The following is a 72,089-nucleotide window of genomic DNA, read 5'->3' on the forward strand; positions in this document are numbered from 1 at the left end:
ATTGAAAATATAAATAAGAACCTTCTATTTTTTATTCAATCATATTCCAATTAAATCTTAATGAGTTCCTTGGTCCTCAATATCATATTTGATTGATTATATTAAGATTCATGCATTCAACAAGATTTATTTGTGATTTATTTAATTTATTATGATTTAATTTGAATTTAAATGAATAAAAATCAAATATAAATAAAATAAATTCATGAAATAAAATTTAAATGATAAATGGGCCTATCTTGAGCTTAGAATTTCGTGCATAGTCCAAAATTATAGGCCCATTACTCAAGAATTGGAGTTTTGTCAATTAGGGTTTTATCCATCCTCCAAATTTTTGCCCAACTTGTGCGAGCCATAACTCCTTCAACTTTTAAGGTATGGAAGTGTTTTTGAGCTCTGAGTCTTGATTTGTCTTTTGAATAGGAGAAGTAGCATGGGCAAATTTTGGGGTATGACAGCTGCCCCTGTTCAATTATCTTAAACCTGAAGATGTAGAGTGGTTTGTATGCCAGTCGGTATCTGAAGGTGGAAGATGATTGAACACTAGAATACCAAGAAATTTGCCCTAGCTGAAGTAGGGACTTTTGTCGGAGATGGGCTTGAAGATGCCATCCAGGTGTTTGAGATGGGCTTGAAGATGCCATCCAGTTGTTTGAGATGTTTTTTGAATGTTAGAATGAGTCTCGCGTTAGACTATATCTGAACTTGAAGTGTTGAGAAGTAGTTGTTTGTATGTTGATCGTGTCATTACTGTTCGTAGTAGATGAACTAGATCTTTGAGAGTTGGTCGTGTCAGCACCGTTCGTAGTAACTGAATTAGACTGAGGAGTATAATTGATTGTTTTAAGGAACCGTCTGAGGTATCGACTTAGATCTAGAGGTAGATTGTTAAGGAACCGTCCAAGGTATTGACTTAACTCTGAAGGTGGATCATTAAGGAACCGTCCAAGGTATCGACTTAACTCCAAAGGTAGATCATTAAGGAACCGTCAAAGGTATCGACTTAGATCTGAAGATAGATTGTTAAGGAACCGTCCAAGGTATCGACTTAACTCTGAGGGTGGATCATTAAGGAACCGTCAAAGGTATCGACTTAACTCCAAAGGTAGATCATTAAGGAACCGTCAAAGGTATCGACTTAGATCTAAAGGTAAATTGTTAAGGAACCGTCAAAGGTATCGACTTAACTCTGAAAGTGGATCATTAAGGAACCGTCAAAGGTATCGACTTAACTCCAAAGGTAGATCATTAAGGAACCGTCAAAGGTATCGACTTAGATCTAAAGGTAAATTGTTAAGGAACCGTCAAAGGTATCGACTTAACTCTGTTTATTTTGACTGCAGTAGTAACCTGAAAAACGTAAAGTTATTTTTTTTTTATGCTATGTCATGATGCATGTAATGCGTTTATGTGACGGGATTCTCAAAATAAATGGGAATCTCGCATGTTATGTACGCACTTGTCGCGATGCTTTATGTATCATATATGCAATTGTATGAATATGTTTATGACATGTGATATGTGAATATGATTTATGTTGTCTTGGTTGAGAAAATAAATCTCTGTATCCTTGTGATTTTATTGTCCGATCTTGTCTTGAAGATGCTCAGCTGGGAATTTATGGTTTGTGCTTGGGGATTAGAGATATTAATACACCATGTTGGAGAAGAGCAAAGTGTCGGGGGACCGGCCGTGTTGAAGATGTAAACTTTGTTGGGGAGTCACGTCTTTGTCGGGATGAGAGCATTTGAAGATATTTTCTTAATGATTACTCTGTGGGGATATGATCACGTGAACCCGGCTCTGTGGGGAGACATGGGTGTCTTGAAAGTTTCCCCCAGTATTATAGTACCTACCATTCCTGGATTTGATTAGGACACGTCACTGAGTATTGGTCAAGATGTCGAATCTGAACTTGCATAGATTTTCCCCAGTTAGAAAGAACTTTAGAAAGATTCGCCTCGCGAGGACTTTATGAGATGTGCACTATAGGCGACATGCCCCTGGTAATCATAAACTTAGGATGATGTCCTATGTTGGTTTAGAAGTAGCTTCAGATCTTCTTGGATGTATGCCCCTGGTCGGCATCCTTGAGATATTCTTGGAATCTTGACTTGATTGCCCCAGATTGATTGGGCAAAACATGTCATGCCCCTTGTGTTCATTGACTTCTAGTCAACTGAGCCAGTTATAAGGGATATTGCTGCTGAAACAGTTCTGTCTGTCGGGATGACTTTTAGTCATTAGCCATACCCTGTGCAAATTCTTTCAGATGCTAACATTTGAATTTATGTAGCAAAATATGTTTAATAATGAATTCATGAGGTGCAATGCATATGTCTGTCTCGAGTTTTTTTTGAAAACATTAAAACAAAAGATGTAAAAGCGTGATATTGTAAAAACATGATGTTTGTAAAAAACAGGATATCAACTTAACATTTGTAGTAAACCTTAAGGAGTCGGGATACCCTTTTGGTGCCAGTATGCTTTCGAACTAACCATGCTTCAATTAGGACTTTCAAGGGTTGTAACGTGGCTTGGTTCATGGTTTAAGAAATAAAGGATAAAGGCTCAAAATTTGATTGTACCCACCCCTCTTCGTGATGATCTTCAATCCTAAGCTCAGTTGATTCAACTTATGCATTCAGGTTCCAAGAGGCTTTTAGATTTGCACCTTTGATGATGATGGTTCACAAGCAGAGAGAACTTTTGAGATGGCAGTCACTTCTTCCTTTTGGTAGTCACAACTTTGAGTTGTTCAAGAATTTATTGACTTCCTTTTTTCATCTTTTTGATATCCCTAACTTTTGCGTGAACTGTCTATTTTGAGCTTACAGTCAGCGGGATGCCTTGATTTTTTGCCTAAGTCATCTTTTGATTTTTTGACTTAGCAGGCTTTTCTTTGTATATATGTTTTTTCATTTTTTCTTCTTTTGCAAGATATTGACTGCCTTGTTTGATGATTGATGAACCATCATTGTCTTTTGATTGAAATCTCCAACACTTCTTTGATGTGTGCGGATGAACGCTTGTGATTGAAACCTTTGTTGGAAGGTGTACGGAATGATTCTCTTGAAATAGAATGCACAACCAAATTAACTAAGAACTACCCTGCCCCAGGTTATGATCAAGGGTTTTAATTAGTACAAGAAAGAAACTTCTACCTCTTAGGCTCAAAAAGGGTTGACGAGGGATTATCATCCTTATATCTCCACTGTTTAAGAATTGAAACAATGCCTGTACATCATCAGCATAGTCCATTCAAAAGCATACTGTATGAGGTTGCGGTATCGTTTTCGTCATCCTCCCTCAAAAGGCTTACAGCTTAGCAAGAGTTGAATAAACATAAAACATATGCAAAGTAAATACGCAATTTAAAATGAGTGATAACGAAATAATGTACTCAAGACAATCATATGCAATGCACTGATGATAATTATTAAAATAGATAATGTCTATCATAATTCGAATGTTTAAACAAACAGAATAGAAATTGCAAATGAAAGTAAATCTAATGATCTAAAAAGTTCATCCTTCTAGCCATCCATAGCATTAGCAATCTTGTTGTGATTAGGCATGGGAGCAGTGATCACATTAGGAGTTGCAGGGGTGTCGAACTCAATTTCGCCAGCGTCGATCATATCTTGGATCTTGTTCTTCAACGGCCAACAATTCTCTGTGTCATGTCCAGGACTATTAGAATGATATGCGCATCTCGCATTGGGCTTGTAGCTTGGAGCAGAGGTGTTAGGATTCTTAGGAGGATCCCTCAGGGTAACCAAATTTGCCTTTAGCAGATGTTGTAAAGCTTGAGCTAACGACATATTGATCTTTGTGAATTGACGTCTTGGTGTATCTTGTTTGTTTTGACGGCCTTGTTGAGGCGCCGGTGTGGAGCTTAGAATTGCCCCAATAGATTGATCGTGGTTTATCCTTTTCTGCCCATACACAACATTTGAATCCGACCTCCCATTGAAATGCTTTTTTATAGTGCCTGAGGATGTAGCCACTTGAATCTTACCACTTCGAATGCCATTCTCAACACGTTCCCCAATCAGTATGAGTTCAGTGAATCCAGATGATGAATTTCCCAGTAAATGATTATAGAAAGGTCCAGTCAGTGTACTCATAAACATATCGACCAATTCTCTGTCAGCTAAGGAGGGTTTGACTCTTCCAGCTAGATCTCTCCATTTCTGAGCATACTCCTTGAAACTTTCCCCGGGTCCCATGGACATGCTTTGTAGTTGCATGCGAGTTGGCGCAAGATCAGAATTGTATTGATATTGTTTATAGAAAGCAACAACCAAATCTTCCCAAGTATGGATGTTGGTACTTTCCAGTTGATAGTACCATTCGAGTTGAGTTCCAGACAAACTCTCTTGAAAGAAATGGATCCAGAGTTTCTTATCAGCAGTATGAGGTTGAATCTTCCTTACATACGATCTCAAGTGCAACTTGGGACATGAAATCCCATCATATTTAGCAAAGGCGGGAGTCTTGAATTTCGGAGGAATAATGACTCCAGGAACGAGTCCCAATTCTTCAAAATCCAGTCCAGGTATCTTCTGAATTTCTACGGCTTTCATACATTCTTCAAGCAGCTTGTATTTATCATCAGGATGTTCATCCTCATGGTGATAGTCTTCATCTTCTTCAGAAGGCTTGGCAGTATCATGGTTACTTTTTGCCTCGGTTTTGATACTAGCATCATCACCTTGCTCATCCTCATCACTGTCTTCAGAGGTTTCAGCATCCCTGAGTTGCAAGATCGGTCTAAGCTTTTTCACTTGAGTCTTCTTACCCTTCTTCTTCTTCTTTTTAGTCAGCATGGCTTTCAGCTCTTCTTGCCCCTTGGAAAAATTCAGAATCAAGGCTTGGAACTCAGTGTTTTGAGCTTGGAGATCCTTAACTGATTGTTCGAGATTCATGATGCTGACATAAACAGCGAGAAAGGATGAGAGACCTATTGTAAGAAACCTGTTATGCGATATTTATGAATGCAAATGCAATGTCTTTCAAGGATCTTTAGGAATCTAGTTAGCAACATTGAAAATGGTTTGGTCGCATCTCTGATTCTTGGATGTTCTTCTATGGGAATCAAGCTCACCATATCCAGTGGGTCATAGCCTCTGATTCGGGATACTTCTGAATTTGAAGGTACAAGGCTATAGGAAAATAAATCCTATTGCCCCTTGATAGGTACTGAGTTTCTGAATTGGAAGGTACGTGGCCAAAGGAAAATAAATCCTCTTGCCCCTTGATTAGGAATTCAGCCCTTGCTAAGAGTACCTGAGATTGCGCGCCCTAAATTCCTAAGATCCTTGAAAGGGTTAGTAAACATGCAATGTTATGATGTCATGATGTCATGATACTATGCGGATGCAATGCATCAGACGAAACATAGGGTAATAAGGACCAATGAGCCCCACAAGAAAAACCTGCAAGGAAACCAAGGGTTAGTAGCAAGCACAAACAAGTCACACAATTGTCCTTAAGTTTAAAGGCTTGCGTGAAGTTTGTAGGTAAGTACCCTCCCCACTGAAATTTAGTTGGTTCAACCTGTCCTAGAATAGTAGCCGGGTTCTATGGTGCTCATATCCCTGATCTTTCTCGCGGGCATTGTCTCGACATGGCACTCGATTGGCCAGCCAAAAGCATCCCTAGAGTCCAATCTCAATGAGTGTAGCATCGAGTATCAACCGGCTTCAGTCAGGAACCCAAAGCCAGCTATCTCGCTACTTCCTATAGGCCAAAGTCAAGTTCAACTAGGGTTCTAAGGGCGAATTAGTGCTTATGACACCACGCGGTAGCCAAATGTCTCCTCGATCATATTCAAGGGCCATCAGGACAAACCAAAGCATCGCACTAATGGTGGCCACCAGTTCAACCATAACGATACATGTCGTAAAGCCTCCCTGGTTTCATGCCACATACCTAAGATACACTAGATCCGGGTGTAGGATCTTTCACACAGCAGAATACCCAAAACAGCCTTTAAAGATAAAGCAAACAAGCCAAACAAATTTAAAGTGATCCTAGCTCTAAGGTAACCCCTCTTTTATTCGAAAGCATCCCCAGCAGAGTCGCCAGTTCTGTAATACGGTGAATTGACTTTTTATAATCGAAAATGTCGCGGTTAAGCAAGAGTCGCCACCGACTTTTATTTTATCCAATTGGAAAGGCTAAAAGAACAGGAAAGACCTCTTGAAAAGATTTTGAGTTCGGGGGGTAGGTTATACAAAGGGAAGGTGTAAGGCACCCTTTGCATCCATGGTTATCCATGGGCTCTTAATTGCTTAGCTCACTTGTTTGAATGTTTGAAAAGTTTGAAGTGTCGTGTGTGAATAGTAAGAAGATTTCGTTAAGGACTTTAGCTCGTAAATAAGCGTAGCCTTGTTTTGAAATTGTTTTGAAATAGGAGGTGTGAAAAGAATTTTGATTTGAATATGAGCAAGCAATTAAGAACTACCTACCCTAAAATCGTCTTTCGTGTTCTTTAATTCTTTCGGGCGAAAGGGTCTATCCATACCATGAGAGGGCAGGAAGTCTTTCAATTGGATGTGTAAGGGCCATCGAGTAATCGTTCGCCATAAGACTGTCCCATGCCATAAAGAGGGCAGGTAGTCTAAGGGAAGGATATAATAGTCATTTTAGGCATCATGCGAGGATACCTTAGCAATTGGAACAATCATCTTTATAAGGCAACATCGAGGGACAAAATTGATGATGATAATGAACTTAGGGCAACATTTGTTTTGCTTTAGGTATCCTCGGAATCGAGGGACTTTGACTATTTAGTACAATTAAAGGCAACAGACAACAGTAATAAGGCAACAATAAGGCAACGAGAGGGATTACCCTAAAGGTGTGTGGATGCAACAATCACGTGGTTTGAATTCAGTTATATTTATCTTGTATAGTTAGTGATCTAACGTTTGATTAATTAGTCTTGTCACTCCCTATATTACTAGCCACGCAGTAAAATAACATAACAGTTTTAAGTGCCTTTGAGGCCACACAATACAACCAAGGAACAGTTACATAATAGTATGGGGAAGGGGACAATGAAACCAGCGGATCCCTTAATAGGGTTTGACATAAGTAATAATGAACAAAGAAAAACATCAAGGTTAAGATTTAGGGTTACCAAACTCGTAACTTTGGCGGTTGACAAACCTTTAGCTTCGATTGATGAAGGTTGATGGGCAGAGGTTTGCCTTGAGCATGAAGCATTGACCCTGACCATTAAAATTAAAATGAAAATAATAGGGGTGAGTGCAGGCGAAATTCTTTAACATTTGAAAGTAAAACCTAGTTGAACCTATAAGACAAATGTAATAATTAATAAAAATTAAATTTAAGAAAAGGAGTAAGAACTTAGCTTTTTTGATTGGTGGGCACGTGGCTAAAGGACTTTGGTTACTCCTGAAAATTTGAACAAAGAAGAGAAGAGGTTAGTGTATGCATGATCTACAAACCCTAAAAAGGTTTACAAACCCTGAAGGGTTTGTCAAGAAAACTTATGGTGACCCACAAGATTTGTAAGGCTAAAATATGGTTAGTGAATAACACCTACCAGAAGAAGATTCTAGGGATTATAAATGAATCAAGGTTAACAAAAAAATAATTATTAATTTTCGATTAATTGATTAATTAAAAGTATGTACAAAAATAACAATTTTTAAAATTAGAGAAAAAAGTCGAGTCTTCGATTAAAAGAATTAAAATTGTATAAAAAAATAAAATTTGTTTGATATACATATTTTCTATATAAAAATAAATAATAAAAAAACATTAAGAAGAAAGAAATTGAAAACAAAGACTTTATATAAGAAAAATAAAAAATAAAAAGATAAAAAAAAAAAACAACTCAGCTTTGGTCAGGTGTATCTCAGCTCTGAGAGTCCATGATGGAGTTGTGTGTTTGCGCGCGTTTGATCTGCTGGGAGAACAATCTTGTGGCTGGAAATGGCGGATGTATTGTATGCCTGCATGGCCCGAATGCACTGGATCTGCAATTAATCAAATTGTAAAAATAACATCGCTTGACCTGGGATTCGAACCCAGGTTTATGAGTATACGCGCTTTCCAGCCTTGCCGTCCAAGCTAGGATTCTTCGCTGTTTAATGTTTCATTCAGATAAAATATATTAAAAAAACAAAGATTAGTTGGAGGAGTCAGCGCCGGTCCCACCAACGCGATGACGGACCAATCGTGGCCAGAGAGAGAGCGTGGTCGATTTAAATGGCCAATGAGATGCGGTCAAACATTCAAACCTCCTATTCATCTTCTTCCTCTTTCCATACAGAATTTAGCTGCGATTTTGTTGTGTTTTAGCTACGGTTCTTGCATATAATTTCCGTAGCAAATTCTACAGAAATTAAACTCAAAGAAACAACGTTAAGCCTGTAAACAAAAAGCCCAGATCGACATAAAAATACATCCTGAGTTCAAATATGTGGCTCGTTTGGACTGGAAGTGCCTGTGAACACGAAACCGACGAGGAGCTTTATCTTGCCCTATCAATGGCGAATTTCATTATATGCGCTAAAGCTTTGTTCCAACGGTACAGATCTTCACTAAATCACACAAGAAACTCAAACACGCCATTAGATTAGATCAAATCGTGGAAAAAATGCAAGATACGAAAATTACACACATATGATAAAGATGAACATGGCCTGTGCGTTTTAGGCTTGGCACAACTTATTTATTGATTCAACCTCACCTTTCTATACCTTAGAAAGAGAATGAGATGGTCTGTTTACCTTGACACTCGATGGAAACCATATTTAGATCGTGCCCTAGCCTTGAGAAATTTTTTGGAACTCGAAACCCTACTATATCCTCCAATCCTCGTCCCCTGAATTTCTGAACATGTTTAGTATATATAGGAGCTTGAATTAGGTCAACAAAATTAGAAGAATATCTCATATTTTGGCCCATGGAAATTTGATTGAAAATATAAATAAGAACCTTCTATTTTTTATTCAATCATATTCCAATTAAATCGTAATGAGTTCCTTGGTCCTCAATATCATATTTGATTGATTATATTAAGATTCATGCATTCAACAAGATTTATTTGTGATTTATTTAATTTATTATGATTTAATTTGAATTTAAATGAATAAAAATCAAATATATATAAAATAAAATCATGAAATAAAATTTAAATGATAAATGGGCCTATCTTGAGCTTAGAATTTCGTGCATAGTCCAAAATTATAGGCCCATTACTCAAGAATTGGAGTTTTGTCAATTAGGGTTTTATCCATCCTCCAAATTTTTGCCCAACTTGTGCGAGCCATAACTCCTTCAACTTTTAAGGTATGGAAGTGTTTTTGAGCTCTGAGTCTTGATTTGTCTTTTGAATAGGAGAAGTAGCATGGGCAAATTTTGGGGTATGACAAAAGGCAAGTCACCTTCCATAGATAGTATCCTCCGTTGAAGATGAAACACTTTCTATTTGTAATGGGATTCCAACAACAATCAATCTTCCCATTTCACAAGCACAAGGTAGCCCATAACTTGTTCTCATAGTACAACCACCGATTTCCCTACTATTTAACACATAATAGCCTCAATAACTTTTCTGCAATGCGTCTCAAAGCAGCTCTCGATACTGAACCACGCAAATTATCATAAAATGGACTAATGTGTGCTTGCTCAACCTCATAAAAACTTTTTTGAAACGAAGCACGAATGTTACCTATTTGTTTTTTTAGGTTAGAATTCATAGTTTCCCAAACTTTGACCATGTCACCAAGGCTGTTCCCTATCATCTGCTTTAGCTTCCAATGTGCAGATTCAACCCTAAAATAAACCAAGTATAAAAAAATAATACTTTAAAAATTAATAAATATTAAAAAGACTAAGAATTATGAGAAAAACTTATTTACAGTAAAACTTATTACATGCACATTGGAAGACTAAGAATTATAAAAAAATAATACTTTCAAAATTTATTTTTTGTGAAGATTAATACATACTGAAAACAAGTCTGTCTAGATTGGCCCTCCTCGTGTTTCATGCGCTTATGACAGTAAAACTTCATTTTTTTAAAATGAAATAAAAAGATTTTACACTTTGAAATAAATACCAAAGTAAAGCATAGTTTTGTTTTTAAGAAATTATGAGAATATTGAAAAACCTTTATGAACAATATTATAAGTTGTGTTGTTGTAACTTGTAATAAGTTGTTTAAATACGTTATTTTAAACAAAATATCACTAAATTTGTGCTAATAGTCATCTTAGCTGAATGGTACACATTGAATCACGTTGATTATCTACCACTGCTGTCTCTTTCGTACCAACCAATCAATTCTTTCTTTCTCTTTTTATAATTAACTTTAACAACTGGATCTTCTTCAAATAATAAAACGTGTTGAAACCTCTAAGTCGAAACACATTCAAAGTTAAATTGGTTCAAAGTTAGTTTCTTTTCCAAAGAGGAAGACTCTTGATAGACTTGCCTAGCTACATCAACATGATGAACGTGGAAGTGGGGGCCATTGCTTTGACTTTCTAGAGAAAAATTATTGAGCGCTCCCAATAGTGGATTAACCAACACGGTCTTTAATGCACATAGTTTTTGAGAATACACCTATAAAAAAATGTTGCTTGTTTTTTTCCTTGTCTAAGATGGAATTCAAGAGTACAAGTTATTTTATCAAATATAAGTAATATTCATTATGCAACGGTTTGTTTCAAAAGACACCATTGTTGATGCACGGTCTAAAAAAATACGAGTTAATTTTTAAATTTAAATGGAGAATTGTTGTAACACATAGGAAAATATTTAGATGGACACAGCTATAACACCTGGATTTACACACAACCAATCATATTTTTTTATTAATTAAATAATAAAACTAAAATTATCTCTCTCCTCCATTATCACAACCATCCTCCATGTTGGCAATTAAAAACGAAATTAAAATTTAAACAAATTTAAATTCTCTCTCTTCTTATTGGTTGTGCCTAAATATATGGATTTAGGTTCGTGTCCATGCAAGAATTGCTCGTAACACATGTGAATTGAAAATAAATAGAAGTGTTACATTTGATAACTTTCGAAACTATAAAAAAAATGTTAAACTTATCGTTAACATCGCACCAAAGTTTAATATATTTCTAAACTTCAATTTTTTTTCCTATTTTTTTTCAAGTATTTTGTAGTGTTGTACCCCAATTTTTTACCACTGAGATCCCACCTTATTTTAAATAGTAGGATCAAATTGGAAAAAGAAGTCAGCTTTAGACTCTAGTCATCCCAAGACTGGATTAAAGATGTTAAATCACATGTCTCAACATCTTGACAAGAAGAGTATGACCTTTGCCTCAACCTCAAGAACCAAAGAAGAGATGACCCCTGAAAGCTCATTCGACGATCTGGCTCTGTTGAGAAATGAGTTCAACAACATATAAAAGAAGGCCAGACTGAATCATGAAGGATATGAACAAGGAAAACAAATTATATACCTCAAGAAACATGAGAGAGGCTCAGTTGTGTCATGGTCAAGTGAAAGGTTCAAAAGAGAAAACAGAAAGAAAACAGTCAAACAAGAAGATATCATGACTAAAGCATGTGAGTCTGACGAAGAAACTGATGAATCTGATACTGAGTCAGATGTTGGAGAACTTATTGTAAGTGAACTTGCAGCAGGACTCTTAGAGACGTGCTTAGAAAATGAAAAAGAGAATAATATAGCACATAAATGTTGCTGCTCTACTGTAGGATAAGAATGAGAAGCTTTTGGAAATCATTGAAGATCTTAGTAAAGATGGTGATGGTGTATTGGTAAACTCAAACCAACGCAACATGACTCAAATGAGAAGAAGGTCAAGTACCTCTACCACAATGAAAGATAAGAATCAAATAATCATTGGGAAAACCAGGAATCTTGACTCTATGGGGCAAGTTATTGAAGAGGTCCCTCAAAGGCAAAAGCAGAAGATGTCAAGACCTATGTCCCAACATCTGAAAATAGCACAGAAAAGGTACAATAGCTCTAAGCACAAATACCTGAAATGCGATCATTGTGGCAAGTTTGGTCATTCAAAGGATGCATGCTACAACTTGATTGGATATCCCAAACGAATTATGTCTCATCAAAGAAAACATTCTAATATGAAAACTGTGTCTCAAGACATGAGTCGTGCTATGTATGGAAGAAGATCCAAGTCTAGGAAGGCTGGTCGCTCAAGAGGAAAGAAAGATGCAAGTGTCATGAGTGATAACCTCTCTAAGGCCAAGATGGTGAGTTCTGAAAAAAATAAGTATGACTCCAAAGTCATATTTCGCAAGGTCCAAAAGGAAGAGAACTATGACCTGACCAGGTCCAAGGAGATAATAGACTCTATAGATATGATCATTAGTGACTTTATTAGAAAAGAGAATACTATGAAGACAATTGCAGCACCAGCTGAAGTAAGTTTTGGCGAAGATGCTCCAACATCTAATATCAATATTGGAGTATCTAGTGCAAATGTTGAAGCTGAAGAAACTCATATAGTTGTCAGAGATCTAGTTTCCAGACTACAAAACGATTATCCTCAAGAACAGGGGTTCAATGTTCCTAGTCAAAGAGCTATTTCCAAATCAAGGGAAGGTTCTTTAAGTCTCAGCTGTGTCTCAAAGCATGTGAATAAAGTAGTGACTAACGAGTCTTGGGTTAATGGGATGGAAGCTAAACTCAATCAGTACAAGAGGAATGAGATGGGGAACCTGGTCTCAAGAGATGATGAGGTACATGTCCTAAGTAAGCAAGACATTACCTCCAAAGTTGAAGAGAGTCTTGATTTACAGAGTGGTTGTCCAGGTGAATATCAAAGTAAAGAGGTCTATATCAGTGATTAGTTAGTGCTTGAACTCATATTCAAGCTAAGAATGCATGTGTGTGACAGGAACCAAGATTAGAGGACATGGTATATAATGTTGATTGAACCCCAGGTCAGTCATGAATATGAAGGGAATGAAACTGACTAAGCTCTTTATGTAAAGGAAGGCTCAAGAAACTATGCCCAGGTATGTATGGGTATTAAAGGAATGTCGGATGAAATGATCTAACATGTCAAACAGATGCAGTTGAGGTTGGCAAAGTCTCTAGGAGCGTGAGCTAAACAGATGGAAGACTTAATTCTCCTCTATCAAAGAAAGGGTGCAAGCAACGTTGGTTGGGGACTCAGTATGGAGAGTACCACTCATGGGGGAATTCCAATCTCCTTTCACCAGAAATGTTCTAAAGATGAAGAAGGAGTAAGTGTTTATCGAAATCTGCATCAAAGTATGACTAGGAGGCCTCTATATGTTACTGCAACTATATCAGATATAGCTTCAAAAATTGGTGGTTGTATCAGAGGTTAAGAAGGACACAAAATGAACCACCTCAATCAAGCCGAAGGAATTCTAGAGTTAGTAGTAAGAACAGGCAAGGCACTATATTCCTATGATTCAGACTTTATTCAGGTAAAATACTATGTTGAAAATTAGGCTAACAGTGTTGCTGATAGAAACAATACTTCTAAAGAAGTTTGTCTGTTGGAAAATAATGTCTCTAGGCCCAGTGACAAGAAAAATTGTGTCACTTTTCCTATGGATGAAACTGTTGGTGCTCATCATATGGTGTCTAAGGATAATGTTCCTTTAAATGTCATGACATTATCGTGCGAGAACTTGAGTGTCCTCAATGCTTACAAGGATTCTAGTCATCTCAGTAGATATGTTGGGGAGATAAGAACTGTGACTCTGGAGCATGGTAATACTGAAAGGAAGCTTGCTATTAGTCCTTTGAAAGACCTTAATAATAATACTCATCCCAAGAGAAAACTTGGGGTATGTATTCATGAAGAATTATAGCAATTACTTCAATGATTGTATCTACAAGTGGAAGAGCTAAAGATGTTGAAATGAGTACAACTTCTGCTGGTACCATTTGAGAAAAATGAGCTTATACTATGGTTGCTACTGCATGACTGCTAGTCATGTGATTATGTTTGGATTTTCATTATAATTCTTTTTATTTTAGTCAATGATTTTGTAAGGGTTAAATTCCTAGGATATTTTAAATTTTACTTGTACCAAAGAAAAACAAGAAAAAAAATGCTTAATAGGTACTTCACTTTGTTCTACTACCTTTGTCACTTTGTGGCTAAAAAAGGGGGAATAGTAATTGAGTATACAGGAGGTGCTTGTGCTTGAGTGGGAGTTTGCTTGCTACTGCTACAGTGTTAGTATATACAAGAGGTGTTTTTGACCTCATTTTGGGAACTTCAAAACTTACCTACAAACTCAAAAATCTCCCAACATGAAAGTTGTAGATTTGATTAAACAAACAACTTTGCCACTTAAAATATTTCTTCACAAAGTGATTTATTTGAGAGATATTGGATCAAGAAGTTTATGTCATAAAACTTAGAAGAAATTTTAAGTGTTTTAACTTAGTTTTCTTCCAACTTTGTGGTCAATTTTCACCAAGATCCAAAATGATTTTGGGAAAACTTTCAACAAGTGAATTGGATAAAGGACTTTCCAAAGAGACCGTTAGCATGAAATTTCATCACTTGAGCCATGAGATATGATTTTATGAAGAAGGCTCCATAACACTTGAATTCAAGCCATGAACATGAGAAAGTTATGAAGCAAAACCATTTTAAATAAAAGGTTCCTTTCTTGCAGCTCCTATAACTTGTTTGAGGCTCCTAATTCGGAATATTACACTTGATTTTAGGATATGATCCAAGTGTTCTAAGCATTATCCAAGTTCCATGCCGTTTGTGTATAAAAGTCACTACTTCCATTTTAGAAAAGCAAAGCTTTATGCACAGAGTCCACTCCTTGAGCCTCTAACTTGTTCCCTCTGCACCAAGAGCAATCCAAACACAACAGTCAAGCTCTTATGAAGCATAGAAAATTCATTGCAAGCATGCTTGGACTTGTACTTCACCATGGGACCATAACTTTCTCATTTCTTCACAAACAAGCAAAGTGACCTAACTTGAACATGTGATCTCCTTTTGATCTGATTCTTTCACCCACAAACCCTAACTTGAACAAGCAAAGTGATTTAAACACACCAGAATTCTACAAGTCACCTCTCCACTTGAGATTCTCATTTTTAGCCATTCCCATCTTTTGAGCAATTTCAAATTTTGAGTATTCTGAGTGCCTAGAAACCACCCAAACAACTTCTATACATCATTTAGAAGATAATCACCATAATCACCATCTCCAAAAGTGCCCCTAACAAAAAATCCCCATTAAACCTCCATTTTGAGTGTTCTTGAGTTTCAAACATCAAACTTCTTGTTGGCTCAAGATCTGTCCAAATTTCCACCTCAAAGACCTTCCATATATCACATATAAACTATCCAAACACTCAAAGCACCTTTGTAACCACGGAAACACCAACTTCCATTTTTACATACCTCATTTGTACTTTAAATCGAGTTGAGCATCACAGTCCATTTCAAACCAACCTAAGCATTCATACGCCTCACATATCATTTATAGAAGCCATCCGAGTCCTAAAATTGCAACTGTAATCACTGAAATAAATCCACCATTGTCACTTGGCTTATTTGTAGTTGAGGTCGAGCTGCTCATTTAAGGTGTGTTTACTCTATTCCAAGCATTCAATTAGCATCTTTGGAGGTTAGGGAAGCTATCCAGATCATTGGCATAGCTCTGTAACGCCTCCATTGTTGAAATCAATTCTCAGAGGTACATTTTTAAAAATTGAACTCATTCGTTTAGGTACCAATTTGATCAAAGCTTGATAACATTGTGTTTTGAATTGCATAAGGATCAAAAGCCCTCTGGTTTCATTGATTTATTCAAAATGTATATCATTTTATTTGATTTTGAAGTTTTAGGATTCTTAGTATTTTTTCCAGAAACTCATGAACTATGGTTTAAATAAATTGTTGATTGATACATGATTAGAATCGTGAGGAGGAACTGAACAATATTCATGTTTTAATTTTTGAAAAGATTGTTGTAGTTTCTCTAAGATTGTCATGCATTTTGGTAAAACCAACCTAGCTGAAACATGTTGAATAAAATGTGTTGAAGCGGTAAAGCGGCAAGCAACAAAAGTTTTGGAAGTATTTATCCGGGAATTTATCGTCTCCACAAGGACTAGTGCATTGAACTGCCGTTCAACAGTTTCCACAGTTATGAGTTTGGATCGAATTGTTTAAAACATAAAAACTGAAAAGTAAATATTAACACAAAAGAATTCATTCTTCCGCAAGAAAAGACTCATCAAGTATGGCATATAATCTACTTCTCACAAACTTAAACTTATCGACCAATTACACTCAACCTACAATACTCGTCAATGTCATCTGGCATCGCTCGCACCCTGAGTCATTTCTAACCCAAAGTAGATAGAACTACTATATCATCTCGGTGACAATCTCTCAGCACACCTCAACAACACATCAGACATCCATATCAATCGTATCGACGATCTCTGAACCGACACAACCAACACGAAAGCATTAAGCTTCGACACTCATAAAGATTGTTAGCTCTAAATCTATCTCTAAAATCCAGAAACTAACAGATAATCATCCTAGATAAGGATTCAAGAACTCTATCTCTAAAACAACCCAAATCCCCAGCACAGAGCAAAAATCTAAGACAACAATAAACAAAGATTTGTAAAGCAAGCTTTATATAACGCCATGTGCGACAAATATACATGAATTCAAAGTAAATATATATACAACACCAAACTAAGAGAAATACATAGAGAGAAATAGAGATAAAACCACAAATCTTTCGGTTTGTCAGCTCCAGTTGATGAGCAATCCACCTCTGAATCACTGAATTAAAGACCCAAAGTTGTTATCTAAGCTAATCCTAAAGAAAAATGGGTGGAATTGGCGTGGGAGAAAAAAATCCCCAAAACTAACCACAAAAAACCTAAAATGAAATTGAAGTATAAACAAATTCTGCTATGCGACTTTCGTCTGGCGAGCCAATTGCTCTGCCCGGTGAAACCTTTATTCCTGGCTACACAGCCTCTGCCCCGTCAATAAGCTGGCAAAATATCTTCTTTCGCCCGACGAACGAAATTCCTTGCCTGACGACTCCTTCTTCTTCCACCCGGTGACCAAGAGGCGGCCCAAGGCAGAAGCAAGACCATAATTTTCCAACGCTCGCCCGGCGAGCCAATTGCTCCGTCGGGCGACTCACACTAGAAGCACTTCTTATTTTCTTCATTTGCTTCTTCTTTTATTGATCCAAAATTGCATCTTTGAAGATTTATTACTCAATGCTCCATACATGCTTTAATACCTACAATATTGAATGAAAAACTATTAGTCGGTACATAAATGAATCAAAAACTCGATAAAACACAAAGTATACGTATTGTATGTAATATACACAAAACACATCTAAATTGAGGAAAAAGAGAAGATAAGTGCCGCAAAACTATACACAATATAACTACAATTTGGCACTTATCAAACTCTCCCCAAACTTAAACTTGTTTGTCCCTAAACAAGAATCAACTAACTCGAGGAAACAAAAGCAAAAATCCAAAAATCACGAATCAAAAAGTTTTGAAAAACGGAAACAAATGTATGGCTCACATGCAAAACGGTACACACAAAGAAACACACTTACCACTAAACTACGACGATAACATAAACATGCACAAATGCTAAATACAAAGAATATGTCAAACATTCTAAAACAACACTAGTTCAAAAATGAATCACACCTAGCACACAATCATCGATAGATGAAAAACACAAAAGTGGGGTATTTTCACTCATCCAACAATCTTGCAAACAAAAGACTAAATTATGCCGTCATCCAAAAATCGTATTAAAAGTATAAAAGCAAGAATCACAAGGGCTTTTCAAGGTTGTATCGTGGTCGGGTGAACAAATAAGGGATAATTCCTATTTTCTTAGAGATCACGCAACAGACTTTGTGCAGCCACCTTGCTGCGGTTTTAGGTCCAATTCAGTTAATACTAATTCTATATAAAGACTGGCCTAAACTTATCTTTGAGTGGAACTGGTATTTGTATTTTTAGGGTTCTAGGTAGGGTTGTTCAAAAAAACCATGAACTGAACCGAACCGCTGAACTGTACCAAACTGAAGCTAAACTAACCAAACCATTAGTAATGGTTAGTGAACCAAACTTATATTTTATTAATGGTTCAAGAACCGAACCGTTAAGCAATTAACCAATCTTTAATTAACTCTGAACCGAACCGTTTGTTATATTAGTATCTAAATTGACTTTTTTTCAAAAATAAAAAATTTAAATAAAAAATTTTGATTTTTTTAAATTAAAAAAATTATTTTTTTTCGAAAATTAAAAATTCATGTTTTTACGAAAAATAAAAAAGTCATTTTTAAAAAAAATAAAAACGTCGATATACTCGTACGTGAATTGCGCTTCCACCGTAAGTTTCGTATTCAAACCACCGTTTCCACCGATTCCAATTCTTTCTTTCAAACACCGGAAGTTTCATATTCAAACCACCATTTCCACCGTTCATCTTAGATATTGTGCAAGAAATCACTCAGATCTCACCAAATACTCATGCTTTCTGATTCCTTGAAATCAAGAAATGTGATTGTGCTTCATTTCCGATCTTCAACTCAACATGAATTGAATGATTCTGAAATCAAAACAATCACAAACCTCATGTAGACTCGTGTTTCCTACCCGTGGATATGAATCGAAGTTCTAGATACCAATTGTTGGTGCACAGCAGAACAAGAAAAACAAAGAATAAGAAGATGTAAACAGAAGAAGAGAGAAAAAGTTGTAACTAACTTTTATTCAATTGAAAAACCGGTTATAGAAATGATTCTACACACATTCTATTTTTATATTTACAAAAAAAAACTAGTAACAAATCAGTGCATACACACGAGTTCTGGCTTGTTACGCGCATTTGTTTATATAATGTACATATTTTAAATCGAAGGTTAAAAAATATATATATATTTAGATCAATAAAAATTTCTCCCTATATAAAAATATTTAAATTAATAATAGATTTTTTCCCGTATACCATTTTTTGATCAAAAATATTTGATAATAAATACCATTTCTCGTATATAAAAATATTTAGATCAATAATAGATTTTTGCCGTATACAAATATTATTTTTCTTTAGGTATCATTTACAATAATATTTGGATCAATAGTAAATTTTCTTATTTAAAAACATTAAGATCAATAATAAATTTTTCTCGTATACTATTTTTGAATAAAAAATATTTGGATCCTAAATACAATTTTTCGAATATAAAAATATTTAGATCAATGATATATTTTTTTTCTGTATACAAATATTATTTTTGTTTAGGTATCATTTACAAAAATATTTGGTTCAATAGTAAATTTTCGTATATAAAATTATTTAGATCAATAATAGATTTTTTTTACCGTATACCATTTTAACCAAAAATATTTGGATCATAAATATCATTTTTGGTATATAAAAATATATAGATCAATAATAGACTTTTTTCCCGAATACAAATATTATTTTTTTAGGTATCATTTACAAAAATATTTGGATCAATAGTAAATGTTCATATATAAAAATATTTAGATCAATAATAATTTTTCCCAGTATATATCATTTTTTAATAAAAAATATTTTGATCATAAATACCATTTTTCGTATATAAAATATTTATATCGATAAAAGATTTTTTTCCCGTATATAAATATGATTTTTGTTTAGATATCATTTACAAAAATTTTTGATCAATAGTAAATTTTCTTATATAAAAATATTTAGATCAATAATAGATTTTCCCGTATACTATTTTTGAATAAAAAATATTTGGATCATAAATACCATTTTTTGTATATAAAAATATATAGATCTTTAATAAAAAAAATTTGTATATAAATATTAGTTTTATTTAAACAAAATTTTAATCTTTATTATTAAAAATATATTTAGAAAAATGAAAAAATTGTTATATTTAAAAGACATAAAAACATATTTAATTTTATAATTAGATAGAAGAGAGAGAAAAGAATAGTTATAGAATGAAAGAAAGGTAAGAAAAAGTAATATTAAAGAAAAGAAGGAAATTGTAATTAAATCAAATGACATCATTAATTGATCCTAATTTTGACAACGAAAGACATAATAGAACGGACATGTAGTTGAAAGAAAATAAAGTAACATCAGTAGTTGAAAAAAAATAAATTTTAGACACAAATTCCCTTAATTTAATGAGATTGCAGAATAAAAAGAAATGACAGAAGAAATATTTAAAAACATCTAATTTTCTTATATTATAGATATAATATATAAACAACTCATATTAGACCAATTAGACCAATTAGCTGAAACCCAACTCAAGGCCCACGACAATCTAATAGCAAATACTAAATGATTACACTTCAACACTAATTAATGACAAGCTATACGACAATCTAATAGCAAATACTAAATGATTACACTTCAACAATAATTAATGACAAGCTAACTACTATGCATATATAGTACTTAGTTTGTTGATTTGAGGTTTGAAAAGCAGGTCTTTTATTCTAATGTTTTACTTCCTCTCGTTTAAGAAGACAACACCAAATCCTCCCTTCATATTTCTTTTCAACAACACACTTATTTCCTTCATGATGGAGCCCTCTTTGACCGAGTCTCATGCATCTCCCCATTATTTCTAACATTATTATTAAATTTATGGTCAGTCAACTCCTACCCCCTCATTTAAGCGTATAGGAAAAATCAAGAATATAAAATTTTTCTATAAGTTTATGGTCAGTCAACTCAAAAATCCTACACCCTCACCTCACTTTTATAGCACACCCTCACCTCATTCTCATCATTCTCATTCATACAAAACTTTTTTTACAATGCCTCTCCTTCCCTTTCTTTGTTTTCTTTTTTTCATAATAGTTTCCCAAGCCAAAGCCGGAGATTCTGTATCATACGGAGATCTTGTATCAAAGAGAGATCCTGCATCATGTGATAACGAAAGAGGCAATTACACAGCCACCAGCACCTACGACAACAACCTCAAAACCGTTATATCTAGTTTCTCTTCTCATAAAGAAATTAACTACGGCTTCTACAATTTCTCGTATGGCCAGGATCCAAACAAAGTATATGCCATTGGAATGTGTAGTGGAGATGTTAAGCCCAATGAGTGTCTAACATACCTAAACAGTTCTTTTGCCTATCTTAGAGAGAAGTGTCCAAATCAAAAAGAGGCGATTGTTTGGGGTTGGAATTTAACTTTGTGGTACTCAAATCGCTCAATATTTAGGATAGTGGATACCAAGCCTACAACGAGTTTAACATCTTCGGCAGCTGTAACCGACATGAACAAGTACAACGACGGACTGAATAAACTGTTGACAGATCTTAAAGACAAAGCTGCATCAGGTGACTCCCGTCGTAAATATGATGCAGATAAGTATGAGTATGCAAATTTTGAAACTATATATGGTTCTGTGCAGTGTGTGCCTGAATTGTCATCGCAACAATGTATTGATTGTTTGGAAGCAATAATTTCAGAAATTCCAATTTGTTGTAATGGCACGACGGGAGGACGACTTCTTAAACGAAGTTGCCATCTTAGATATGAAACTAATAGATTCTATAATGCTACCATTGAGTTAGACTCAGTTGCAACTCCACCATCACCATCCACCAATAACATTTCTTCAGGTACTTAATTTTCACATCAATCTACTAAAGATGCTGACTTAAAAATCACACACAGTGAAAATATTAGTAATTGACACTAAATTTGTGGTGCAGGACACAACAAAACACGTACTGTCATCGCGATAGCAGTGCCATCTGTTTTTGTGGTTTTGGTAGCTATTCTTACATGTTTCTGTTGGCGGGTGAGAAAACCAAAACACGGTTTTGAAGGTATATAGCACTAGTTTAAGATTTCTGTTAATTAAACTATAATTCCTACAAAAATCATTTTAAAATATGGAGCTTTAATTTAGGTTGACTAAGTTGCAAGGATTAATATTATCCACAAAAAACATTATATATTAAAATTTAGTTGAAGATTGTTTTTAAAGAAATTAAAAATATAATCAATCCATTAAACAACCAAATGTAAATATGTGTTTTAATAGCACGAATCATGCAAATTACTTGGTCACATCTAGGAATATCAAAAATTGAGAAGTAAAATACGTTTCTCTCTAGTTTTATATCTCATGTGTAGGAAATGTTTTTTTACATCGGGTCGAAAAGTACATTCTACATCGGGTCTGGTCCAATGTAAATCCTAGCAATGTAGTAAATCAAAGACAATTTATATCAGGTCATATCAGTTGAATGCTATGTCTAATGTGAAAAAAATACAATTTTTTTAATAAAAATATATGTAATATTTAACATCGGTTGCCTCAATATTTCTATTTCATTATGGTAATTTATTTTTATAAATTAAACTATGTATATTTAGAGAGGTCTGCAAGTATTTATAACATATCGACTTGTATTTGTACTTTTAAAAAAACTAACTTATTTAACTTGGTTAATGTCTTAAGCTAACAATGAAGAATACGAAGACGATGGAGAAGATGAAGTAATGGTTTTTGAGTCATTGCAATTTAGCTTTGATACTATACAGGTTGCTACAAATCGCTTTTCAAATTCAAATAAAATTGGGCATGGAGGATTTGGAGATGTTTATCGGGTAAGGCTTCATTTTTTCTCTCTTAAAAATAGTGCATGTTATCAAAATATTATAGTAGAAATTTCTGTTTACTATATCTAAAATTGAAATTTTTTTAGGGTAAACTTTCTAATGGACAAATGATTGCGGTCAAAAGGTTATCAATAGATTCCGTTCAAGGAGACAAAGAATTTAAAAATGAAGTAACATTAGTAGCCAAACTTCAACATCGGAATTTAGTTAGGCTACTTGGTTTCAGTCTAGAAGGAAGAGAAAGACTACTTATTTATGAATTTGTTGTGAATAAAAGTCTAGATTACTTCCTATTCGGTAGGTTATAATATAAACTTAATAATGTCTAGACAAATTATAACTACTAAAATAGTTTCAAAAATCATATATCTTTATTGGTGCAGATCCAACAAAGAAAACACTATTGAATTGGGGAAAGCGCTATGAAATCATAAAAGGTATTGCACGAGGTCTTCTTTATCTTCATGAGGATTCTCGCTTGCGCATTATACATCGTGATCTCAAAGCAAGTAACATTCTCTTAGACATTGAGATGAATCCTAAAATAGCTGATTTTGGATTGGCAAAGTTGTTTGTTCTCGACCAAACTCAAGGAAATACTAATAGAATTGTTGGAACCTAGTAAGTCTTTTCATATTGCTAAAGTTTACTGATTGTCATTAATTTGAATCGACTATAAGTAAAGTATTTATTTCAAATTTTAACTTAGTTACTTGTATCAACAGTTTATTCCAAGTTTTCGAAGTTTTATTTGAAAGATATAAGAGCCAAGCATTTTTAAAAAGTATCAAAATGTATGATTGAAGGATAACATAAAACACTTTTTCAATTTAAAAATCAAGATTAGAACATTGTTACTGATACCTTTAGTCTTATATAAGAATTGAAGGAAACTTATTAACTTTTCATTTCATAATTTTTGTATTGATCAAGATTGTCTACTATTGTATGCAGTGGATATATGGCACCAGAATATGCAATGCATGGACAATTTTCTGTAAAATCAGATGTATTTAGTTTTGGAGTATTGGTTCTTGAGATAATAAGTGGTCATAAAAATAGTTCAAATATTTGTGTTGGAAATGATGTTGAGTACCTACTGAGTTATGTAAGTAACACATTTCTTACCATAATTTGTTGAAATTTATTTATGTCCTATAGCTAATTGTATTTTCAATATCTGTATTTGATTAAATTCTTGCAGGCATGGAAAAGCTGGAAAGAGGGAAGAGCGACAAATATTATAGATCCATTATTAAAAAACATTTCACAAAATGAAATAATGAGATGCCTTCATATTGGTCTACTCTGTCTTCAAGAAGAAGTAGAAGACAGACCAACCATGGCTAGTGTTGCACTCATGCTTAATAGTCATTCTATTACTCTATCAATACCTTCGAAGCCCGCTTATTTTTATGGAAGTGAAACTAGAAGCTTACAAAATATGCAGATATCAGATGGGAATCCTGATAGATCAACATCACATGAATCGATAAACGAGGCTTCAATTACTGATCCATATCCACGATAGATTTCATTCATCAGAGAGTTATACATTTTTTTGTCTTTAAGTATTTTCTATTCTATTTTTATTACTAAATTGCAAATCTTAGACAATTCAATCTATGAAATTACAAACATTAAGGATTTTTTGTCTAGTATAAATACTCGATAAGAAAACTGCATTTATTCTTTTCATCATCGGTATGCCATAAGCATTTTGAATGCATTTTCCATCCCTTACACGTGATTACATCATCTTTAAACATTAAACAAGACACACATCTTTATCAAACACCAAATATAACTAGCACACTCTGTTATGAATAAAATATAAAAATCAGCATAAAAGCATATACTTTTCCAAAATTTATATTTGATACCAAATTTTTGAAAAAACTAACATAAAATATAAAAATTTGAAAAAAAAATGAAAAATTGTTTTTTATATTTTATTTATTCAAAAGATATTAAGAGCATTGTTTAAAAAAAAGTGGATCACCTACTATTAGGTTTCCGCTATTAGACCATCCATCATTTAATTAATGTATCTTGCGGTTAACTGATGAAGAACTTCCTAGCATTTTTCATCTTGTACTCTTTTCATGCAATGCATTTGGAGCAGAAAGCTATAAACAACTATATCCAAAAGTCTCTCTATTGAATAATTAACAGAAAGAAGCTACTGGTTGTATGATTACTGCATGTTACGCTACTCGAACCAATCAATATTCGGTATTATGGAAGAATCACCTACTTTTTATACGTGGAACTTAAACAACGCATCAGAGGTTGATCAATTTAAGGAAAAAGCTACCTCAGGTAGTCATCCTCGTCGTAAGTCTGCCACGCATAATGACACCTGAGTTGTCATTTCAAGAGTGTACTGATTGTTTAGAAGCTGCTATATCAGAAATTCCTAGTTGTTGTAATAATAAGAAAGGTGAGAGAGTTGCTAAACCAAGTTGTAATATTAGATATGAAATTTCTCTCTTCATTAAGAAATAGAACACGATCAGGATGATATTGAAATCGAGGAGTCATTGCAATTCAATTTTGATACAATACAAGTTGCAACAAATAACTTTTCTGAAGCTAATAAACTCGGACATGGCGGATTTGGAATTGTTTATCAAGTAAGTAACCATTTGATTTAGATGTATATCATATTCTTCCTCGTGAAAGAACTTACATGTCCGTTTAGTTGGTGTTTTTTTAAAAATTATTTTTATATTATTATATAATTTGTGTAAAAAATTTTTTACAAAGATTTCACAAAAATTTCAAATAAAAATTTGGTTTGAATAGTTACTCTTAAAATGTTATTTTAAGTATTTTATCGAAACTTTTTTTAGATATCAAAATTTCAAAAAATCACTTAATTTTGCAGCTATTTCAAATAGTTTTTTTATAAAAATCATTTTCGAAATACAATTTTTTTTTAAAAATTGCAATTTCAATTATGTTTTGATCTTCAATAATGTATGTTTATGCTATATGTTGTCAAAATTAATATTTCAATTTAGAAAAAATGAATAGAAAAAAATTTGTAATATTTAAAAAAACAGTTTTATAAAATCCATTTTTAAAAATATAAAGAAAAATTAACTTTTTTAAAGCTAAAATAAACAGACTCTTAATCATATATATACAAATGTTTTTTTTTAAAAATAAATAATGATTCAAATAACCTTAAAATGGATACAAAGAGGTCTATAATTAGAGACAACACAAGGTACACCATTATCTCAAAATACAGTTAAAAGGCATAGTGTTCCAAAAATAAAAATAATGTGATATGTTTGCAGGGAAACTCTATACTGGACAGGTGATTGCGGTAAAATGGTTGTCAAAAGGTTCTGGTCAAGGAGATAGTGAATTTAAGAATGAAGTGCATTTACTGGCTAAACTTCAACATTGAAATTTAGTTCGACTACTTGGTTTTTGTTTAGAAGGAAAAGAAAGACTACTTATCTATGAATTTGTTCCTAATAAAAGCCTTGACTACTTTTTATTTTGTAGGTTATAATATATGCTTTATTAGATTGTTCCTCTCTTACATTAGTTTTCATTTGATAAAAAGACTATACATATTACTACTAAAGTAGCTAATTTGGTCCATGTATATAGATCCAATAAAGAGAGCACAATTAGACTGGAAAAGACGCTATAAAATTATTGACGGTATTGTTAGTGGACTTCTTTACCCTATCACGAGGATTCTTGACTTTGCATTATACATCGCGATTTTAAAGCAAGTAATATTTTCTTGGACAACGATATAAATCCTAAAATATCAAATTTTGGTATGGCCAGACTACTACGTATTGATCAAACTCAAATAAATACAAATAAAATCGTTGGAACATAGTAAGTATAAGAATATAAATTCATATCTTGTTAATTGCAATTTTTCTTTATTACTTTAATATTGTACGGCGAATAATTCATCGATGTTAACTCTTAAAATAATTTCTATGATATTTTAGTAATTTTTAAGTACTACTATGAATCATTGGTTATTATAAAAAAACTTATTCTATTAACATGAAATCAGAATTGTTAATCAAATAAATCATGTTGAATATTTGTTACTAATTAAATTATTTTATAGTGTTATGTAGTGGTTATATAGCTCTTGAATATATAATGTTTGGACAATTTTCTATAAAATCAGATGTTTTCAATTTTGGAGTATTAATTCTAGAAATTATAACTGACCTGAAAGTTTATGGCATTCTTCATGAGCAGGGTATGGAAGACTTACTTAGCTTTGTAAATCCTAATCTCTCATTATTATTTCTTTCATACCAATTTTTTTTATAAGCAAATTGGATTATAATAACAAGCACTAGAGGTGCTCAACCCAGACAAGGTTACAAGAAGGAGAAAAGGAAACAAAAAGGGCATCAAACCCCTACCGGACACAACCGGGGAACAAAACTGCCCAAGCCAAATCTACCTACAAAAACGGTCTCGGATCGACACACCAATCCGGCCAAAGAATAGTGTCATGCACCTTAAAAAAACTCATAAACCATTCCCAAGAAAAGAATTTAATAAATCTCAATCCATCAAACTTAGACAAATCCAACCCATTAAAAATCACCTCATTCCTACACTTCCAAATAGTCCAACAAAAAATTAAGTCAAAGAACCAACCCACATCTAAATTAAAATGCGACTTACAATAATTCTCCAAGCAAAAAAACCGCTCCAAAATTATTCCGGACGGGATGATAACATCCAAGTGGAGCCAAAGAAACAATTTATGCTACCAATCTCTAGCAATGTCACAATGAAGAAAGAGATGATCTAGATCCTCTTGAGCCCGACCACACAAAGAACACACCGACAAACTAGGATCTAAAAGAATTCCACGTTTAGCTAATTCAACTTTCGAAGCTAGTCTATTCCAAATCAATCTCCAACCGAAGATATGAATACGACTAGGAACCTTTGTCTTCCATACCAATGAAAAAATATGCATTAAAATATTATTACATATAACCAACATATTAAAGTAGGATTATAATTAGTGATGTATGCAATTGAGCAGGTGTGGAGAAACTGGAGGGAGTGTACAATCACAAATATAATTGATCCATCTTTAAACAATGGTTCACAAATTGAAATAATGAAATGCATTTACATTAGTTCACTATGTGTTCACGAAAATGTGGTTGAAAGACCAACTATGGCAACTATTGCACTCATGCTTAGTAGTTATTCAGTCTCTTTACCGCTCCATTTGGAGGTGCATCTTTTTGTTGGTCAAAATAAATGAGAGAGATAAAGAGAGTATAAAAGAGAAACAAGAAAAATAAATAGTAAAAAGTAATAAGAATGGTTATGAGAAATTTAAGCAAATGTTAAATTATAGCCATTCACCTTTCTTGTTTTATTGCTTATAAAGGCCTTGTATCTTTCATTTGTAATAACATCAGAACATAATCAATAAATATTTTTAGTGTAATTGAGTTGCGAAATTTTTATGTGAGGAGAGGTTAATGAATTTATGAATTTCATTTTCATTAAGTTTGTGTGCTTCCGCGTTAATTTGTTCTTCCACGAATCTGACTATAAGGAAATGTTGCGTAGTTTCCTAACAATTGGTATCAGAGCTGGTTGGTTCTTTCCGTTTCAGAAGCAGACGAAGGAAAGGTGAAAATTGAGAAGTTTGATGGTGCGGACTTCAGCTTTTGGAAGAGGCAAATAGAGGATTATTTGTATCAAAAAGGTTTGCATGAACATCTCACGGGAACGAAACCGGCGGCAATGGAGGACGATGTCGGACCCTTCTTGATAGAAAAGCTCTTGGAGTTATTCAATTAACGTTATCCAGTAATGTTGCTCTCAATATTGCAAAAGAAAAGACTACAGATGATCTTATGAAGGCTTTTTCCAACATGTACAAAAAAGTCGTCGGCCTCAAACAAAGTTCATTTGATGAAGCGGTTGTTCAACTTAAGTATGTCAAATGATGGGTCAATGGCGCAACACGTGAACAAACTCAACACTATTACAACCCAATTGAGTTCAGTTGGAATCGTATTTGATGAAGAATTACAGGCTTTGATACTTTTTTCTTCCTTTCCATAAAGTTGGAATGCTACAGTCACAGTCGTGAGTAGCTCATCGAGAAGCAATATGTTGAAATTTGATGATGTTCGTGATTTGGTTCTCAGTAAAGAGATCCAACGGAAAGAGTCGGGTGAATCATCAACCTCTTCAGTATTGCATACCGAGTCAAAAGGTAGAAGTTCAACCAGAGGAAGCGAACGCAACAAATCAAAGGTGAGACGATCAAAGTCCAAAAATCATCATACTTCTAACAGCTCGAAGACTATTGAGTGTTGTAATTGCGGGAAGATCAGACAATACAAAAATCAGTGAAAGAGTACACTGAAGAATCAGGAGGCAAAAGATGAGGCAAACATTGCTTCAACCTCAGGAGGAGGTGATGCGTTGATATGTTCTTTGGAGAGCAACGAAGAGTCTTGGGTGTTATACTCTGGAGCATCCTTTCATGCAACCTCACAGAAACTCTTCTTCAAAAATTTTGTCCCCGGGAACCTTAGTAAAGTGTACCTTGGTAATGAAAAATCTTGTGAGATTGTAGGAAAACTATTGGGTCTTGAGTTAATAGAAATTGACATGTGCGAAGATTGTATACTTGGAAAGTAGAAGCGAGTAAGCTTTCAGACAAGTGGGAGAACCTCAAAAAAGGAAAAACTCGAGCTTGTCCACTCTGATGTTTGGGGTCCAACTACCGTCTCATCTATTAGTGGGACGAAATACTTTGTGACTTTTATTGATGACCATTACACCAAGGTATGTGTATACTTTCTGAAATATAAGTCTGACATATAAAAGGCTTTCAAGGTGTGGAAATAAATGGTAGAAAACGAAACTAGATTAAAGATCAAAAAGTTCTGAACTGACAATGGTGGTGAATATGTAGACACCTAGTTCAAAAAGTTATGCTATGAACACGAAATCATAATGGAGAGGACTGTGCCATTATTTAATCAACTGAGGTCCATCGGCACCATTAGAGCACAAAATAATAAAAGAGGTGTGGAGCGGAAAAGAGGTAAAACTCGCACATCTTAGAGTTTTTGGTTGTGTAACATATGTTCATATTAATGATCATGGCAGGAATAAAGTTGATCCCAGATCAAAGAAATGCACTTTCCTCGGTTATGGTGAGGATGAGTTTGGCTATCGCCTATGGGATGATGAAAATAAAAGGAGGATACGCAGTAGAGATGTGATCTTCAATGAAAGAGTTATGTACAACGACAAACATGTCATACCCTAATTTTGATCCCCCTAAGATGTCACATCATCTGACATGTCACAATCTCCCAGTCAGATCAGTATGGATACCCAGAGCAGTCACATATTTACTAGGTATTCTATTAAGGTTTCCAGTCTATGAGATTCAGGTAAAGGATCAATAAATGGTCAACATGATCCTTAACACAATCATAGGGCCTAAGATGTTTCATCCATCCACCTATGTGTTAGCTAAAGATTTCGTTTTAGAAGAATGTCCTTCGAAGAATTGGAATTCAAAGGAAGATGGTTACTGATGATCATCTTTGAAGATAAAAATGGCTACTGATGGCCATGCTTCGAGAATGATGTTTAAGTTGGAACAAAGATAGTTAGCACTGAAGCTAAATTCGAAAGGAATTGTCTTTTGGGACTTAAACGTTTTCGCGAAATATGCAAAGTACTGAAGCTTAGCGTATTTTCGTATTCTTGTTTCTAATTATGTTGCCACGCGTCGAAGGGAGATTCAGGCGGGATGATTTGAATTTCGAAGTAGTTTATGTAACCGCACGAAGACCGATGGCATCCCTGGATTTTCTGTGGGAAACGTGGCATTAGATTAGTATAGGACCGTTAGGGTCGAAACTAGTATAAATAAGGGTCTTAATGTTAGGATTCCGTGTGTTCATTTTGTACAAATCACTCACATATTACTCAAGTATCAAGTGTTAAGAGAAAGAGTTCGCTGAGAAATGTACGTATGACACCAACACCATTTTAAATACATGTGTATTTTTCTTTATTCAAATATCTTTCGATATTACTGCATTCCATTTACTTTATGCCATTTATATTCCTGCATCTTTACTTTCATGTCATCTAATTTTCGAAGCATTTAACTTTTCCGCACTTTAAGATTCTTGCACTTTTACAGTTTTGTCTTATGTTTTATCTTTAACTTACCTTTCGCTGATGTTATATTTACGTGTATAACAAGGTGATTTCTAATCTTTATTTCCTTGATTAAGTATTTCTTATTTCGAGACACACCAACCATAGACATAATTCGAACTATCATGAATAACAACCTTTTTAACTATGTCCTAGGATCAATCTAGTCGATCATGCGAGTAACCAAATCATATTTATTATAGTTTAGAAGACTAGCGGTTGTTTACCGGAAATCACTGTAAACAAATTGGAACGCCCAGTGGGACAGTGTCAAGCAGATTGTTATTAATCGATTGTTTTGTTTTGTCTAGAAAATATCAAGACCTTGTATGAACCTTAGGAACAGTAAATTAACAAACAGTGCACAACCGATTCCCAAACGAAGGTACAACAAGAAAATGGTCGTTACGACCAGTGCAGGGGGAGATCAAGATCCCCCACAAGGGTCAGGAACAGGAGCGGCAAATTCTACGCATGTTTCGACTTCTATTCAAGGAGCGCAGGATATACCGGGTCCGACTGGATCGAGACCTATGGATAGTTCCCAGGCTATACTTGAAAATAATGCAGCAACGACAAGGACTATTCCAGTTTTAGTATCGACTACCGCGCCTCCATCCTCAAGTGCGAGCGAAATGCAACTTGCCTCGACAAATGCTGCAAATCAGTTATTTACCCCAAGATCATCCGCGTTCGAATGGAGACCAAACAGTCAATATGGAATGCCATATCCATACATGACAGGTACACGAGGAGCAGGACCTACATACACTACAACTAACCCAGCAACGTTTTCGCCAAATGCTGGTTCAGTGGGTCGAAGCGCACAAAACACTGGCTTCTCTGCCCAAATACCCAATTTTACCACAAGCAATCAAGCAGCATTCCGACAAGAGATGGACGCAAGTAACCACGATATGTTAGGAATCCTGGCCAAAGAATTAGCGTCAATCTTAAATCCATTAGCAACCAATATTGCTAATACTAATCGAGAGAATGTAGAAACTTTTCAAAAAATATCTTCCCAAATGAATCGAATGGCAGAATTCATCGGAGTTCAACTACCCAAGAGGAGAAATAACCAATCCTCTTATCGAGAAGGCGATCCTATTCTAGAACGTATCCAAAATGCGGTTCCTCCGCCTGGTGCAACCACTACTGGCGTGATTCCTCCATAAAGAACAACAATGGTCGAAAGGAATCGGGTAATAGATTTAGAGGCTTCGAATCAAAGAACTGTTCCCGTCCAGCAAGAGTTTGAGGAAGAAAGACCCATATTAAGGGTAATAGGTAGGAACGAACACCCAGACGAAGTAGTTCAGAGAATCAGGAGAGAAAACCTGGCTACAGAGAATAACCTAACTGCCATGATAGAGAGAGTTATGGCCAATAATGGCCTCAGTACTGGACTTCGACGCCCAAATTATACATCCCCCATAGCAGATTATATTATGCAAACAGAATTACCAAGAGGGACCAAAGTACCCAAATTCACAAAGTTTTCAGGGGACACTAGTGAATCAACGGTGGAACATATTGCCAGGTATCTGACAGAAGCAGGAGATTTAGCAGGGAATGAGGATTTAAGGATTAAATACTTCCCTAGTTCGCTGGCAAAAAATGCTTTTGTTTGGTTCACTACCTTACCCCCAAATTCCATAGATGCATGGGCACACTTGGAAAGATTATTCCATGAACAATTCTACATGGGTCAAACCAAGATAAGTCTGAAATAATTGGCTAGCATCAAGAGGAAGTTCACAGAACCTATAGATGAGTATCTAAACAGGTTCCATTTGTTAAAGTCAAGATGTTTCACGACTGTCCCAGAACATGAACTAGTCGAAATGGCTGCTGGTGGTTTAGATTATTCAATTAGAAAGAAACTGGATACTCAATATCTAAGGGATATGGCCCAGTTGGCAGATAGGGTTCGACAGGTCGAACGCTTAAAAGCAGAAAAGGCTAGGGCAAACAAGGGATACAAGAAAGAAAGGGTAGCGTACGTCGAAGCAGAAGACGTTGACAACGAATCTGTCGAAGACTCATACAGTGTAGAAGAGGTCGAAGTAGATCTAGCCGAACTAAAAGAAGCACCACCTTATGCTTGCAAATTACTTACCCCTGCCAATGGAAAAAATCCAGTAGAGAATGATAAGAGCGATAGATTTCCTAAGAAAACTTATACATTTGATGTCACTAAGTGTGACGAAATATTTGATTTACTAGTGAAAGATGGCCAAATGATAGTGCCTCCTAATTCTAAAATTCCTCCGTTAGAACAACAGAATAAGAGAGGTTGTTGTAAATATCATGGTTTTTTAGGCCATAAAACCTCACAATGTTTTCTTTTTAGGGATCTAATTCAGAATGCTATCAGAGATGGACGTTTGAAATTTGCTGATAAGGCTAAGAGCCACATGAAGGTCGACACAAACCCCTTGAACATTGCTGACACTAACCTGTGTGAACCACTTGATGTCAACATGGTAGAGGTGTCTGAAGTCGAAGTTGCTGAACCAGAAATGATGTCAACTGGAAAGCAGGCTACTGAAGGCCTAAATAACAATACAGTCTTCAATACTGATGTTGAAGAATCCTACAATGCAGAGACGAATGAAGTTTTGAAAGAAGAAACCAGTGAGGCCACTGAAGACCTCAGGGTGAAACTTCAACAAATTCAGATTTCTGAAGCCCCTCCAGCAGTTGTTAACATGGTCAATGTTAGACGGCCTTTGTCTGAAATTGACGAACTGGAAAAATGGTTGACAAGGCAAAAGGGAAATATTGAAATTCCACCAAGAGGAGAAACCCTGAAATATTATCTCTGGAATTTCCATGAAAAGACTGGCGGAAAACAATGGATGTGTCCAAGGTGTTCGATCATGCTGAATCGAAGGGTTCAGGCTAACTTCGAAAGGGCCCTGCGAGAAAGATTGGAACAACCATGGAGAGGAGGAAATCCTTTGCTAAAGGTATACCCAAAGATGGAAGAAAGTTTGGTGGGCTTCCTGGTCAAATGCCACAGGGAAAACACTGAAATTGCACTATGTCCCAGATGTGGAGCAGTCTATGACGAAATACAGGCACGGTCATTCGAAAGGGTGTATTGTTATATGGGTAGAGAAACTCAGGGACTTCGTCATAACCTGTATGGTTTCGATATATGGACTCCATCGAAGAGACCTGACAGCCCACATCCTAGAGCTCGTAGGGTCACATTCAAAGTTTTTGCAGACATACCCAGGGATAGATGGATGCAAGCTGGTACCAGAACCAACAAATGGCGAAGTTGGGACCAAGGAGGAAGAACTGCAATTGCGTACAGGAAGAAATTCCAAACCTCAAATCGAGAGATGTACAGGTTGGAGAACTATAAAGGAAAAAATTCTATGTCCAGATCCCAATGGAGAAGACACCAGAGGATGAAGAAGGCTCAATGACAATACAAACCGAGGGAAATCGGAGAATCTAGCAGTAACCAAGTCCCAACCCAGGGGGCAAGGTCAAGCAAACCTCCGTGGAACGCAAATTGTTCGATTCTGAAAATGAGAAAGAAGAGGAAAAGATGCATTCCAGCCCTTGGAAAGAAGATGATAGAATGACAAATGATTTTGACTCTGTTGGGGTATCATCTATAAACCTCAACTGCAATGTTGTGTCTGTACTCCCTCATGAGTTTAATCAAGAAACTGAAGTTGAAGATTGTGAAGAGGCTGACGTCGAAGAGATAGCGAAACACAGACCTGTGTGTTACTATGTGCTGAACAATGGTGCAGTTGAAGAGAAGAATGCTTTCTTCGAGAGGCCTGATGAAGGTATGCGAAACCATTTGAAACCACTCTACATAAGGGCTAAGATTGAAAATGTTGGCATTAATAAAGTCTTGGTAGATGGAGGGGCAGCGGTGAACCTAATGCCCCAATACATGTGTTAGAAAGTTTAGGATAAGTATTCTTAGTTTCGTCTCCTCAGGGATTGATGCGATATTATCGCCGTTCTACAGCTCAGTGTATTTTGAGTTAAGGTTTTGGATGTTTTTAATATCATGAAAAATAAATAGCATGAAAAGAAATTAAAGACAATAACTTCGGGTTTAAAAACGGTTTGGTAAAACTGTGTCAAGATTAGTGTTCATTAGTTTGCTTCATATGTACTCTAATGATTATATATATGAACCTATTCATGATTAATACAATCACGTATCCTCTCGATACCGTTTATCTCTAAAGCAATATCGTGATTATTATCATATTCACCGTCAGATTATCTCTCATGCCGACAATCAACATGATAATCTTAAAAGCTTGATACTTGTGATTATCAACTCACAAATCTATCTCTAGAGTTTGTTTATTGATAGATGAATATCTTTTAGATCTAGCTTTGAAACATATCTCTCAATAATGATCCAAAACAACAAATGAAACATAAATAACAAGATATTCACCATGTATTAATCATTAACCAAGTTCATACATAATAGATCAAAGAAAGTACATATTTACAAACTAACTACCTCTAATCTTGACACAAGATGAAACTTAGCCCTCCATATCCATGGAAGCTTCAACAACAAGCAACAAACCAAGATTTAGTGACATCAAACTTAAGAAGATCAAAGAAAGATGTTTGGAAATCTTGATTTTCTCTTAAGAAAAATGGTTTCTTTCTTCTTCTCTTGCCCTAACTATTCTTTCAAGTGAGTGTTATGATAAGAACTCTCCAAAACCACTTTTTTTATCAATTTTATGTGGCTAGGAACAAAAGTTGAAAAAGTAGGTCCGCTGAGCGGAGCGGTAAAAATATCTGTTTTGTCTTCAAGGTCCGCTGAGCGGAGGTAAATTTTCTGCTCTTCTCTGCCCATGTCCGCATCAGCTCCGCTGAGCGGACTTGCTGATGGAAAAATTTGCTGCATCCCTGCTTGGGTCCGCTTGGACTCCGTTGAGCGGACCTCCTTGCACAAAAATTCTTCTTTTTGCATTCCATCCTCATTGCAAGCTTGTTTTGATCATTCTTCTCATTCCATCTTGTCCAAAAATTGTTAAAACCTAAAGAAAACATAACAAGAGTTAATAAACTAACTTAATTTAGAAAATAAACATAAAGTTATTTATTTACATACTATTATATCAAAAAGTAATCAAATTTGGCACAAGAGTTTCAGAAATACCACAAAACTTATATACAAACTATGCACAAATGGGATTCTAACAACTCTCCCCAACTTTGATCTTTGTTTGTCCTCGAACAAAGCTAGCTCAAAAACATACATCATCGAATCACATGAGGTTAGTAACATCAATTGAATGGTTCAAACTTGAGTTACATACCTACAAGATAAGTCTTCCTTGCTTGTACAAGATTCTAACATGACTATGAACCACTTTCTGAACACAAACTTTCAACACAATTACATTAAAGAGATAATGTTCATGAATGAATCACCTATGTTTCACTTCAAAAAAATAATTGAAGGACAATTGCCATGATAGTAAAAAGGACAAATCACACTCACTAGTAATGACGCACATCCAAAACAATTCATATATTCATCTATACTATGTACACGAGACAATAGGGACAAAGATCACTGAGGACTTCATTTGGTTGTAACTTGGCCTGGGTTCCAAACAAGTGATATTATATGTACACGGCCATTGAAACAAAAAGGGCGAATGATCATGGAAAGCATTATTTATGTACACACTAATAATATTTAACCCTTTTGTTTTTTTCACCATACAATGCATTCTTTCCTTTTCTTTAGACCATTCACACATTTTTTTTCCTTTATCATTTGCTCATTCTTTCTCAAAAAAAAATTTTTTTTCATTGATTTTCCTTTTTCAAAGAATGCATTGCACCACCATTTTCTTTCTTTTCTTTCTCTTTAAGAAACATCTCTCCCCAACTTTAAACATTTACATCTATAAAGACATCAATGCTTTCCATTCAAGGTTCAAGTACTATTGGGTTAAGTGTTTACCAAAGAAATTGTCAAGCGAATCACTTCTCTTTATCAAAATTCATTGTGTTTTCCTTTGAGTCACTTGACAAAACAAAAATTTAGGCTCAAAATTGGTTACAAAAGATCACACACTCACGGGTAGCCTTGTTTAAGGTGGTTTTTCTCATACTACTCAAAAAAAAATTGCCTCGATCCCTTCTAAGCTCTAATGTCTCATACAAAGCAAGATTAAACATGAATCATTTGAGTTAACATCAATCACTAGAACACTCTTATTTTTGTACACAATGGAAGTCCACTCACTTATCTAGTTTTGTCCTAATTCTGATTCAAACACAAACAAAATTTCTAAAATGCAATGTGACAAAAACTTTGTGTAAAGCCCTTAGTTCATAGTCACCTTATAATCTACAAAGCAACAAAATACTTACCTTGGTATGAACATCATTAAGAATCTCATCATCACCATCCAAAGTATTTGATGTTGACACACCTTATCACTTTTTCTTCTTTAGAGCATCACTTCTATTCCAAGACAAACACAAAAAATTATATACACCTTAACATATAATATATGTACACTATTCTACTACTAAAACACAATATTATAACAACAAGGGCATAACTTGCCCACACAAGCACACATTACTTAAACAAAATACTTAATCAACAAAGGCATAAGTTGCCTACAAAATATGTTCGGGTGGCACCCACGGCCACCAAAGTACAACAAACCTCATCCTCATATGGATGGCACAAAAGTAGTTACTAACAAAAACAATAGGAAATTATGCTACTAGTTCAACAACATAAAAGTAAATAACAATAGTACAAAAGTAAACACTGAATATCTTCAATCTTCCTCATCGTCCTGCTCCACACCATCTCCTTAACACACCATCCACACCAATTTTGAACAAGTATGGATCATCCCACACATAGAATTTGGCATCATGAAGGAACTTCTTTGTTGCACTTTTACTCCAATCTTCCGGCATCCAACCCGATGCCTTGTGATTAGCCATGTCAGCAAACCACGGCCTTTCTTCCACCATGAACAACTTTTCATCCGGGAATGATTCCAAAACCTCTTCTTCTTTGTTCGTTACCTCTTCATTCACCAACCTTGACAAATGATCCGCCACCAAGTTTTCCGCTCCTTTCTTGTCTCTAATCTCTAAGTGGAATTCTTGTAGCAACAATATCCACCTGATGAGCCTTTGCTTTGAATCCGGCTTGGTAAGCAAATACTTTATTGCTGCATGGTCAGTGTAAACAACAACTTTCGAACCAATTAAGTAGGACCTAAATTTTTCTAATGCATATACAATAGCTAGTAGCTCTTTTTCGGTTGTTGCATAATTAATTTGTGCTTCATTAAGAACCTTACTAGCATAATGTATAGCATGAAAAAATTTTCATTTTCTTTGACCCAACACCGCTCCTACCGCATAATCACTAGCGTCACACATTAGTTCAAAGTCAAGTTTCCAATCGGGCGCTATGATTATGGGTGCGGTGGTCAATCTTTGTTTCAATTCATTAAAAGCTAAAAGGCATGCATTATCAAAAACAAAAGACTTATCTTTGTTGAGCAAGTTGCTCAAAGGCTTTGCAATCTTTGAGAAGTCCTTGATAAATCTTCTATAGAATCCCGCATGGCCTAAGAAGCTTCGAATCCCTTTGACATTTGTTGGCGGTGGCAACTTTTCAATAACCTCCACTTTTGCTCGATCGACTTCAATTCCTTTGGAAGAAACTTTGTGACCAAGAACTATGCCTTCGGTAACCATGAAATTGCATTTTTCCCAATTGAGGACCAAGTTGGTTTCAACACATCTTTTCAACACGGCATCAAAATTCTTCAAACAAAGATCAAATGAGGCTCCAAAAACGGAGAAGTCATCCATGAAAACTTCCATTGTCTTTTCTATGAAGTCCGAGAAGATAGCTTGCATACATCTTTGGAAAGTGGCCGGTGCATTACACAATCCAAACGGCATTCGCCTATAAGCAAAAATTCCAAAAGGACAAGTGAACGCCGTTTTCTCTTGATCTTCCGGATTGACCGAAATTTGGTTGTATCCAGAATAGCCATCCAAGAAACAATAGAACTCTTGACCCGATAACCTTTCCAACATTTGGTCCATAAAAGGTAAAGGGAAGTGATCTTTCCTAGTAGCTTGGTTAAGCTTTCGGTAATCAATACACATCCTCCAACCCGTCACGGTCCTTGTCGGAATCAACTCATTCTTGTCATTTGTGATCACGGTCATTCCTCCTTTCTTTGGTACCACTTGGACTGGACTCACCCATGCACTATCGGAAATAGGATAAATCATTCCGGCTTCCAATAGTTTCACCACTTCCTTTCTTACAACTTCTTTCATTGTAGGATTCAACCGGCGTTGAGGTTGAGCCACCGGTTTAAAATCCTCCTCCATCATAATTTTATGCATACAATAGGCCGGACTAATTCCTTTTAGATCGGAAAGAACCCATCCTATCGCCTCCTTGTTAGCTTTCAACACATGAATTAATTTCTCTTCCTCCTTTTTAGACAATGAACCACTAATTATCACCGGCTTCTTACCACCTTCTTCAAGAAAAACATATTTCAAATGGGCTGGTAACATCTTCAATTCTAATTTGGTTTCTTCCACCTTTGGCTCATCTTTCAACTCCTCCATCTTTGCTTCAAAAGGACTTATCTCTTCAAAAGCATCAAGATCTCGCAAACACTCTTCAATCTCTTTTTCTTCTTCTTCATTGAGAACATCAAGAGCTTTGGTTAATGTTTTCTCCAGAGGATTGAACACATGAGCTCGACTTTCAACTTGCATGATAACTTCCTCCATAGCATCAATTCTAAAACAATCACTTGTATCATTTGGATGTTTCATTGCTTCCGAGAGATCAAAACACACTTCCTCATCTTGGAACCTCAATTTCATCAAACCATCATCAATGTCTATCATCATCCTTGCCGTCTTCATAAAAGGTCTTCCTAGTATCAATGGGGTATCAACATCTTCCTCCATATCAATGACAACAAAATCAACGGGAAAAAAGAACTTATCAACTTTCACCAATAAATCTTCCGCTATCCCAAAAGGCATAGTTGTAGACTTATCGGCTAATTGAAGTGTCATTCTTGTATTTTTCATATCAACAATGCCTAACCTCTTGACCATGGATAAAGGAATCAAATTGATACTTGAACCCGTGTCAACCAAACCTCTTCCAATATGAATGTCACCAATAGTAACCGGCAAAGTAACTCTTCCTGGATATCTTTCCTTCCTTGGTAAAGTACTTTGAATGATGGCACTACATTTAGCATCTAGGACAACCTGTCATACCCCAAAATTTGCCCCATCTACTTCACTTACAAAGATTCAAAGACTAGGGTTCCATTCAAGCTACATTCCTAGTCAAGAGCCTTCTAAGGCTAGGGTTTGAGATTCCTCTAAGAGGGATCAATGAGATAAGGCTCCTAATCAAGGGTATATGGTTTATAGTGATCTAATTTAACCCCATGGCAAAAGTCAAAGCATCACTCCAAAAGTTACCTGCTCAAACAGTCTCATGATCTGCAATCAAACTGATTCAAATCCAAAGTCAAGGCATGATCCAAACTTCTAAACCATTGCTCACACAACAAGTATGGGGATGTATATCCATCATTTGATCAAAGCTTGATCATGATTCCATTAAAAGAAACTCAGAGATGAACAAATACAAAAAGGTTCAAATTAGGGTTTCTTTAGGAGAAAGTCAACCCAACTTTGACTGGGCATAACTTTCACATGGAACATCAAAAATTCCCCACTCAAAGCCTATTTTGAAGGAAATTGGATTCTCTACAACTTTGTCTCTCACAAGCTAGGGCTAGAAATGCTTCATTTAAGAGGTACAGTACAAAAGATTACAGGTCATTTTCAGGCATCCTTCAAAAGCAGTTTTTTGTTAAAGAAAATATGATCAAGATAAAAGCTCCAAATGAGAAATATGTTCCAAAGTGGCTTGTAAAGGACACTTTGAGGTTTCCAAAAAGTATTAGAACTCCCTCATAGCTTAAAAATTGAGTGAGATATGCTTGATCAAAGTTGGGTGATTTTGGAGGACCAAATATGAAAAAGGAGGGTTCAAAGTGAGAAATCTTGCAAATGGGCCTATGTTTTTATGGTACAAACTTGATCCACAAACCATTAGCTTGTCCAAAACAAAAGGGCACGAAATTTAGCATATTATTTGATTTAATATTTTTTTATTTCATTTTATGATTTAATTAAGTATGAAAAATCAAATATTATGATAAAATATTCATATAGGCCAATTTCAATCAATATTAATGGCAAAATATGACATCTTTTCGTGCTCAATCAAATGGAAAAGATTGATACAATATTTGGACCAAAATAGAAGGTTTTAAAGGAAAATAAAATCAAATTTGTTCAAAATTGCAAGGTTGGATTTAAGAAAGATTTTGGATGTTTTTGTTGACCTAAATGTTTGTCTATAAGTACTAAACACAAGGCATAAGGGTTGGGGACGAAAAAATTGAGAGAGAGGCATATTTGCAAGAACGAAAAAATCACCAAAGAGCTTGGATTCGGTTTTTGAGTTTTAAGAGGTTTCAACAAGAATTAACGGTTGCAAAAGCTTCATTGAAGGATTTGGAACGTGTCTGGATCGGTACACTACTACAACACCCCCAGAATTACCTCAATTTTGTCAAAGTAAGTCGCTTCAAACTTGGATTCGATTAGCATATTATAGGCATTCTCGTGATGATTTGATTGTATATTCTGGTTTGTCTTGATGCATTGGTTGTTTCTGTATTAATTTTGTGAAGTTTGCATGCCCTAATCTCGTATTGCCATTAGAGGCCGGTCTAAGGTCTAGGGTTCGTGAATTAGGGGTTTCTTTTGGGAGTTAAATTAGGGCTAATTAATGGTGTAATCTGATTCGTATGGTTGAGACGAAAACAATGATGGGGTCGCGAAAGATGTATAGGCATGCATGAGCTAATCGCTACTTTTCCAGGTGTCCTTGCTACGAACAATTTCGTAGCTAAATCGTAGCCATAATCGCAGGTTTTCGTGAGTTCTGGGGTAGGAGACGATGGCGTGTCGCCACCTGATTCGTGAGTTTAAAATTCGCGCGCGTTATTGCATTCTGGTTCACGTTGTCTTACTTATTTTGTTGAACGCGTGGTTTAATCAAACGACTCACCTAGTTGGAGTGGTTAGAGGGCGCATATGGGAGGGTGAGGTCGCAGGTTCGAGCCTCCCCTCCAACATATTATTTTTCTGTGAATTTCCAGTAGATCCAGTGCGCCCTAAGGCCTAACCACCACCATGCACCCTCATGATCCATCCATAAATTCTCCACTCAGCTTTAATCCAACGCATCCAGATCAAACCCCATAACATACACCCCAAGCTAACCACACTGGATCAAAGTCTTAACAAATATTGATAATTTTTATTATTTTGCATATTTCTTGTAATTTAAATATTAATTCTAATAACTAATAATTATATTAAAATTATGTTTAATAAAATAAAAAAACATGACATATATATTAAATATTTATAATTTTTTATTCGTGCCGATTAAATTAATTAATCGCTATGGTTAACAATATTTGTAATTAAAATGTTATTTAATTAAAATAAAATTTAGTTTCTATTAGTTGGTTAAAGGGTTGCAACTATTTTATTAGTTGTGATGATTAACTGTCGTCCCTTCAATTTAATTTGTTATTCTTTTTAATCGAATCAATCGATTACGAGGGGTAACAATGCATATAAAACTCCACAAAATTATTAAAATATACCGTAATTCATCATTAGTAATAATCGAACCAATCGATTAAAATTGGTGGTGATGCAAATTTCAAATCTTTTAATTATGGTAATTGAATCAATCGATTATCGCGGTTAATAGTACCAAATCAGGGTTGTACGCCTACGCCTTCAAATCATTCTCAAATCCATTCAAAATTACAAAGACAAAACAAACTGCGATAGGCTAACTAAAAAGCCTCTAAAAAACCATATCAAATCACATTCAAACTCTAAATGGCGTACAACCCTTCCCGAACTACGTCGACTCTGATCCTCCCTAAGGAGGTACGTAGGCACTTGGCAACAAGGCGAGTCCCCCTCTTCAAAATCTCAATCATGTCATTAAAATTCTATTTGCCACATTTCTTTACAAATCTTGCCATGCAACCCTGATCTTTGAACATTAGCCTTTAGGAAAGGGCTGAGGGTGCCTAACACCTTCCCTAAGCCTGATTATAATAACTTACCCTCAATCTCTTATCTGCTTAGGGTTTCCTATTCGCCCTTCAGAATAGGTGGCGACTCGAAAGCTGAAATTTTTAGGCATGTTGCTACAGCTGGCGACTCTGCTGGGGACAACACTTTTAGTGAATTATTATGCTCCTAAGGCTTGAGTGGGTTTAGGTTTATGGCTCTGGGTTTATGGTTTAGGGTTTGTGCGCATTTTAGGGTTTGGCAAATTTGCCATTTTTAGGGTTTGGGGGGAGGTTCATCTTTTAATAAATATTAATGTTTTTTATTTGTTTTTGTTTTTTGTTTATTTGTTCTGCCTTGAAATGTTTAATTATTATATGCATTGCTGTTTTATACTATGTTAAACCCTAAGTGTGGGAGTTAACTTTGAGATCAATAGGGGAGTACGAATCTCCTACGAATCTCACTGATAACTCCACTCGGAGTGGGTTGAGTGTTCGGAAAGGTCCAAAACGAGGCTTGACTTTGTTGAGGGCTGGACTGGATACTTGACTGATCTCTCCGAGAACCTACCCCAAAAATTCGAACCTCATGGATAAAATGAGTCGTTTTAAAATCCGAAGAGACAAAGAGTCTCGGAGGCTACGAATGACCCCATGAGACCTTCTAGAACCCCCCATAAAAGGTTGGCTCCCTAGAGCCCCCTACGTCGAACCTATGAACTTGGGTTTCTTGAAATATTGTGTTATATATGTTTGATTTGTTTTATATATTTTTTTTGTTGCTATGATTTTCTTTTCTTTGTTGTGTGTTTGCATGCATCATCTCTCATTTGCATTCTCATCATGTTTTATCCACAAAAAAATAGTAAATAAAAAAATATGTAATATAAATGTAAAAATATATTCTATTTGGTGAATGTGTAGGAAGGATGAGTACCAAGATGACCATTGTTCACTTTTCTGTTTCCACTCCGGATATCAAGAAGCTGAAAATAATCAAGGAAAAATTACCATCAAGTGCTTTGGATAGATTTGTAATCCGCTATGGGAACATTTTGGACTTGCTAAGGGTGAGAGTACAAGAAGAAGCAATTACTGCTTTGGTTCAATTTTATGACCCTCCGCTTAGGTGCTTCACTTTTCAAGACTTTCAGTTGGCTCCAACTTTGGAAGAGATGGATGCTACGTTGGGGTTCTCAAAAATTAAAAAAGAATTCTATACTGGTGTGGGTAAAGAAGTTGACTTTTCAGATTTGGCAAAAGCTTTGGGGTTATCTGCTACGGAATTGAAGACTAATTACAAAACTGATGGGGATGTGCATGGGATCAAAAGATCTTACTTAGAAAATCAAGCTTTAATGTATGCTCAAAAGAAACAATGGGACATTTGTGGACATTTACTAGCTCTTTTGATTTTTGGAGTTGTTTTATTGCCAAAAAATGTTGATTATGTTGATCCCGCCGCTATTCATGCTTTCTCCTCCTTTAAGGTTTATGGAAAAGATCCTACGCCAACTATCCTCGCTAATATTTACTATGCTATTCATATGAAGTACGAAAAGAAGAAAGGAATGCTATTTTGTTGTGTCCACTGGCTATATTCTTGGTTGACTTCTCATCTCTACAAATCTAGTTGCTTTATCAAAGAGCTTGCTAGGAACGAGTGGTCTCAAAAGCTAAGGGCTCTTAAAGCAGATTCTATCTTATGGTATGCAAAGAAATTAAAATCTGATAGGATCATTTACAAATGTGGAGATTTCGACAATGTGCCATTAATGGGGACTCTTGGTTGCATTAATTATAACCCTGTTTTAGCATTGCGTCAATTAGGACATTCTATGGATAGTGAACCTTCCGAACAACAAATAGAAGAATTGATCTTGCATGATAATGGGAAAGGTGCACCAAGAACATTGAAAAGAGTAATTCAAGCTTGGAGTCAGGTCCAAAGAAAATATTTTGGGCCAAAGAATGCAATTGCAAAAGCACCTTACACCGCATGGGTTCAAGAAAGAGTTGGGAAGATTTTGCTTCCTTTTGTTGTGGATCCCGCATACAAGCCTGATTCTCCTGATCTTGTTCCTCTATCCATCGAAGAGATAGAAGGGATCAAGGCTGCCCTAGAGGCGTCCCGAAAAGAAAAAGAGAAGTTAGAACTTGATTTGCATCAACTTACCAACGAAAGGAGCCAACTACGCTTCGACCTTAAGGATAAGAACCAAGAACTTCAAGTAATGAAGGAAGAGAATGATAGACAAAGGAATAAAAGGAAGCGTGCAACTGAAGGGTATTTAAGCGCTAATTTTAATTTAGAGGCTCATGATGAGAGGTTGGAGCGAGCTAATGCGGAAATTGCAAGGTGGAGAAGGCGTTATGAGAAGGCTTCCCATGACAAAGCAGAATCCGAGAAAAATCTAGAAGCTGTAGTCTTTGAATTAACTGATAGAACTAAGGATCAAGAAGAGGAAATAAGGAACCTCAAATATGATCTTCAAGAAGCTCGCAATTCTGAACAACAAGAGCGCGCAAGAAGATTAACCACGGAAGAAGAACTTTTACAGCGCACTGGTGAGTACGAAAGAGCATTTCAAGCTATGGTATCACTTCGGGAAGTGTTCATGAGAGAAAAAGAGATACACGAGGCAGCCTTGAACGAAAGAGACTATTAGAAAAGACAATACACAATCATTTCTACAGCTTACGAGCATGTGAGCATGGTTCCTAAGATGCTTGAAGACTATGAGAAATGTCGCGATGATTATGATAAGCTAGTCTTCTTGTGTAATGATCTAATCCTGGATATTCCAAAAAGTTTGGAAAGAGCAGAATCCTCTCCCATCATCCTTCCTAAAGTCGTCAAAGCGTTTATGGAGCTTTGTAGGAGCATGGTGGACAAGTTCAAAGAAGACATCCAAAGGCGTTCTTAGCTTTATGATATTTCCTTGTTGCTTTTATTTCAAGTACTTTTAATTTAATTTATTTTGAGTATTTTTAATTTCAGTTTCCCTTCCTCTTTTGTAAACCAACAATGAAGTGGTATTTCCTTTCAATTAATAAAGTGTGGTTATTTTCGCATTTACTTATTGTTCCTATAATATTCACCAAATAAATATATGCAAAAAAAAAAAGAAAGAAAAGAATAAAAAAAGAGAAAATGTATATTTACTATAATAATGTGGATAAGACACGAGCATAGCATAAGCATAACATTCATATCATGCATGTCATATTTAATTACAAAGCATTAAAAAAAAAAACTATCTTTATCTCCAGTCACACCATTGGAAAATATAATCCAACAACCATTCCTGTGTACCAAACTCGAGCTCAGAAGAAGAAAGCGATGGAACAACTAGAGCAGAACCAAGCCGCCCTTCGCGAAGAAGTAACCCAGCTGAAAGGTACTGTGGATGAGATTAAGGGAGGAATGGCTCAAATGTTGAGCTTCATGAAGGACATTAAGGATGAGCAGGAAAGAGCGAGGGAAGCTCGGAATCGGTATGAGGAGACGCCAAACGATGGCAATCCACTGTTAGGATATGTTCGAGGCTTTGACCCTCATAAGTCAAACACCCACTCATCAAAGAGGGTTACCAAAACCCATGAAGAGGGAGAAGCCTCCCATGAAGGATTCATTCCCGCTACTCAGAAAGAGGGGGCGCCTCGCACTGTTCGTATCCCTGCTAACAATCCACCTAAGGATGAGGATTATGTGGATTTACAATATGGGGAGGTAGACGAGCCGAATCAGGAGTACCAACATAAGCAAACCCAAGCTGATTCTGAAGAGAGCGCTAGAAATAACGGACAAATCAAGGCGCTGGAAGAAAGGCTGAAGGCAGTAGAAGGATACGATGTCTTTGATGTGGATACCTACGAAATGAGCTTGGTGCCGGATCTGACTATTCCTCATAAGTTCAAGATACCCAACTTTGAGAAATACAAGGGACTCACATGTCCTAGAAGTCATCTGCGCATGTATGTCAGGAAGATGGCTGCTTACGCCAGTGATCAAAAGCTAATGATGCATTTCTTCCAAGACAGCCTGAGTGGGGCATCTGTTGAATGGTATATGCAGTTAGAAAAGACACATATCCGAAGCTGGAACGACCTTGCTAATACATTCCTAAAGCAGTACAAGTACAATCTGGACATGGCACCCAATCGGATGCAACTGCAGAACTTGTCCCAGAAAAAGGAAGAGTCATTCAAGGAATACGCCCAAAGATGGCGAGAACTGGCGTCTCGAGTCCAACCCCCACTATTGGAAAAAGAGCTGGTTGACATGTTTATGAGAACTCTGCAAGGACCATATTACGATAAAATGATTGGAAGCGTATCCTCGGGATTTTCAGATCTAGTGGTTATCGGAGAAAGAATTGAGGACGGAATCAAGGATGGGAAGATACAAGGAGCCTCATCTACCTCTTATCACTCTAAGAGGCCCACCTCAACCTTCGCTAAAAAGAAGGAAGGGGAGACCAATGCAGTAGTGCACCAAGAGTTTAGACCTCCTATGACATACCCACCTCAACCAAGATTCGAAGGCCCTCCGAGGAAGTTCGACCCTTTGCCCACTTCTAAAAGTGAGATACTGAAGTATCTATTAAATGAGCAGTTAGTGGAACTCAGGCCTATGCCACCTCCGATTCCCGGAAAGACTATGCCCAACTTCAAAGCTAATGAGAGGTGTGAATTTCACGCCAATTCTCCGGGGCATACATTGGAAAAATGTTGGGCCTTTAGGCACAAGGTTCAGGACCTGATAGAGTCAGGAGCAATTGCTTTTGACAAACCTAATGTGAAGACAAACCCTATGCCCCGCCATGATGGCGCAGTCAATGCAATAGAGGTAGTCACCGAGCAAGAGTTTGTTCAACAACGGAGCTCCCCCATAGATGCCCTTAAGAGGTGTCTACTTGCAAAGGGGTTCGTCCTCGAACATAACGAAGCCTTTAAGACAACCTTGCAAAGACTCGTGAATCAAGGGGTAGTTCAGTTTAAAGAATATCCTGAGGAAGAGTATGTGGCCATGCTGGACAGGAATGAACCGTTAATGATACCAAGGCAAGGGGCAAGGAAGACATTGATCATCCCTTGCGCCAAAGCCACACTGCTGATACCCGCACAAGTACACACTAGGATTATCCCAGTCAGGGATCCATACCCTGTGGACAAGATGAAAGCAGTCCCGTGGGAATATGAGTCTAATGCTAGTACCGATGTGACAAACATCGTCGGGCCTGGGGGTATGACTCGTAGCGGTCGCATATTCAATACTGCAAAATCAAGGGAGAATTCAGCACAAGCAAATGATCAAGATACTGTGGTCCCTACTGAAAGAAGCACACCCATAGACAAGGAGATCACTAACAAAGATGCCGAAGAATTCTTGGCATTAATCAAGAAAAGTGATTATAAGGTAGTGGATCAGTTGCACCAAACTCCATCCAGGATATCACTCCTCTCGCTGTTAATTCATTCAGAAAAACATCGAGACACCCTGATGAAGATCTTGAGTGCTGCCCATGTAACCAAAGACATCACTGTAAATCAATTTGATGGAATGGTGGCTAATCTTACTGCTGGGGCATGCTTAAGCTTCAGTGAACACGAGTTGCCCTCACAAGGGAAAGAGCATAACAAAGCCCTGCATATCTCCATACAATGTGGGAAAGCTCATCTGTCTAGAGTGCTGGTTGACACAGGGTCGTCATTAAATGTGATGCCAAAGGCCACCTTAGACAAGATAGATTTGGAAGGACTGGTAATAAGACCAAGCCGTCTGGTGGTCAAAGCCTTTGATGGGTCGCAAAGCCCGGTGTTTGGAGAGGTGGACCTCCCTGTGGTAATAGGCCCTCACACTTTCTGCATCAATTTCCAAGTGATGGAGATTGAGCCTGCCTATACATGTTTATTGGGACGCCCTTGGATCCATGTTGTTGGGGCAGTTACCTCTACCCTGCATCAAAAGGTGAAATTTGTGGATGGAAACTCTATAGTAACCGTCAGTGGGGAGGAGGACATATTTGTCAGCAATCTAGACTCATACCGATACATTGAGGCTGGGGAAAAAGCATTAGAGACTTCGTTCCAAGCACTAGAGATTGCCACTGCTGTCACACTGCCAATTGAGAAAACGCGAAGGGCGGTAACATCCTGGAGAGACCTGCAAGACACAAAGATGGAAGGCTGGGGCAAAATTCCAGAAGTGCAAGAGAAGAAAGATCGTCTGGGGTTAGGATGCCAATCAACAAAGAAGGCTGCAAAGGAAGAACAACGATTCCCTCCGATCGCACAGACTTTTGTCACAGGTGGATATGAGCATGTATCCATGATATCTAGTATGGAGGGAACGTCCAATTTCATCCGGATGATTAGGCCAGGAGAACAACTTCAAAATTGGACAAGCTTGGAGATACCGGAGATAGTTTACGTTTCAAAGTAATTTGTTTTTGTCGTGTGTTTTATTTCCCTTTCAATTATTAAAAAAAAAAACAATGTCGCTCATGCCTCGCCCGAAGCATAGAGTTGGTTTGTAAGGGCCCCATTTACTTTCAAAGTTAAGTTTATGAATAAAATTGTCGTTTGCATTTGGTATCGAAAACTTTGTCTCGTTCTTGCATTCACTTTCTCGAAATGACAAATAACATTCTTGCATAAAACCAAAGCACAATCATAATTGCATACTAAAAAAATAAAAACATAAACTTGTGCAGATCACCTTCTAACATCACCGATAATAATACTGCTGAAACTCAATATAAATTCGAGGCTCTCGCTGATCAGTCTGAGGAAGGGGATGAGGAAGACGATGAACTTCCAGAAGAATTGTCAAGGCTAATGGACAGAGAATCCAAAAGCATGCTCCCTCCTCAAGAAGCAATCGAAATCATAAACTTGGGCACCGACAAAGAACCCAAGGAAATCAAGATTGGGGCAACACTGAACGTGGGCATAAAAGCAACACTGGTCAAACTCCTCCATGACTATGTGGAAATATTCGCTTGGTCATACCGTGACATGCCTGGGCTGGATACAGACATCGTCGTGCATAGGCTACCACTCAAAGAGGGTTGTACACCTGTCAGACAAAAACGCAGAAGAGTTCGGCCTGACATGGATAGCAAAATCCGAGAAGAGGTACTCAAGCAGTTTGACGCAGGTTTCCTCGCCGTAGTTGAATATCCGCCATGGATCGCCAATATAGTGCCAGTACCTAAGAAAGATGGAAAGGTACGCATGTGTGTTGATTACAGAGATCTAAATAAGGCAAGTCCAAAGGACGACTTCCCACTGCCGCACATAGACATACTAGTGGATAACACCGCGCAAGCTTCAGTGTTTTCATTCATGGACGGATTCTCAGGGTATAATCAGATTAAAATGGCTCCCGAAGACATGGAAAAAACCACCTTCATGACCTCCTGGGGTACCTTCTGTTACAAGGTGATGCCTTTTGGATTGCGAAACGCTGGGGCAACATATCAGCGAGCTATGGTCACACTGTTCCATGATATGATACACAAGGAAGTTGAGGTATATGTAGATGACATGATCGCTAAGTCCTATACTGAAGAGGAGCATCTCACACACTTGCAAAAGTTGTTTGAACGCTTGAAGAAGTTCAAACTAAGGTTGAACCCGAACAAGTGTACATTTGGCGTGAGGTCGGGAAAGTTGCTGGGATTCATAGTGAGCCAACGAGGCATAGAGGTAGATCCTGACAAAGTAAAAGCCATACAAGAAATGCCCGTCCCGAGGACAGAAAAAGAGGTTCGTGGTTTCTTAGGGCGCCTGAACTATATCTCAAGGTTCATCTCACTTAACTGCTACGTGTGAGCCCATATTCAAGCTACTGAGAAAAGATCAACCAATCAAATGGAATGACGATTGTCAAGTAGCTTTCGAAACCATAAAACGTTACTTACAAGAACCACCAATACTCGTACCCCCGGTGTCGGGAAGGCCATTGATCATGTACCTCACTGTCCTCGACAGGTCCATGGGATGCGTACTGGGGCAGCAGGACGAAACCGGGAGGAAAGAACACGCTATTTACTATCTTAGCAAGAAATTCACCGATTGCGAGTCCCGATATTCACCGTTGGAAAAGACATGTTGCGCCCTAGCATGGGCCTCCAAACGTCTAAGGCAATATATGCTGAACCATTCCACATGGTTAATATCGAGGATGGATCCTTTGAAATACGTGTTCGAGAAACAGGCTCTCACAGGAAGAATCGCTAGATGGCAAATGCTATTGTCGGAATATGACATTCAATACGTCACCCAAAAAGCAATAAAAGGGAGTGTATTGGCAGAACATCTAGCTCATCAGCCCATTGAAGAGTATCAATCTATGAAATTCGATTTTCCTGATGAGGACATTATGCTGGTAAGAGACTATGAAATACCTAGGCCCGATGAAGGACCCGAACCAGGACTAGTGTGGACTCTCACGTTCGATGGAGCCTCAAATGCATTAGGACATGGCATAGGGGCAGTCTTGACATCTCCTGACAATCGTCACATACCTTTCACGGCGAGATTATGTTTCGACTGTACCAACAATATTGCCGAATATGAAGCATGCATATTGGGTCTAGAAGCGGCGATCGATCTGAGGATTAAGTTACTCGAGGTATATGGGGATTCAGCATTAGTAATCCACCAAGTCAATAAAGAATGGGATACGCGAGATGCAAAGCTAATCCCGTACCGAGACCTCATACTGGAACTAATGGCTGAGTTTGATACCATCACTTTTAATCATATCCCGAGGGAGGAAAATCAAATGGATGATGCGTTGGCAACGCTCTCCTCCATGTTCAAAGTAAACTGTCCAAATCATGAACCTCAGATAACGGTCAGACACTTCGAAGAACCAGCCTATTGCCTTACGATCGAGAAACAAGCTGATAACAAACCCTGGTACCATGACATTAAGGAATACCTAGAGAAACAAGTGTACCCAGAAAACGCCTCCACAATTGACAAAAAGACGCTAAGGAGGTTGGCATCTAAGTTCTTCCTAAACGGCGATGTCCTGTACAAGCGAAACTACGATTCAGTATTACTAAGGTGTGTGGATAAAAACGAGGCCAAAGAGATCATCAAGGAAATCCATGAAGGAACCTTTGGGACTCATGCAAATGGACATTCAATGGCAAGAAAAATACTAAGAGCTGGTTACTACTGGTTAACAATGGAGGCCGATTGCTTCCAACACGCAAGGACATGTCACAAATGCCAAATATACGCTCACAAAGTACATGTGCCACCAAATCCACTGAACGTACTAAGCTCTCCATGGCCATTTGCAATGTGGGGGATTGACATGATAGGAATGATCGAACCCAAAGCCTCTAACGGACACCGATTCATATTGGTTGCTATCGACTATTTCACCAAGTGGGTCGAAGCTGCTTCCTACACTAATGTAACAAGACAAATGGTTACTCGGTTCATCAAGCATAACCTCATTTGCCGATATGGGATCCCAAGTCGAATCATTACTGACAACGGGTCGAACCTGAACAATAACATGATGAAGGAGTTATGCGAGGAATTCAAAATTGAACACCACAATTCTTCACCATACAGGCCTAAGATGAATGGCGCTGTTGAGGCCGCAAACAAAAATATCAAGAAAATAATACAGAAAATGGTGAAGACGTACAAAGATTGGCATGAGATGCTTCCCTTCGCCCTGCACGGTTACAGAACTTCAGTACGCACATCCACAGGGGCAACCCCTTTCTCCTTGGTCTACGGCATGGAAGCAGTTCTCCCTATCGAAGTGGAGATTCCATCATTAAGAGTCCTAGCCGACACAAAGTTAGAAGAATCGGAATGGGTAAAAACCCGTTTTGATCAGCTTAATCTCATCGAAGAAAAGCGACTGACGGCTTTGTGTCATGGACAACTCTATCAGAAGAGGATGAAAAAAGCGTTTGACAAAAAGGTCCGCCCTCGAACTTACAAAGAAGGGGACCTCGTTCTCAAGAAAATCTTACTGCCCCGACTTGATGCCCGAGGAAAATGGACACCAAACTACGAAGGTCCATATGTCATAAAAACAGTGTTCTCGGGAGGAGCACTCATCCTCACCACCATGGATGGGGACGAGCTACCACATCCGATCAATTCAGATGCAGTCAAGAAGTACTATGCCTAGCAGGGGCAAGATTCCAAACTACGAGCCCAAGACAATTCATGAAGGATGGGAAATCGAGCAACCATCAACTTCCAAAGTCAAAGGATTACTGGGGCCCTCGATAGTAAAAGAGCAATAGCAGTATTAATATCATTTCTATTTGTCATTTTTCTTTCTTTCATACCTTTTGTACACTCGCCAATTCAAGGCAACAATCAATAAAAGTCTTTTCCTTTCATACTTATCTTTTCATCATTTCAATACCAAGTGCAAAGAATAATTTATTTCTCATAAACTTTAAACTTCGAGCTTAAAACAAGAAACTTACAAACCATCCGACTAAAATAGAGGGGACGAAACCACGACATCTCCGGTAGACAATATACGCCTGGTCCTGAAAGCACTGCAATACCCCGGTAGATTAACTTCAGACGATCTGAGTTAAGACCCACAAAGCTGCTCGAAAAGCTAAGCAAATCCAATGGGTGACAGAAGATAATGCATCAAAGCCATCATACATATTCATATTCATATACTCACATATGAACCATTTGCATAAACATGCATACATCTACAACAAATCATAAGCATATACATTCGCAGAGCATCATTTTACAGATGAAGCTTGGCTTCTCTGGAATCCTATTTCAAACTATATTTTCAATTTCAATTTCAAACCAAATCGTAACCCTCGCGTTACGTCTTATCACGGCAGTGATAACGGCAATTTCAAACCAAATCGTAACCCTCGCGTTACGTCTTATCACGGCAGTGATAACGGCAATTTCAAACCAAATCGTAACCCTCGCGTTACGTCTTATCACGGCAGTGATAACGGCAATTTCAAACCAAATCGTGACCCTCGCGTTACGTCTTATCACGACAGTGATAACGGCAATTTTAAACCAAATCGTGACCCTCGCGTTACGTCTTATCACGGCAGTGATAACGGCAATTTCAAACCAAATCGTAACCCTTGCGTTACGTCTTATCACGGCAGTGATAACGGCAATTTCAAACCAAATCGTAACCCTTGTGTTACGTCTTATCACGGCAGTGATAACGGCAATTTCAAACCAAATCGTGACCCTCGCGTTACGTCTTATCACGACAGTGATAACGGCAATTTTAAACCAAATCGTGACCCTCGCGTTACGTCTTATCACGGCAGTGATAACGGCAATTTCAAACCAAATCGTAACCCTTGCGTTACGTCTTATCACGGCAGTGATAACGGCAATTTCAAACCAAATCGTAACCCTCGCGTTACGTCTTATCACGACAGTGATAACGGCAATTCCAATCAAATCGTAACCCTCGCGTTACGTCTTATCATGTTAGTCCCTTGGCAGTGATAATGACACCTTCAACCTCAACCCAAGTCGTAACCCTCGTGTTACGTCCTATCACGACAGTGATATGGCACCACGTTCTCCAGCAACACATCTATTCCACACTCCGCAATATCAGCAAATTTCAGGGTACTCTCAGTGTTCAATAATCTTCCCCCTTCAGGTCGCAACAGGCAAGCAAGCCTGTCCGCCTCTTCAGGTTTAAGAATATTGAACAGGGGCAGCTGTCATACCCCAAAATTTGCCCCATCTACTTCACTTACAAAGATTCAAAGACTAGGGTTCCATTCAAGCTACATTCCTAGTCAAGAGCCTTCTAAGGCTAGGGTTTGAGATTCCTCTAAGAGGGATCAATGAGATAAGGCTCCTAATCAAGGGTATATGGTTTATAGTGATCTAATTTAACCCCATGGCAAAAGTCAAAGCATCACTCCAAAAGTTACCTGCTCAAACAGTCTCAAGATCTGCAATCAAACTGATTCAAATCCAAAGTCAAGGCATGATCCAAACTTCTAAACCATTGCTCACACAACAAGTATGGGGATGTATATCCATCATTTTATCAAAGCTTGATCATGATTCCATTAAAAGAAACTCAGAGATGAACAAATACAAAAAGGTTCAAATTAGGGTTTCTTTAGGAGAAAGTCAACCCAACTTTGACTGGGCATAACTTTCACATGGAACATCAAAAATTCCCCACTCAAAGCCTATTTTGAAGGAAATTGGATTCTCTACAACTTTGTCTCTCACAAGCTAGGGCTAGAAATGCTTCATTTAAGAGGTACAGTACAAAAGATTACAGGTCATTTTCAGGCATCCTTCAAAAGCAGTTTTTTGTTAAAGAAAATATGATCAAGATAAAAGCTCCAAATGAGAAATATGTTCCAAAGTGGCTTGTAAAGGACACTTTGAGGTTTCCAAAAAGTATTAAAACTCCCTCATAGCTTAAAAATTGAGTGAGATATGCTTGATCAAAGTTGGGTGATTTTGGAGGACCAAATATGAAAAAGGAGGGTTCAAAGTGAGAAATCTTGCAAATGGGCCTATGTTTTTATGGTACAAACTTGATTCACAAACCATTAGCTTGTCCAAAACAAAAGGGCACGAAATTTAGCATAATATTTGATTTAATATTTTTTTATTTCATTTTATGATTTAATTAAGTATGAAAAATCAAATATTATGATAAAATATTCATATAGGCCAATTTCAATCAATATTAATGGCAAAATATGACATATTTTCGTGCTCAATCAAATGGAAAAGATTGATACAATATTTGGACCAAAATAGAAGGTTTTAAAGGAAAATAAAATCAAATTTGTTCAAAATTGCAAGGTTGGATTTAGGAAAGATTTTGGATGTTTTTGTTGACCTAAATGTTTGTCTATAAGTACTAAACACAAGGCATAAGGGTTGGGGACGAAAAAATTGAGAGAGAGGCATATTTGCAAGAACGAAAAAATCACCAAAGAGCTTGGATTCGGTTTTTGAGTTTTAAGAGGTTTCAACAAGAATTAACGGTTGCAAAAGCTTCATTGAAGGATTTGGAACGTGTCTGGATCGGTACACTACTACAACACCCCCAGAATTACCTCAATTTTGTCAAAGTAAGTCGCTTCAAACTTGGATTCGATTAGCATATTATAGGCATTCTCGTGATGATTTGATTGTATATTCTGGTTTGTCTTGATGCATTGGTTGTTTCTGTATTAATTTTGTGAAGTTTGCATGCCCTAATCTCGTATTGCCATTAGAGGCCGGTCTAAGGTCTAGGGTTCGTGAATTAGGGGTTTCTTTTGGGAGTTAAATTAGGGCTAATTAATGGTGTAATCTGATTCGTATGGTTGAGACGAAAACAATGATGGGGTCGCGAAAGATGTATAGGCATGCATGAGCTAATCGCTATTTTTCCAGGTGTCCTTGCTACGAACAATTTCGTAGCTAAATCGTAGCCATAATCGCAGGTTTTCGTGAGTTCTGGGGTAGGAGACGATGGCGTGTCGCCACCTGATTCGTGAGTTTAAAATTCGCGCGCGTTATTGCATTCTGGTTCACGTTGTCTTACTTATTTTGTTGAACGCGTGGTTTAATCAAACGACTCACCTAGTTGGAGTGGTTAGAGGGCGCATATGGGAGGGTGAGGTCGCAGGTTCGAGCCTCCCCTCCAACATATTATTTTTCTGTGAATTTCCAGTAGATCCAGTGCGCCCTAAGGCCTAACCACCACCATGCACCCTCATGATCCATCCATAAATTCTCCACTCAGCTTTAATCCAACGCATCCAGATCAAACCCCATAACATACACCCCAAGCTAACCACACTGGATCAAAGTCTTAACAAATATTGATAATTTTTATTATTTTGCATATTTCTTGTAATTTAAATATTAATTCTAATAACTAATAATTATATTAAAATTATGTTTAATAAAATAAAAAAACATGACATATATATTAAATATTTATAATTTGTTATTCGTGCCGATTAAATTAATTAATCGCTATGGTTAACAATATTTGTAATTAAAATGTTATTTAATTAAAATAAAATTTAGTTTCTATTAGTTGGTTAAAGGGTTGCAACTATTTTATTAGTTGTGATGATTAACTGTCGTCCCTTCAATTTAATTTGTTATTCTTTTTAATCGAATCAATCGATTACGAGGGGTAACAATGCATATAAAACTCCACAAAATTATTAAAATATACCGTAATTCATCATTAGTAATAATCGAACCAATCGATTAAAATTGGTGGTGATGCAAATTTCAAATCTTTTAATTATGGTAATTGAATCAATCGATTATCGCGGTTAATAGTACCAAATCAGGGTTGTACGCCTACGCCTTCAAATCATTCTCAAATCCATTCAAAATTACAAAGACAAAACAAACTGCGATAGGCTAACTAAAAAGCCTCTAAAAAACCATATCAAATCACATTCAAACTCTAAATGGCGTACAACCCTTCCCGAACTACGTCGACTCTGATCCTCCCTAAGGAGGTACGTAGGCACTTGGCAACAAGGCGAGTCCCCCTCTTCAAAATCTCAATCATGTCATTAAAATTCTATTTGCCACATTTCTTTACAAATCTTGCCATGCAACCCTGATCTTTGAACATTAGCCTTTAGGAAAGGGCTGAGGGTGCCTAACACCTTCCCTCAGCCTGATTATAATAACTTACCCTCAATCTCTTATCTGCGTAGGGTTTCCTATTCGCCCTTCAGAATAGGTGGCGACTCGAAAGCTGAAATTTTTAGGCAGGTTGCTACACAACCGTTTCGGGCTCAGTGTAACTTCTTTTCTTTGTGAGAATGTCCTTCATAAACTTGGCATATTTTGGCATTTGCTCTAAAGCTTCACCAAAAGGAATATTAATTTGCAATTGCCTAAATATGTCAAGAAAACGAGCATATTGCCTCTCATTATCTTTCTTTGAGGGAGCATGAGGATAAGGTAAATTACGAACGGGAGGACTCATAACTTTCTTCTTTCCTTCTTTAATCTTTCTCTTTTTCTCTCTATTTTTTTCTTTTTCTTCCTCACTTTTTTCTTCACTCTCATTTTCAACTAAGACTCCCTCATTTTTCTTTGGTTCTACTTCACTTTCTACCTCTTTCTCCTTTTCTATCCTAACTTCCTCCTCCTCGACCTCCTTCTCCACTTCACTTTCAAGCACCCTCCCACTCCTAGTTACAACCGCTTTGCAATGCTCCTTAGGATTGGTTTGAGTGTTCGCCGTGAATGATGGTCCGGTTTGCTTTTCGGCTAATTGTTTTGCAAGTTGGCCGACTTGAGTCTCTAAATTCTTTATTGCCGCTTCATTACTCTTTTGATTCGCCATTGATGCTTGCATGAATTGATTTAGAGTCTCCTCCAACTTTGAAGGCTTGTCTTGAGAAGGTGGTTGTTGTTGATAAGGACTTTGTCTTTGTTGATAATTATCTTGTCTCCACCCTTGGCCATATTGCGGTGCATTAGGCCTTTGTTGGTATCCACCTTGGTTTTGGAAAGGAGCTTGTCTTTGTTGATAACCTCCTTGATTTTGATTCGCCATATAATTTACTTCATTCACCGGTGGACAATATCCGGTAGGGTGGTCTCCACTACAAAGCTCACACGAAGCGACTTGTTTGTTCTTGTTAGGATCATGTAATTCCTTGAGTTGTTGAGGTAACCTTGCCATTTGTTTTGTAATCTCCTCCACTTGTTGAGAAAGAAGCTTGTTCTAAGCAAGAATAGCATCATTGGTTCCTAGTTCAATAAGCCCCGGTTTCTTTTGAACAACTCCTCGGTTATGTTGCACCTGATGATCATTTCTGGCCATTTTCTCAATTATCTCTATTGCCTCCTCCGCTGTCTTAGCCATTAAGGAACCTCCAGCTGTAGCATCTAAAAGAAGCTTCGGTTGAGGTTGTAAGCCATTACGAAAAATGTGAATCTGGGTGAGTTCATCAAAGCCATGACTCGGACATTTTCTCAACATTGACTTATACCTTTCCCATGCTTCATTAAGAGTTTCATTCACACCTTGAGAGAACACTGAAATTGCTGTTTTTACTTCAAGCAACCTTGACTGAGGAAAGAACCTATCAAGAAACTTTTCTTCTAACTCATTCCAATTTGTCATGGTTTGAGTAGGTTGATCAAGGTACCAATCCTTTGCTTTACCAATCAATGAGTGAGGAAATAATCTTTTAAACACTTGCTCTTCCTCTCTTTCAGGTGCTCCGACTGCTCCGGCAATTTCATAGAACTTTGTCAAGTGTGTATATGGGTCCTCATGATCAAGTCCTGCAAAGGGACTAGCATAAAGTAGTTGAAGAATGCCAGTCTTCATTTCAGAATTTCTTGCATTGTTGTCATTTCTTGCAAACTGGGCTGCTCTTCTTGGACTGTTAGCACATGGTGCTCTAGGAGGTGGTGGTGGTGGCGGTGGTGGATCCTGTTCTCCATGCCCTGCCATCTCTTCTTCTATAACTTGTGGTGCTGATGAAGTAGTAGCTTCTTGGGCTAATCTTCGTTCTTTGGCTAGTTTCCTTCTTCTTCTGGTTTTACTGTTCAATCTCCTTGCGGTTCTTTCAATTTCTGGATCAAAAAGAAGTTGATCTGCTGGGACACTCCCACGCATAAACCAGAGCTGAAACACTAACCAAAAAGTGAGCAAAGACTAGGTAATAATAATAATATTTATATTCAAAACACACAAAAACTATTGCTATGCTTATAATATCTTAACGCCAATCCCCGGCAACGGCGCCATTTTGTTAGAAAGTTTAGGATAAGTATTCTTAGTATCGTCTCCTCAGGGATTGATGCGATATTATCGCCGTTCTACAGCTCAGTGTATTTTGAGTTAAGGTTTTGGATGTTTTTAATATCATGAAAAATAAATAGCATGAAAAGAAATTAAAGACAATAACTTCGGGTTTAAAAACGGTTTGGTAAAACTGTGTCAAGATTAGTGTTCATTAGTTTGCTTCATATGTACTCTAATGATTATATATATGAACCTATTCATGATTAATAAAATCACGTATCCTCTCGATACCGTTTATCTCTAAAGCAATATCGTGATTATTATCATATTCACCGTCAGATGATCTCTCATGCCGACAATCAACATGATAATCTTAAAAGCTTGATACTTGTGATTATCAACTCACAAATCTATCTCTAGAGTTTGTTTATTGATAGATGAATATCTTTTAGATCTAGCTTTGAAACATATCTCTCAATAATGATCCAAAACAACAAATGAAACATAAATAACAAGATATTCACCATGTATTAATCATTAACCAAGTTCATACATAATAGATCAAAGAAAGTACATATTTACAAACTAACTACCTCTAATCTTGACACAAGATGAAACTTAGCCCTCCATATCCATGGAAGCTTCAACAACAAGCAACAAACCAAGATTTAGTGACATCAAACTTAAGAAGATCAAAGAAAGATGTTTGGAAATCTTGATTTTCTCTTAAGAAAAATGGTTTCTTTCTTCTTCTCTTGCCCTAACTATTCTTTCAAGTGAGTGTTATGATAAGAACTCTCCAAAACCACTTTTTTTATCAATTTTATGTGGCTAGGAACAAAAGTTGAAAAAGTAGGTCCGCTGAGCGGAGCAGTAAAAATATCTGTTTTGTCTTCAAGGTCCGCTGAGCGGAGGTAAATTTTCTGCTCTTCTCTGCCCATGTCCGCTTCAGCTCCGCTGAGCGGACTTGCTGATGGAAAAATTTGCTGCATCCCTGCCTGGGTCCGCTTGGACTCCGCTGAGCGGACCTCCTTGCACAAAAATTCTTCTTTTTGCATTCCATCCTCATTGCAAGCTTGTTTTGATCATTCTTCTCATTCCATCTTGTCCAAAAATTGTTAAAACCTAAAGAAAACATAACAAGAGTTAATAAACTAACTTAATTTAGAAAATAAACATAAAGTTATTTATTTACATACTATTATATCAAAAAGTAATCAAATTTGGCACAAGAGTTTCAGAAATACCACAAAACTTATATACAAACTATGCACAAATGGGATTCTAACAACATGCTGAAAAGAATTGGTATGTTTGATACTGATATAAGGCCACATAACATGGTTTTGTCTAACTACGAAGGCAAAATAGGGCAAACTTTGGGAGTTGTCCAAGTAAATCTAACGGTGGGTTCAGTCACGAGGCCAACTATGTTTATGGTCATACCAGCAAAAGCAAATTATAACATCTTGCTCGGAAGGGAATGGATCCATGGAGTTGCTGCTGTGCCTTCGACAATGCATCAAAGGTTAACCATTTGGAGAGAAGATGGCATAGTAGAGAATATTGAGGGGGATCAGAGTTATTACATGGCTGAAGTTAATCAAGTTAATAAGACTAACTTCGATAGGAACTTGGCAAACATAGGACCTTGCCATGCTGCGGAAGATATATACACCCCAAACAAGAATGCATTGTATTACTTGTCTTTGCACCCAAATGGGTTCCAATGGAATAGGGAAATAATGGACGGCCCAGAAGATACCGCACCAATAGAGCATTATCCAACAATACGGCCAACAGGCTGGGATGACGACGTTGATGATGTCTGAGTCATCATTCTTCGAAAATATTTCGGCTTATATAGCTGAGAATAAAAGAAAGACGGCTCTCGAAGCCGAATTATCAAACATGTTGGTTAATGCAGGTCTAAGAAAGGAAGAAACGACATATTCGGGGATACATATGATCCCCCAACCACCTGAAGATCTAGTTCGAGTCGAAGAAATCTCAGGAGAAGATTCGAGTCAAAGGTTAGACGCAATCTACGACGAAGAACCCTTGGGATTCGAGAAGGACCCAATAGTATCAAACATAAAAATTTTAGCCCAAGATCCACTCGAAGAAGTAAATCTTGGAGACGAGGATCGAAAGAGGATAACATACGTCAGTGTGAAATTAGACCCAGCGTTAAAATCAAGAGTTATTAAGTTGTTAAAAGAAAACAAAGACTGTTTCGCTTGGGATTATGACGAGATGCCTGGTTTAGGAAGAGACTTGGTCAAACTAAAGTTGCCAATAAAGGAAGGGAAGAAGCCCATAAAGCAGACTCCTTGAAGGTTCGCGCCAGAGATACATTCAAAGATTAAAGCAGAGGTCGAAAGGCTTCTACGTTGCAAGTTCATCCAAACTACAAGGTACGTTGAATGGATTGCCAATATTGTACCTGTTATAAAAAAGAATGGTTCATTAAGAGTATGCATAGATTTTCACGATCTGAATGCAGCAACTCCTAAGGATGAATATCTCATGCCTGTAGCAGAAATGCTAGTAGATTCAGCCGCAGGTTTCGAATACCTAAGTATGTTGGATGGATACTCTGGGTATAATCAGATCTTCATTGCAGAAGAAGATGTGCCTAAAACAGATTTTCGTTGCCCAGGGGCAATAGGCACCTATGAGTGGGTTGTAATGCCTTTCGGTTTAAAGAATGCTGGGGCAACCTATCAAAGAGCAATGAACTCTATATTCCATGATTTTATAGAAACATTCATGCAAGTATACATAGATGACATCGTCGTGAAATCTGTTTCGGATTACGATAATCTTGATCATCTAAGCCAATCATTCGAAAGAATGAGAAAACATGGCTTAAAGATGAATCCCCTTAAATGTGCTTTCTTTGTGCAGGCTGGAGATTTCCTGGGCTTCGTAGTCCATAAGAAGGGAATAGAAATTAACCAGAATAAAACGAAGGCTATCATGGAAACTAAGCCTCCATCCACGAAGAAAGAACTGCAGTCCTTACTGGGGAAGATAAACTTCTTGAGAAGGTTTATCTCTAATTTGAGTGGATGCATGCAAGCTTTCTCCCCTCTACTTCGACTCAAGCAAGGAAAGTTCGAATGGCGTGCTGAACATCAAGAAGCTTTTGATAAAATCAAGCAATACTTGATCCATCCACCAATTTTGTCTCCCCCAAATGGGAAGAAGCACATGCGCCTGTATATTTCGGCTTCAGATAATACAGTAGGCAGTATGTTAGCGCAAGAAGATGAAAATGGCATCGAAAGAGCCATTTATTATTTAAGTAGAGTACTCAATGATGCAGAGACTAGGTATAGCGCAATAGAAAAACTCTGCCTTTGTTTATATTTCTCTTGTATCAAACTTAAGTATTATATAAAGCCAGTTGATGTTTATGTTTCGTCTCATTGTGATGTTATCAAACATATGCTATCAAAGCCAATATTGCATAGTCGAATTGGCAAATGGGCTTTAGCCCTTACTGAATACTCACTGATATTTCAACCTCTTAAGGCAATGAAAGGTCAGATTGTATCAGATTTCATTGCTGACCATGCAGTGGTTGAGAATCCTCAACATTATGTAGACTTGAAGCCTTGGAAGCTATACTTCGATGGTTCGACCCATAGAGAGGGAACTGGTGTCGGAATGTTGATAATTTCTCCTGATGGAATTCTAACAAAGCTCAAGTACAAGATTGAAGGTCCCCTATGCTCCAACAACGAAGCTGAATATGAAGCACTGATTGCTGGACTTGAAGCTTTGTTAGAATTAGGGGCAACCAGAGTCGAAATTAAAGGAGACTCCGAACTAGTGATTAAGCAACTAACAAAGGAATATAAATGCATCAAAGAAAACTTGATCATGTACTTTGTCATAGCAAATAGGTTGCTTAAAAAATTTGAATATGTGGAGTTAAATCACGTCTCAAGGACCAAGAATCAAGAAGCAAACGATCTGGCACAGTTAGCCTCAGGATACAGGGTATCAAAAGAGAAATTAGAGGAACTGATCGAAGTAAGAGGAAAAGCAATGGCTACCAAGCTTTCCCCAAGTGACCTGGAGAATTCACAATTAGGTTTTGCCAGCAAAGAAGAGTTTGAAGTATTAAATATAGACTCTTTAGCAGACACAGATTGGAGGAGTCCAATTGTGAACTATCTAAAAGATCCTTTGACAGACACGGATAGAAAGGTGAAGTATTGAGCTTTATCATATTTCCTGATGGGGAACGAATTATTCAAGAAAACTCCTGAAGGAGTCTTGTTGAAATGTCTGGGTGAAGCAGAAGCATATTTGGCTCTCTCAAATGTACACAGTGGAGCATGTGGTACACATCAAGCGGGGCACAAAATGAAATGGCTTCTGTTTCGATATGGAATGTATTGGCCTTCTATGTTAAAAGACTGCATAGAATTCGCAAAAGGGTGTCAAGAATGCCAAGAGCATGCAGGTATTCAACACGCTCCAGCGAATGAGTTAAGTTCAATAATAAAACCATGGCCTTTCAGAGGCTGGGCACTAGATCTGATTGGAGAAATTCACCCTAAATCCTCTAAGGGTCAAACATACATACTAGTAGGAATAGACTATTTCACAAAATGGGTCGAAGCGATACCGCTGGCGAATGTGGACCAAGAGGCTGTGATTGAGTTTATTCAGAAACACATCATATACAGATTTGGAATCCCAGAAAGTATAACCACAGATCAAGGATCAGTGTTCACTGGGCGAAAGATGCAAGACTTCGCCAAAGAAATGGGTTTCAAGTTGCTTACTTCTACACCTTACTATGCTCAGGCAAATGGACAAGTCGAAGCAGCGAATAAGATAATAATCGGTCTCAAAAAGAAACATGTAGGAAAAAATCCTAAGAGTTGGCACAAAACCTTGGACCAAGCGCTCTGGGCTTGTCGAACATCTCCAAAAGAAGCTACAAACACTACGCCTTTCCATCTGACATTTGGACATGACGCAGTACTCCCAGTTGAGATATATTTGCAGTCAGTTCGGATACAAAGACATGCAGAAATTCCTCCTAACATGTATTGGGAGTTGATGATGAACGAATTAATAGACTTGGACGAAGACAGACTTCGAGCATTGGAGATGATAAAAAGACAAAAAGAAAGAGTGTCCAGAGCATACAACAAAAATGTGAAAGGTAAAACGTTTATCAATAATGACTTAGTTTGGAAAGTTATTTTACCTATAGATCGAAAGAATCAAACACTTGGTAAATGGTCCCCACACTGGGAGGGACCCTTTCGAATCTTGAAAGTATTCTCGAATAACGCTTACGAGATAGAAGCGTTAGCAGAAGATCGCAGGATCCTAAGAGTAAACGGGGAGTATTTGAAAAGGCACAAACCAATCATGCACGAAGTAAAGATTGCAAAACATAGATATTGAGGTATACTACGTAAGCCAAAATGGTTGAACTAACACCAAAATGGCGTTGTGTTCAAACAAACATGTATGGCAAATAAAGTAAAAAGACAAAGAAACTTCAAAATATTTTCCATTAATATCAAAGGAGTACATTCATTATAGGAAAGATGGTTCCCAAAACATTGAAGGTCACAAAATCTAAAACATAAAAACCTAAAACAAACCACCTCCTAGTTGATCCTTTGATCTAAACCCTCTAGGGGCAACATGGGCAAGCTTTCTGCCTCGAACATGTCCATGGATCCAGAGTTACGCATCCTCCTTACTATTCCCTTTTTGAGGAATATGTAAGATAAGAGCCTTCCATATGGAAGACACGTTACGACCCCTTGACGAGCAGCAGCCATAGAAACTGCTTCAACAAGCCCTTTGAAAATCATTAAAGGGAAGTTGATTTTCTTCCCACGGAGGGCACAGAGGATAAATTCCAAATCCTCCACCATGATGCTGTTTTGATCATGGTTTCATGGATGAAAGTTGCCTACGAGAAGTTGATGCCAAACCCTAATGACCTTGGCGCTGAAAGGATCGTTATCCATAAAAGTCCTCAACAGAAGATGAGTAGTCATGTTGAAGCTATTGTCATCAAAAGTCTCACCAGAGTTATTGCATCTCATCAGGTTAGAGATGGTGGAGGGAGTGATTATAATATGGGCACTTTGAACCTCAGAGACTATAGTGGTTCTGCCTTCCGGATCTATGCGTAGAGACGCAAACATCCAAAAGTCTGCTAACATGTTGGGATAAACAGGTCCCTCTAGGATTTCATAGTAGAAATCAAGTTCTTGGTTACCAAAAAGGGCACTGATGCTTATGAAATTTTCCTCAAGTTCTTCTTCAGAGAGTTTGAACTCCTTTTTTATCCAAGCCCTAATGTTATTGTAAGTAAGGGGTAGTGCCATGTGGAGAAGAAAAGTTTGAAAAGGGTTTTTCTGACTCTGTGTTTGAGAGAATGCAAGAAGAGAAACGAAGTTTTGGACAAGAGTTTTGAAGCAAGCGTGAAGAAAGAAGTATAATGCTAATCCTTTATATAGACCTGGGGCAATAAAGGAACGATTCAATTTTAATGATTGATTAGACTGCGTTTGGTATTCCAAAGAGAAGTTATGGCTCCCGCCGTTTCCCGCCCTTGGAAGTTGAGATGTAATCATGAATAACTGGTGCACGCACGTCTCAAAGAGACGTTTTGAAGAAAGTGACGTCATCACTTAATGATGGTTACGGCTAAGGGAGTAGAGACGTCAAGTCTAGGCTAAAAGGTTTGCGAAGGATAGTCAGGTCACGTGCTTACATTTATTAAAATTACTGTGACAATACAAAAAATATATTTTTGCAAGTTTGGAGAAGTGCTAGGACATTACTTACGACAATTGCAAAATAAAATATGTGGGGAGATTGAAAGACAAAAGTTGCACATATATATATATTTATATATATATATATATATATATATATATATATATATTCTTGGAGGAATTCGATTACAAAACAAAATAAGTGCGCATTACAAAAGGAAGTACAAGGTTCGAAACGACTAATTGAAATCCCTAGGAAGATTGTCCTTTATCTTCGAATACTGAACCTCCCATGAAGACATGCGAAGTTCAATCAAAGCCCGTTGTTTCTTCAATTCTTCGATTTCGGGCATTAGTTTCTGCGCAGCTTCGAAATGCTGGATTCCTAAATTTGCAACTTCAGTCATTTCCTGCTCATTGATTTGTTGAATTGTTGCCTGACGAGATTCAGCTTCTTTTATCTTCTCTTCGAGTTTAGTAATTTCCTGCTTCCAGGATTTGATATTCTGCTCACATTCTTCATACTCTTTTTGTTTCTCTGAGCGTTTAAGCTTGAGAGCGTCGGCCTTCTTCGTCGCATCAGTAGCAGCTTTCCAAGAAGAACTATGAGAAGCCACCTTTATTTTAAGTTGTTCATCAACATTTCATTTTCGAAGAATGTTTGACTGAAGCTGTTCGATCAGAGAACCCAGCAAAACAATCACCTCTGAGACTTCTTTGGCAACCAGAAATAGATCCACCTTCTTCAAAAGTTGGTTTAAGCTATGACATTTGGTAGGGTCCTTACTTAGAACTTCAACAAGGTTGGTTTCAAAGAACTTTTCCTTTATCTGATGAAGAAGACTAGGAATATCATCTTTGTCACCAGACTCCGCTTGAACAGTTGAAGAAGCTTCGAGCCCAAGAGGCGAAATGCTATCAATATTCATCATGGCCTTGAGGAAGTTGAGGGGGTCAGTTTGTTTAAGTTTCTCCAATTCTGAAGGGGTAGGCTTTGTTGGGGCAGGCGTCGAAGTAGTTTCAGGAGAAACTATGGTCCCAAAGGGTGAAGTTTCGTGAGGACCAGCTGTGGCTAGTTTGGAAGTTTCCTCCATAGCATCTTGTTCGGATACAGTATCCTCACTGCCAGTTGGGTGTCCAGCTGCATTGTTATTACCTGAACATTGATGATCTGCTCCCATATTTTCGTTTTTGTGGGTAGGAGGAGAATCATTAGTTGAATGGCTTTCTTCAACTGGCATAGTAGGAATAATGGTCGCAAGGGGCTGAGCGTCTTCGACAACTGACGAAAGCACGTGAGATTTGTCTGCATTAAGTAATTAGAACACATTATGATGGGAAGGTTGCAAGAAATCTGTTTGTCATAAGAAAGAACATGCACTTACCTTGGAGATTATCAAGGTCGATGGTGAGGTTGAAGGCTTTGAGATCAGAAGTGATTGTGCCAACATCATCCTACAATCATAAGGTAAAATGTTAACATAATTGTTTAAGTTAAAATTTATAGAGATGATTATGTTGTGAAATCCAAATACCTTGGTTGGAATGTTATCTGGACTCGAGTTGTGGCTCTCTATAACAAGAACGTTACTACCACCTTTTAAAGGTGATTCTTCGGAAGATACCTTATCAGCCGGTGATGTAATTTTCGAAGATCCAGACCCCTTTTGAAGGAGTGACAGTCTTCTGTCTTTTCTTGTGTCCTTGCCTAGTGCGAGGAGGAGATTTGTCTTCATCGTCTGAAACAACTGTTTGAGAAGCTTTTCGCTTCGAATGTACCGGAGGTTTCGAAGTCTAAAGAATATAAATTGAGCAAAGTAAGTACTATCCACAAAAATATACAAGTTGGAATATAAAATGCGTATGTACCGTGGGTTTCTTGCCGGTCGTGGTAGAATCACTCCTACTTGTCTTGTTGCTCTTCGAAACTCCAGAATCCTTTTGTACAACGGCTTCTTTGATTTTTCTCTTTCGAGCAACGGCTGTAGTTGAAACTGGAATCAGTATTTCAGCGAAAAAAAAGAAAAGTTAGTCGAAAGTTGTCTAAACCCAAACCTTCAGGTATTGGAGTCAAGACACGAACATGTTCAAGATCTATATGAAGATGTCCTTTGAAAGTATCCAGGGTATGCTTAGTCGGGACCACTCGTTCAGCGCGTTTTTTAGTGCTTTCCTGAAGAATTTTAAAAGCGTTCCCACACACAAACCAGTCTGGGAAGGGAGGGCTTAAAGCCACACCAAAATCAGCACTTGGCAGTGGAGGGAATTTTGGAGGATTAAGTTTGAAAGCCACTTCATAACGCAGTGCTGGTCGAACAGACGGGGGCAGTTTCAACTTATCCAGTTTAGCAGAAAACTTTTCGCGTAAAATGACCGCAGCTTCACGAACGGTCCGACTAAGATCATCAGGCCTGTAGATAGTCTCAAAGAATTTTTGAAAGGCTTGGATTTCTTTAATATGGGTCGAAGTACCTTTGTGAAAGTTTTCCTGCACATCAGCAAAAGCTTCGGTTAGTTCTCGAGTAAGGCTCTCAGCATCAAAGATTTGTGTGGTGTAGTAATCTGTCCACCATTGATGGAAATCTGGAGCAGTATAAAAGGCAGGTTCGAAAGGAACAGGAGAGAGATTGCTAACACCAGTGTATCATGGCAATTTTTGATTCACACTCATCTTCAGCTAGATACAAAGTATGTAGACACATATGGTTCCTTTTCTCATACAGGCATTTGGGTTTTATTTGAACCAATCCAAATTGTCTCGATACCAGATTTGGTTGGTAGCAGAGAAGAACACATTGGCCTTTGGAGGGTCGAAGACGGTGATAGAATAGCCTTGGGGTAAAAAATCTTCCCAAATAATCATGGATTCAATTTGTTGATCTGGGGACATTGCTGGAAACCTTCGAGTGAACCATTCAGGACCCACTGTCCTTTGTACGAATGGAGCCATTGAAGGGCTAAATTGATAACACTGAGCAAACATCATGACATATGCTAAAAAATGTTCGCGAAGCTTCCCAGTTTCTTCTTTAGGAGTTAGCAAAGCCAACCTGGTTCCTTCTACAGCTCGATTTTTGATGTTTGGATCTTCTTCGTTCACAACACCTCGAAATGGGAGTTGAGCCTCGAAAGTAGCATTGAGCCACAGTTGCAGCAGCCAGAAGGGACCGGCAAAAAGCAGGGATCCTGTTGTATAATTCTTAACAAGGTATGTTGCTTCACCTAGATTCTCATAGAGAAACCCTAGAATTAACTGGCTCAGGTTTAGTTGTGTCCCAGCGTGTAGTTGATTGGCCATACAAAGATACCTCTTTGCTACCTGTATGGACCTAGAACAGAAAACGCACCTCGAGAGCCATAATGCTAAGAAAGCAATATGCTCTTCGTCCGAGACTACCTCATTATTCTCGTCATGATATTGTTGAATGAACGCAGTATAAGTAACTGTTGCTTCGCTAAAGTTAATGGTATCGGTATTGTTGAATGCAGTATAGGGCAAGCAACAAAGAAGATTTGGAAATATTGATCCAGGAATTATCGTCCACAGAGATGGAGAGATGCCATTCAACAGTTTCTACGGTTTCGAGCTTGGGTTTGAATGAGCAAAAAGTAAACAAAGATATAGACAGGAAAGAATAACAAACACATTCTTAGAAGAGAAAGAACTTATCAGGAATGTAAATATATTCACTCTTCACAAACATACACTTACCAACCCATTATATTAAACCTACGATACTCGTCTATGTCATCACGTATCTCTCACATAAGCGTCCATCTCTGGAGCACAAACGAGATCATCTCACAACTAAGGTTATCTCTAATGCGAAGTCGCGAGAACATCCGTATTCTCGCGTCGGCGATCTCTCGCGCGCCGCTCAAACACGAAAGCATTACGTACAGATACAAACGGTGAATGCTAGCTCTAAATCTATCTCTAGAGTTCAAAACCAACAGATTATCTTCCTAGATAAGGATTCAAGAAGTTTATCTCTAAAGCACCCCAAATCCCCAGCATAGAGCAAAAATCCAGGATAACATCAACACAGATTTGTAAAGCAAGTTAAATATAACATTATAATTGGTAAATATACATAAGATTCAAGTAAATATACAAACAAAACTAACCAAAGAGAAATACACAAAGAATAAGAGAAATGAATCTAAGATCTTCCGGTTTGTCAGCTCCGTTCGACGCTCAATCCACCCCCGATCATCCTTATGCAACCTCCGAAGTTGTTTTCTAAGCTAATTTTGATCTAAGAATGAAGTTGATGGTGTTGGGACTCAAAAATACCCAACCCATAACCTAAAAATGTGATTTTCCCCCTTTTTAACAAGTCTGAAAATCCGCAGGTCCGCTGAGCGGAACAGAGTCCGCTTAGCGGAGTCTGCTAAAAACCAGATTTTGTTTTCGCCATAACTCGAGAACCGTAACTCCGAATTGCGCCCGGTTCGAAGCGTTGGAAAGATTATTCAATGCTCTATCCAATAATGAATGAATGGAACCCAAAATGATGATTTTGGTCATCCTTATTTTGAGCCTATGGAAGTCCGCTTGATGGTGGCTAAGCGGGCTTTCACCAAAACTGCGAAATCGAAGCCGTGCCTTTGACACTTTATTCCTCAAGGCTCCAATAAGCATGAATACCTATAAAAACAAAGGAAAAACTATCAAATGGTATAAAAGTATATGAAAATACAATTATTCACAAAGTATACGTATTTATACACAAAACGGGGAATTATTCAAACGGTATTAACAAAAGTATCGATAAGTGCCACTATTTACATACTCAAAACATCGACATTTTGGCACTTATCAAACTCTCCCCAACTTGAAACTTTGTTTGTCCTCAAACAATGTCAAATAAATCAAAGAATCAAAAGTAATAAACCAAAGAATTGTAAATCAACAAGTTTTGAAAACCAAAAACAAATGTATGGCTCACACAAAAATGTATAGACAAAGTAAATACTTACCACTATACTACAACGACAACATGTAAACGAAACGAATCCTAAGCACAAAAAGCATATCAAACATTCTAACACAATACATGCTCACATCATGAATCACACCTAGCAAAATTTCATCAATGGATGAAGAACACACAAAGGTGGAGGACTTTTAACACTCATCCAACAATCTTGCAAACAAAAGATTAAATTATGCATTCATCCAAAAATCACATTGAAGATATAAAAGCAAGAATCACAAGGGCTTTTCAAGGTTGTAATGTGGCTTGGTTAATAAACAAGGGATAAGTCCTAAGGCTAATCGAAACAAAAACTTGCCTAAACCTAACGGAGTGATCAATCCACCAAAGATTCAAACAACAAAATCTCGAT

General features: G+C 37.1%; 2 protein-coding genes and 1 pseudogene across 2 annotated transcripts; all 3 read left to right on the forward strand.

Moving 5' to 3' along the window:
- Nucleotides 1-20,780: 20,780 nt before the first annotated feature.
- Nucleotides 20,781-24,399, forward strand: LOC131627268 (cysteine-rich receptor-like protein kinase 29). The gene is made up of 7 exons (XM_058898107.1): nucleotides 20,781-21,701; nucleotides 21,795-21,911; nucleotides 22,550-22,698; nucleotides 22,797-23,007; nucleotides 23,094-23,331; nucleotides 23,665-23,818; nucleotides 23,915-24,399. The coding sequence occupies exons 1-7, from the start codon at nucleotides 20,786-20,788 to the stop codon at nucleotides 24,239-24,241; spliced, it is 2,112 nt and encodes a 703-aa protein (XP_058754090.1). The 5' UTR covers nucleotides 20,781-20,785; the 3' UTR covers nucleotides 24,242-24,399.
- Nucleotides 24,400-24,914: 515 nt separating this feature from the next.
- LOC131627282 (cysteine-rich receptor-like protein kinase 29) lies at nucleotides 24,915-29,397 on the forward strand (annotated as a pseudogene).
- A 17,214-nt stretch (nucleotides 29,398-46,611) lies between these two features.
- Nucleotides 46,612-50,364, forward strand: LOC131627283 (uncharacterized). The gene is made up of 3 exons (XM_058898123.1): nucleotides 46,612-47,040; nucleotides 47,992-49,335; nucleotides 50,227-50,364. Exons 1-3 carry the CDS (start codon nucleotides 46,612-46,614, stop codon nucleotides 50,362-50,364), a joined length of 1,911 nt encoding a protein of 636 aa, XP_058754106.1.
- Nucleotides 50,365-72,089: the final 21,725 nt, after the last annotated feature.

This window comes from Vicia villosa, unplaced genomic scaffold (assembly GCF_029867415.1).
Source record: "Vicia villosa cultivar HV-30 ecotype Madison, WI unplaced genomic scaffold, Vvil1.0 ctg.000353F_1_1, whole genome shotgun sequence".
Classification (NCBI taxonomy): Eukaryota; Viridiplantae; Streptophyta; class Magnoliopsida; order Fabales; family Fabaceae; genus Vicia; species Vicia villosa.

Excerpts from the sequence above, each read along its gene's own strand:
- LOC131627283 (XM_058898123.1), top strand. The coding sequence starts at position 46,612 with ATGGCTCAAATGTTGAGCTTCATGAAGGACATTAAGGATGAGCAGGAA. Across the intron at positions 47,041-47,991 it reads AGGCAGTAGAAGGATACGAT|ACAAACCCTATGCCCCGCCA; the intron begins GTCTTTGATGTG and ends CCTAATGTGAAG. Across the intron at positions 49,336-50,226 it reads TTGAGAAAACGCGAAGGGCG|ACATCGTCGTGCATAGGCTA; the intron begins GTAACATCCTGG and ends GGCTGGATACAG.
- LOC131627268 (XM_058898107.1), top strand. The coding sequence starts at position 20,786 with ATGGTCAGTCAACTCAAAAATCCTACACCCTCACCTCACTTTTATAGC. Across the intron at positions 21,702-21,794 it reads CACCAATAACATTTCTTCAG|GACACAACAAAACACGTACT; the intron begins GTACTTAATTTT and ends TTTGTGGTGCAG. Across the intron at positions 23,332-23,664 it reads AATAGAATTGTTGGAACCTA|TGGATATATGGCACCAGAAT; the intron begins GTAAGTCTTTTC and ends TATTGTATGCAG.